Consider the following 72,089-nt stretch of genomic DNA (forward strand, 5'->3'; position numbering starts at 1 on the left):
ATTCTCTTTCAGGAGGTCAGCTACAAACTTGCCAATCAGAGAGTGTTCACCACTTAATTTTCTCCTAAACATTTACATTCATTTTAAAATAGGAAGATTGATAGGGCCCTTGGTTACTGCCCTCCCTCTGCTGCAGGGGAGCTAATTATTGCCAAAGATGTAGGTAGGTTGCCAAATGTAGATGCATTTTCCCAAATGCATGGGAAGATTTCACTGATTTCAAGGAAGGCCTGTTGCCAGAGCCTTCTTGGGCCCCCAGAGTGAGATCACTGTCTACTCCATGAAAAGATAGGATTGACTTAGAGGGTGTGCAGGGGTGGAGTTCTGCTGCCTCCTGCCCTGCCCCTTTGTTGTCTAGATTGAGCTTCTCCTCTCCTAGCACAAATTAGTTCTATACACTGATAGGACAGTCCAGGGTATACCACTTGCTTCTGTGGCCTGAGCCAAAGATCTACCACTAATAATGAGAATTTTAGGCTACATAGGTACAAAGGGTAACCAGTAAGTTAGTGGATAAGAAATTTTGGTCAAGTGAGACCTCATGGTGGTTTTCAATTATTATTCTTTTTGCTATACTTCTCTTTACCTAGCTCACTCCTGGTTGTATTCATCAGGTCTCCAGAGAAACAAAATCTATAGATAATATATATATGGAGAGAGAGACACTCACACATACACAGAGATTTATTGTGGTAATGGACTCATACAGTTATGGAGAACCAGGAGAATGTGGTATAATTTTGTCCAAGTCCAAAGGCCTGAGAACCAGAAGCTCATGTCTGAGGACAAGAAAGATCTACCCTCCAGCTCCAAGAGAGAGAGAGGGAGAGAGAAGGAGAGACATACACACACACACACACACACACACACACACACAGAGAGAGAGAGAGAGAGACTCAGTTCTTTTGTTTTTTGTTCTACTTGGGCCGCCAATAGATTGAATGATACCTGGACCACATTGGTGAGGGTGGATCTCTTTACTCAGTCTACTGGAATAGACTGAGTCCCTTCAGTAGTCTGGTCCCTTTCAGAAATACCCTCACAGACATACTCAGAAATAATTACTATCTGGATATCCCTTAGCCCAATCAAACTGACATGTAAAATTAACTATCATACCAGTGTTACCTCCTTTAAGAAGGCTTCTTGTTTGTTTGTTTTTTTAAAAAAATATTTTATTTATTTATTCATGAGAGACACAGAGAGAAAGAGACAGAGACACAGGCAGAGGGAGAGGCAGGCTTCATGCACGGAGCCCAATGTGGGACTCAATCCCGGGTCTCCAGAATCACACCCTGGGCCCAAGGCAGGTGCCAAACCACTGAGCCACCCAGGGATCCCCAAGAAGTCTTCTTGATCTCCATGCTGAGCAGGTGTCTCTCTTCTGTGCTCTGAAGTTATCTTGTGCTGTTCTCCATCAGGGAGTGATCACATGTGGGGAAACATCAGCTTATAGACCTGTCTCATGCTTCAGACTGTCACCTTCCCAGATCAAGGCCTTGTCCCGGTAACTCTGTGCTGCCAGTGCTTATCCTGGGGACTGGCACAGCGTAGGGGGGAAGGGGATATCTGCCCAGCGGCTGACCCTCCTTGGTGGTGGGGCAAGTCTGATGCCATGTTCTTCCTTTTCATGGGTTAACCATGTACCCATTTAGTTGTTCAACTATTTATTGAGCACCAAGTGTGAGTCAGGTACTACTAAGCTGAGCAGTGAGCATGTATAGTCAATAGTTTTCATTAAACTTCCAGTCTGATCAGGGTATACAGACTTTACATGAGTTAAAGAACAAAGGAATATAATTGCAAGTTGAGGTAATCGTTATCAAGGAAAAGTAAATAGTCCCCCTGAGTCAGAATAATTAAGGGAGAAAATAATTCTAATTTTTAAAATTATAGCAAGTTTCGCCAAAGATGTAGAGAAATTGGAACCTAGATACTGCTGTTGGGAATATAAAATGGTGTAGCTACCTTGGCAATTTGTCTATTCCTCACAAAGCTGAACATAGAGTTGCCATGTGACCCCACAATACCACTCATAGTTATACACTCAAGGCAAATGAGAATATGTCTACACAAAAACTTTTACATAAAAAAGTTTTTATATTCACAGATTCTGGGGAACAAAAGGGACAGTGTAGACTGCAGGGCCACATGGTGGAGCACCGGGCCAGTCAGAAGACACAGATAGCAAGGAAAAAATGTGGGGAAGAGACTTTACTATGGTTTTTGTGGAAAAGAACAGGTGAGGAGGGTAAGGAGATTTGGGGGTAGTCTGAATATTTCAGTTGGCTCTGGCATCTGACCCTAAGGTGATTAGGGCAGGTGGATAGTGGTCTAGGGTGTGAGAATCCCACAAAGGAGATGATTCAGTGTGGGCTCTGAAAGGCTTGACTGATATTTGAAAGGTGCACTCCGGGATCCCTGGGTGGCGCAGCGGTTTGGCGCCTGCCTTTGGCCCAGGGCGCGATCCTGGAGACCCGGGATCGAATCCCACGTCGGGCTTCCGATGCATGGAGCCTGCTTCTCTCTCTGCCTGTGTCTCTGCCCCTCTCTCTCTCTCTGTGACTATCATGAATAAATAAATAAAATCTTTAAAAAAAAAAAAAAGAAATGAAAGGTGCACTCCAGGTGGGTTGTTTGCTATCCCTAGGAATTAACTGGCCCAGAGAGAAGCAGTCCCTTCAAAGTCAACAAGGCCTCACAGGTCAAAACATTAGAAATACAGAAAATGAAAGAGATGGCTAATACTAGGGTCAGAGTCCCATTGCCAGCTGTGGATACAGAGGGGTAGGGGCCTCTACATTAAGTGTTCCACATGCATGAAACCACCTAACCACCTGTTTGGTCCCATTGCCTGTGCCTAGCACCCCATCTCCAGGCTTCTAGGAAGTGGAGGAAGGGCAGTTCTCAGGAGCATGGAGTGGTGAAGGGCTTCTTAACACTCTCTCTGAACTGTACCCTCACCAATATGCAAAGGATTCCAGCATTGCCAGTGCCTGAGAAGTTTGAGGACTGGCAAATGAGGTTGGGAGTGTGGTCAACCATGCAGAGGAGCACTTACCAGTGATACTGTTTACCATCACCCATGCATGGCGGTAATAGTCAGCTTTAGTGTTCCACATTCAGTGCACTCTCACTGGCTGCAACAGAGGCCCATGGCTCCCCCTACAAACCCTCCTTTGGTGTGCTCCTGGCTCTCAGGATTCTGCAGGTGGGACCCCTTTTTCTCCATTGCTGGCTTCAGCCCTAGTATCTCCATTGTGCTAGTTTTGTCACCTCCACACCTCTGCTCTCCCGCTACCAAAGCTAGAATGCTATGGGTTTTCTCTTTTCCTCTCCCCATCACTACAAGTTTATCATTAAAAAACAAAAATCTTCCATATAGTTTTAATAGAGTTCCAGGAGGGAGCAAAGTTAGATAAATAAATTCAATCCTCTAGCAGAAACCAGAAGACCTGCAGGAATGATTTCTTATAAATACCCCCCATATTGAAAATTTTTCTCCAGTGTATTCTGGAGACACAGGACTTAAGCCACAAGGAATCCAGTACATGAGAGTTTCAACGTACAGCAATTGATCCATCAGGTAGAACCCTGAATGATGTGCTCACCAGACTGTTGTGCCCAAGATTACGTATCCGAGAAACCACCGAGGAGCTGACACCGATGCAAACACACGAGGGTTGATTTGCAAGCTCGAGCTTGGGTCCAAGTGCACCCGACACAATGGAGCAGGAACTTGGACCCCGAGGTGGGTTCCAGCTTAGTTTTATGGGCTGGTCTAGGGGACCTCCAGAAGGGCTGGAGCAATTCCTCAAGTTCTCTTTACATTTTGATAAGGGGCCTTCAAGGGCATTGAGCTCTGTTCTCATTCTAATATGGGGCGTTCTAGGATGTCAAGCTGTAAGCTGTTTTCTTCCTGAAACTGAAGTAAGGTAAAGTTCAGCTCTTATTCACAGGGGCCTGGGATGGCTGTACTTGTGCTAACGCTGAACTTAAGGTGGAATGGCCTTAATTTTCTTGGCCTCCACACAGACAACCAGGGGATGGTAAGGTGGTTTACAAGGGGAGGGATCTCCTGTGATTCCAGGTCATGTGCTCAGAGCAGTGCATATCTTGGAGAAGGGATGGTGGTCCCACCTTACTGGTCCTTAGGGAGCCCTGACAGACTCCTTACCTCTACCCTCCTGTTTCCATTCTATACTATTAGCCGTGAATCAGATGATGTTGCTCCCCTACTTAAAACCCTTTAGTGCCTTCTCAAGTCACTCAAAAATCCAAATATTCCACCACAAACCACACAGCTTTGTGTAATCTGGACTTTGGGTACGGCCCCCAATCCTCCCTCTTGGCTTCTTTTCCTTGCTATGCACAGTCATATTTGTTCTTCCCATAGGCCAAGGTTTCTCCTGCTTCAGGGCTCTTGCACATGCTGTGCCCTTGGCCTGGAGGCTCTGCTCTATTTCTTCCTTTGGCTGGCACCCCCACCTCTGGTCACAGGTTGAACGCCTTTCCTGGTCACCACCTCCATTCTGGTCCCAGCCCCCTCCACAGGGGCCAAGCCTGGTCTGTGTGGGAGTATCCCAGGCAACATCTGCTCACACCGAAAGGAAGAGAGGCTACTTCCAGTGTGCATCCATCCTCATCTAGTGTGAGGGGTGGTTAATAAGAGTCTACATGTAATGTGTTGGCTCAGACTTCTATAAACAGATCCAGGAGTTGGCCTAGGTATATGCGGCTGTAAGTACGTATTTCCGGGTATAGCTTCTGGGAAAGGTGATGTGGTGAAATGGGTCAGGTAGGCAGTAAGTTCTGGGCCAGAACCCAAGCTCTGCTACTTCCTTGTCATGTGACAGTAATCAAGTCATTTAACTTCTCTAAACCTCAGTTTCCTCACTTATAAAATGGGTATAAAAGGAGCAACTATCTCACAGGGCATTGTGGCAGGGATTAGGGGCTGTTTGTGAAGGCTCTGTGACTATTCCTAGCACATGGAACCTGAATACACAAGCAGCCACTGCCCTCCCACCCCACAGATTCTAGGGAGGTGCAGTTGATGACCACAGAGCTGTGGCCTCACTGTGTCTATAGAAAATGTGTGCAAAGCACTGATACTGTGGGATGGGGTTTGGGTGCTCTGAAAGCTCTGCAGTAGGTGTGCTCAAGATCAAGAGCTAAGTTTTAGTCTCCAGGACTGGTTAGGGTTTCCAGAGAAGATGGGTTCAGACACAGGTTCAGGACACTGTCTACCAAGTCATTCAATCAGCCCCCGTTGGTGTGACGTCAGTGTGCTGAGTGCTTGTGGCCAGACTTTGCTTCCCTACCTAGAGTGGCCTTCACAGAGAGGCTTCACTGCCAGAGCTGTTTGCCAGATAAGGTTCTTACTGTTCAGAAGCAGTGGTGCTGGGTTTATGCAATCTCCCTTGTGGGTTGGTTAGTGTGTGTTAGCTGGGGCTCAGTCAGAGCAGAACTGACTGCTGTCTGTTGTGCCCTAGGTGGCTGTGGGAGCTGGCTGAGCAGCCTTCGGAAGGCCCTTCTTTGTCAGAGTATCTGATGCTGGAGGCAGTGGGGGAGGGAAAGAGGGAGTGAAGGAGGGGGAACCCATGAGGACAGGCTGAAACCTGTGTTGGTTCTCACTGCCTCCAACCTTGATGATATAGATGTCCTGCCAGAGAAGCTCATGGCCTTAGTCACAGAGCTAAGTTCACATCTGGACTGGAGGAGTAAATGGGAAGAGGTGCAGCCCAGGCCCAGCCATTGATGCTGATGAGGTGAGAGCCAGCAAGTTGGTGACAATATGTGTAAGCTGCAAAAGCACTTGTGCCTCATCTCTGCACTCCCACCCCCCAAGCCCTATTTCTGACCATAAGCAACAATACGGTTACTGCTGTGTGTCTGCCTCCAAATCTAGTGCAGACTACCTTCTGTGGCACATCCTAACCAGAAGCACCAGGGAAGGAAATTCTGTGAAACAAAGGTCAGCCAGCTGAGCTGACTGAGCCACCATGGTTAATGTGAAGTGGCTCTCCAGGTGCATGTTGCCTGCTGAGAGATGGTGTCTGCTCTGTCAAGGTGAGGGGCAGTTGTGAAGTCTACATGAAACATCTGGGGCTGCTCCTCTGTGAGTGCTCTGGAGTCTATCCAGTACCTAGTGCCTGCCTCGTGGGAACCTAGAGCCATCACCAGTAACCAGGAGGGCAGGAGAAGCGTCTGTGGAGGCCGAGAAAATTAAGGCCATTCCACTTCAAGTCCAGCGTTAGCACAAGTACAGCCATCCCAGGCCCCTGTGAATAAGAGCTGAACTTTACCTTACTTCAGTTACAGGAAGAAAACAGCTTATAGCTTGACGTCCTAGAAAGCCCCATATTAGAATGAGAACAGAGCCCAAGCCAAGGGCAGGAAGCCCTATATTAGAATGAGAACAGAGCTCAATTCCCTTGAAAGCCCCATATCAGAATGTAAACAGAACTTGAGAAATTCCTCCACCCCTTCTAGGTGACCTCTAGACCAGCCCATAAAGCTAAGCTGGAACCTACCTCGGGGTCCAAGTCCCTGCTCCGCTGTGTCGGGTATACTTGGACCCAAGTTCGAGCTTGTAAATCAACCCTCGTGTGTTTGCATCGGTGTCGGCTCCTTGGTGGTTTCTCAGATTTGCAATCTTGGGCACAACAGTCTTGGAACTGGGATGGACCAATGCCACCCTGACTTTCAGAAGGGGGAATATTACGGGCTGATTTGTGTCTTTCCATATTTATATGTTGAAATCTTAACCCCTAATGTGAGATGAAGACTTCAGCAGGTGCTTCAGTCATGAATGGGATTAGTGACCTCGCAAGACATGTGGGAGAACTTTCTCTCCCTATGCCATGTGAGGATGTAATGAAAAGACAGCCAACTGCGCATCAGGAAGGGGCTCTCACCAGGCACAGGGTCTGCAGCACTTCCGTCTGGGACTTCCAGCCCCCAGAACTGTGAAAGAAATGTTTACTGTTTAAGCCCCCTAGACCATGGTACTTTGTGAGAGCAGCCTGAGCCTACTAAGACAGAAGAAAGCAGATTTCATACGTACAGACCAGTAAGCTAAGATCCATCCTGCATGAGGCTGCACAGCAGACAATTCAAATATTTTGGTTCATTTTGAGGGCTCTTGGTAGAAAGAAGGAAGTATGAGGTGAAGATGGGGAGGACGGTGGGGCTGGTTGCCAGCAGAGCAATCAAAGAACCCAATGGCATTAGCAGACCCAGGTTAGCATGTAGTCTAAGAGCTTGAGGTAGGAGTAGGTATCTGCATGCAGCAGCCACTCCAAGCCTTGGGAGTCCTCACCTGGTTGGGTGTAGGGTGTATTCCCTGGGAGATCTGGTGACAGGGTGGTTGAGACAGCAGGAGTTGGGGGGAGAAAAGAGGGTGGCAGGCAGGAAGGTTCCTATTGTGGAGGCCGAGAAAATTAAGGCACAACACCTATGGCCTAAAGTCTGCGTTCCATGTTCTGCAGGGCAGAGAGACAGTAGCCAGGAGACCCACCCTTGAAGTATTTCAGCGACGGTAGCGCTGGAGCAGAAGGGAGCTGCCAAAGACTGTGTTGCAGGAGTCTGCCCTGCTCTGGGTGCTCAGAGGAAGGCTTCCTATAGAAAAGAAGGGTTGAGTGGAGTTCTCAGTGTTGAGTAGGAATTGCCCAGCTGAAGGGGGCAGAGAAGAAATGTGTGATGAGGCAAATGGCACATCTGAAGAGTTAAAAATAGCCCTGCATAGCCAGAATGTCGTCTAGCTCTTTGGAAACATGATAGCAGAGGCATCAGTGAATTTTTACTGTTATGGGTGAATCATGAACCCTCCCTGCAAAATTCATATGTTGAAGCCCTAACTCCCAGTATCTCAGGATGCAACTGTATATGGAAATAGGGTCTTTATAAGTAAAATGAGATCACTAGGGTGGGACTTAATGTTGTGTCCAAGATTGCGAATCCGAGAAACCACCGAGGAGCCGACACCGATGCAAACACACGAGGGTTTATTTACAAGCTCGAGCTTGGGTCCAAGTACACCCCACACAACGGAGCAGGGACTTGGACCCCAAAGTGGGTTACAGCTGGTTTTTTTATAGGCTGGTCTAGGGGATTTTCAGAAGGGGTGGAGGAATTTCTCAAGTTCTGTTTACATGTTGATATGGGATTTTCAAGGGCATTGAGCTCTGTTCTCATTCTAATAGGGGCTTCCTGCCCTTGGCTTGGGCTCTGTTCTTTCTAATATGGGGCTTTCTAGGACGTTAAGCTGTAAGTTGTTTTCTTCCAGTAACTGAAGTAGGGTAAAGTTCAGCTCTTATTCACAGGGGCCTGGGATGGCTGTACTTGTGCTAACGCTGAACTTAAAGTGGAATGGCCTTAATTTTCTCGGCCTCCACACTTAATCCAATATGACTGGTGTCCTTATAGAAAGAAGGATTAGGATACAGACACAAACAGAGGTAAGACTGTGTAGTTAGAGAAGTGGACACCTATGTGCCAAGCAGAGAGGCCTCAGAAGGAACCAGCCTTGGCAGCACCTTGAGCTTGAACTTCTAAGCCCCAGAACTGTAAGGAAATAAATGTCTATTGTTTGAGTTACCCAGGGATGCTGTTATGGCAGGCCTGGCCGACTAATATGCTTATTAAGTGCCAGGTATTGGACTAAGTCCTTTACACACAGGAACTCATATCTCATGCCAACCCTAGCAAGCAGGTGCCGTCTCTTCCCACTGTGCTGATAAGGACATTGAGGTACAGGGGTAAGAACTGAAACCATACACACCACAGAGCTTACTATCTGCATTAATGTGACTTCATTGCTGGACATTCAGCACTGACATGATGTTACAACTGCAGGACTTTCTTGCCTAGGAAGAGGAAGTTGCAAATAACTTTATGGCTTGTTTAAAAAACTTTCTAAAAATCCATTTATCTAGATAATAGACCACTCAAATTTCTCCCCAAAAGGGTAAGTAACTTCTAAGAAAATTGCTTACTTGGGCTTATCAACTGACTGTGGGCACAACAAGCAGGATACCACAGTCCCTCCTTGCTGTGTTCACCAATCCTACTGTATTGTGAATTTTGCCCAGTGCCAATTAGGGCCCCTGCATGGAAAGATCTACCTTGAACCAGACCTTTCTGATCTCGTAAATACCCTACCTCGCCTTTCCTCCTCTGACACCAGTCTATGAGGCTGTGGCTCTCATTGTGGAACAGCAAATCTGGATTTGCTTGATTGACAGATTATTTTGGTCATCTCTCTAGGGAGTTGACAGTCAGCAGAGGTTAAGTAACTTGTCTTGGATCACATAGCTGGTAAGTGATGGACCAGACTGGGACCCTTGTAATTTGGCTGCAGCGTCCATGCTTCTAACTGAAGTGTCTAAGGATCAGGGTCAGAGGGAGCTATAGTCAGTCTTTTCCATCCCACCTCTGACTGATTTTCCCCGGGAGGGCAAGCAGCCTCTGGAAGCCACCTGTCCCATTGTTGGGGCAATGTAGTGCAGTAAAAGGAACAAGGGCTCTGGGTTGGCACAGTCCCAGCATATTCATTGGCCAGCTGTGTGATTTTGAGCAGGTGACCTGACCTCTCTGAACTTTGAGTTTCCCATCATCAAAATGGGGATAATGGACCACGGTTCACATGGTTATGGTGAAGATGAAAAAGGACTAATGTTTTTTTTTTTTTTTTTTTTTGAAAAAGGACTAATGTTGATCGAGTGCCTGGCACATGGTAGTTGCCCAACAAATGACATTTTCAGTATTGCTTGTGTATATGGAGTTGATGTTTGCTTCCCAGATTGCCTCCTCCCTCCCCCCACCACTCAGCTTGCTGTTTTGACAAAGCATAGACAGGTCCCCTGATGTTAGAAAGTTCTAGACTTCAAGCAAATCCCTCTTCCCAGAGCCTTTTTATTCCTTTCACTTTCATCCTAGAGTTGGTGGAACTGGGGTGGTAACTCCAAAGAGAAGCACCTCTTGAACCCTTCTAGACCTAGGGCTCTTTGTTTCTGTAGCTTAGAGGTGGAAATGAACACTCCAGAAGAAGGGTGTGTGGCTCAGTGCAAAGAGCACAGGACAAAGTATTTGTCCACCAGCTGTGTTCTGATCCCTCCTCTACATCTATCTTTTCTTTCTTTCTTTCTTTCTTTCTTTCTTTCTTTCTTTCTTTCTTTCTTTCTTTCTTTCTTTCTTTCTTTCTTTCTTTCTTTCTTTCTTTCTTTCTTTCTTTCTTTCTTTCTTTCTTTTTCTTTTTTCTTTCTTCTTTCTCTTTCTTCTTTCCTTTTGACAAGTAAAGTCATGAGGATGACAGTGATGTGAAGCCAGTAGGCGATGTGGAGGACACTGTTCCCATGGCCAGCAACAGGGAGGGGAGGCAGTGCAGTGATCCATCTCTCCTACCTCCATGGCCTCTCCCTCTGTGGAGTGGCCCAGGCAGTTCACTCTTCTGGCAGAACCTTTGTATTTACAGGATATGGGCTCAGTCTCCAGAAGTGTCTGTTGGTCTTCATCATCACAGCAATCATTTTGAAAGCCTTCTGGACTTCCTGAGGCAAAGAATGTTAATCCTTAACCTCAAACAAATGCGAAGTTTCTGTTTAGGCATCTCTTTTATAAAGGAAATGGGATCCTTGTAAAAAACCTGTTATCAGTTAACACCATAGGTGCTAATGGCTTTCCTCTGACAGGATTGGCCCTGTGGGAAGCCTGGCTGTCTCAGTGGTTAAGCATCTGCCTTCCCGTCAGGGAGCGATCCTGGAGTCCCAGATTGAGTCCTGCATGGAGCCTGCTTCTCCCTCTGACTGTGTTTCTGCCTCAATCTCTCTTTGTCTCTCATGAATAAATAAATAAAATCTTAAAAAAAAAAAAAAAAAGGATTGGCCCTATATATTCATTTCCCAGTAAGTCACCTCTTTTATGTTAAGATTCTCTTCTTTCAAATTGCCTCTGCGTCTGTTTGGTTCTCTTCCTAGCCTCCTTGCATGCAGCTGCTTTACCCTGAAGTGAGGACAGGAGGAGGAAATTTTGGTATGGGACCTTTGAAGGTGGATGGGCCTGGGTTCAAATCTTGGCTCATGAGCCAACTGGGACACCTTTGGCTTTTTAATCTTTCTGGGTCTGGGCCTGAGATATGACATCTCTGAATCTTGTGCATTCTGAGGGTGTATATGCCAATACATGCCACCCACACATGTCCACACTATAGTGTGCTAGCTGACAGGAACAAAGCTGGGGTCTGGCATCTAAAGGGAAAATAACCTTTTCTATGGGTTATGTTGAAGGCCAGGAATGATTTATACAATGCAGCATAGTGCCTGGAAATTGAAGGTGCTCAATAAATGATTAAAAAAGACATGGGAAAATTGATTTAGAAGAGAATATGACATGCTTAAGTGGCATATTCCATTGCAGACCAAGCAATGACAGAAGAAAGGGAACATAGGGGATGGCCAGATTTCATTCTTATGAAAGTGTTCATAAAAATGACCACCTACAGAGGCAGTGCACTATGACTACAGTGGTGGAAATGTGGGGGAGGAGGGTAACACTTCTCCTTAGTCCTCAGGTCCTCAGATTTACTTTTCAGTTTCAGGAATGTGTGGAAAAGTCTGAAATGCTCTTTGGAAAAAAGATGTGCCTGGGTAAGTAACAACCTCACCGAGGCTCAGTTTCTTTATCTGCAAAGAGAGGATTATAATGCTTACTCCATGTTGGTACAGGCAAATGAGATAAAGTGATAAGCTTTGCATAGACTAGAAATGAGAAAAATGTCAGACAGCTTCCTCCTGCCCAGCAGAGTCTCTGGCAGGTGTGTGATAGAGCCAGGGCATATGGGAGATGTGTTTTCTTGAGGGAGAGGCTCAGTGTGACCACAGATAGGAGGTATGGGAGCATGTGGCAGATTTGGAAAACCAGGAGCTTTTATGGGAACTTCAGCCAGGGCAGTGACAGCAGGTGTTGCTGGTGACTGAGAGAAGAGTGGAAGGCAACCATGCTAGGAGCTCAGGCTCTTGTCTGGTTTGCTCTGGACTGACCAGTCAGGCTCCAAAATACGTAAGAACACAGGCAGATTCTGAAAAAGCCCTTCGACCATGACTCCGCTACTTGTTGGCAGGAATGCCTGTAAGATTCTGTCCACTGGCCAGAAGGAATGCCACTCTGGAGTCCTGACAGGGGAACAGCTCAGAAACCTGTGGATTCTGGGGTGGTGGTGTGTACACCCCTGTCCTCCCTGCCCCATGTGGAGTGGCAGCACAGTCACATCTTCTCTACCAGATCCTATGAGATCCACTTGCCCCCTGCCTCCCCCCCACCGCCCCCCGGCACCTGGTACTGTTGGTATCAGTGTGTCCCCTGATACCCCACTGCCACTATTGCTGGTGTTTTCTTTGTGCTTAATGATGCTGAGTATCTTTTCACATGCTTATTTGGCCCTTATTTATCCTCCATGAAAAATCTTTCCATGTCTTTGGACAGTTTCTAATAGGATTGATGTTTACTGCTGAGTTTTAAGAATTCTTTATATATTCTAGACATTAGCCCTGTGTCAGATGTGTAGTTTGCACATATTTCCTTCCAGTTTGTAGCTTGTTTCACCCTTTTCACAAGGTCTTTTACGGGTGACAGTTTTCATTTTGATAAAGTTCAATTTATGTTTTTTTTCCTCTCATACATTGTGCTTTTGATGTTATCCAAGGATTCTTTGTCCAATTCCAGATTCTGGAGACTTCCCCCTATTTTATGTTTTATGTTTTACATTTAATCCTTCGATACACTTTGAGTTCATATTCTTTATAATGTGTGAGACTTAAGTCCAGGCTCATTTTTGCCTATGGGTGACCAATTGCTCAGCAGCATTTGTTGAAAAACACATATTAAATCTCTCTCTCTCTATTACTTCTGACATCTATTTATTTATTTATTTAAAGATTTTATTTATTCATCCATGAGAGATACACAGGGAGAGAGAGAGGCAGAGACGCAGGCAGAGGGGGAAGCAAGCTCCATGCAGGGAGCCTGACATGGGACTTGATCCTGGGTCTCCAGGATCATGCCCTGGGCCAAAGGCAGCGCTAAGCCATGGAGCCACCCGGGCTGTCCCTATTTACTTATTTTTAAATGATTAAGTGAAATCTTCTTTTATCATAATTCCAGAGTGGTTAACATACAGTGTGATACTAGTTTCAGATGTAGCATATAGTGATTCAACAATTTCATTCAACATCTGGTGCTCATCACAAGTGCCCTCCTTGACTCCCATCATCTATTTCATTCATCCTCCCACCGACCTCCCCCCTGGTAACCATCAGTTTATTCTCTAGAGTTAAGAGTCTATTTCTTGGATTGTCTTTTTTCCTTGTTTGTTTTGTTTCTTAAATTCCTCGTATGAATGAGATCATATGTACTTGTTTTTCTCTGACTTATTTCACTTAGATTATGTTCTCTAGATAAATCCATGTTGTTGCAAATGGCAAAATTTCATTCTTTTTTATGGCTGGGTTTTTTTTTTAAGATTTTATTTTATTTACTTATTAGACACACACACACAGAGAAAGAGAGAGAGAGAGAGAGAGAGAGAGAGGCAGAGAGAAAAGCAGACTCCATGCAGGAGCCCGACATGGGACTCGATCCCAGGGTCTCCAGGATCACATCCTGGGCCAAAGGCGGTGCTAAACCTCTGAGCCACTGGGGCTGCCCTATGGCTGGGTATTAAATAGTTCTCAGGGGCAGTCCAGGTGGCTCAGCGCTGCCTTCAGCCCAGGGCCTGATCCTGGAGTCCCAGGATCGAGCCCCACATCAGGCTCCCTGCGTGGAGCCTGCTTCTCTCTCTGCCTCTCTCTCTGTCTCTGTCATGAATAAAAATAAATAAATAAATAAATAAATAAATAAATAATTCTGAATGAGTAACATCATCTGGACCTGGAAGCGCTGGATGTGGAGGTACACTGAAGGTGCCAAAGCACATGCAGCCTCTGTGGACTTCTGGTGTGGTCACCAAAGATTACATACATGTTGGTGCTGTGACGAAGTCATCCCCCACCCTTAGGAAAACAATATGAGAACAGAACAAGAAATTCAACAAAGAGATAGGAAAACATGTAAAAGAACCAGACAGAGATTTTGGAGTTGAATATATATCTAAAGGGAATGAAAACAAGCTTTTGAGAAGATATCTACCCTTTCTGTTCATTGCAGCATTATTCACAACAACCAAAACATGGAATCAACCTAAATGTCAACGGATGAATGGATAAATGATGATAATATAATGTAACATAATAATAAAATATGTTAAAATATAATAATATATGTATATATAACATGAATATTCATGTTATGCAACCATGAGAAAGAAGGAAACCTGCCATTTCCAACAACACGGATGAGTCTTGAAGGCATTATGCTAAGGGAAATAAGTCAGAGAAAGACAAATACCATATGAATACCTTATGTATGAAATCTAAAAAACCCAAACTCATAGAAACAGAATAGAATGCAAGTTGCCAGGGGTTGTGGGTGGGTGGGGGAAATGGGAGATATTGATCAATGGGTATAAATTTCTAGTTATAAGACAAATAAATTCTGGAGACATAATGTATAGCATGGTGGTATTAATAATACTATATTATATACTTGACAGTTCCTGACAGAGCAAATCTTTAATATTCTCACCAGAAAACAAAAAGATGGTAATTATGTGATGTGATGGAGATGGTAGTTAATGCTATAGGTAGGCATTCTGCAATTTTGTAAGTATATCAAATCAACACATTTTACCTCCTTAAACTAACACAATGTTAATTGTGTCATTTTTATCAATAAAGCTGCAAAGAATATTTTTTGATGCATTAATCACACATATTTTAAAATTTTTATCAGATAACTGATATCTGGATCGGTTGTAGGTTTTTTTTTTATTGTCTGATTTTTCTCTTGATTCTGTTTTGGCATGCTTAATAATATATATTTGAATACTGAATATTGTAAATGAAACATGGTAGTGACTTTAGATATAATTTTCCTTTAGAAAATGTTTACTCTATCCTCCAGCAGTGATAGATATAGAATAAGAATAGGTCTCTTTAATTTTGTCAGAGGCTGTGTTACCTTGAGGCTGGGCTCCATGCTCTATAAGGATTTGTCTGCCTCTGGTGTACTAGGTTATCACCAACCACTACCTTGGGGTATTTATTAAAACTTGTGTTCGTATGTAGGTCACCAACTCTAATTTTTATTTCCCTAGCATGCAAATCTCTGATAAATTGATTTCAGAAATTTCCTGTTTGATTTCTTTGTCTTTGGGTCTGTGCTGGTTAAGAACAGGAACACTCCTGAGAGGATGGAGACAAACAGATGCAATCCATTTGTGTCCTTTTCTGCACTTCTGTACTTTCAGGTTTCTCTCACGTTTTATCTTGGCAAGGTAGAACTTCACATTTTGTCTCTTCGGCCCATGATATTGCTAAAAGCTGTGTTGGCAGAAGCCAACAGAGGCATCTGACAGCTCCCCTAAGCTTCTTAACCTCTGCTGCTGAAGCCCAGAAGTGCAGAGGGGAAGCTCACTGCAGGGCAGCAGCTCACCACAGAGAGCTCTACTTCCCTTTGGGACCTCGGACAAATTAGGGATCTGATGCCTTAAACAGACTTTATGTTTTGTTTTGCTCTTTTGATGTATTTTATTTTTGGTTGCCCTTGGTGGCAGCGCTGGTGTGTTAAAAGCTGCTCTGTCATAGCTGGAAGCATAAAGTCCTCCAGAGTCTATATTTTGACCTGACTTAAAATTCCTTAATTTTTCTACTCTAGCGGAACTCAGTATCTACTTTTCATGCAAATATACCCTCAAATTATTAAAAAAAAAATCTGTTGATAAGAGATATACACATACAGACACACAAACTCATAAATTATACTCAGGATTTTCTATTTTCACTGCATGCATCAGAAAATAGTTGCTCTGGATACTTTTGAAGTAATGGTTTAAGTCCCAGTTTAAATATAAATAGGAAAACAATATCACCACCATGAAAGCCCGGCTTTTCCTCTGTCGTGGGTGGCAGCCAGCTTTCACAGACACAGAATCACAGTTTCCTGGAGGTCTATTTCTACTGCTTGGTCCATTTCTACTGCTTCTATAGCTATGTCTTTATGCTTTCTCCAGAAACTTTACATCTATGGACACTTCCTCAGTTTTTTTTTTCTTTTTTAAGATTTTATTTATTTATTCATGAGAGACACAGAGAGAGAGGCAGAGACACAGGCAGAGGGAGAAGCAGGCTCCATGCAGGGAGCCCGTTGTGGGACTTGATCCTGAATCCCAGGATCACGCCCTGAGTCAAAGGCAGACACTCAACTTCTGAGCCACCCAGGCGTCCCTTCCTCAGTTTTGTGAAGCAAGGAGTGTCTGTGGGGCTGGATGCGGGGATATCTCAATTTCCAACATGTGGAGCCACATCTGCCTGGGCACAGATACCCTACCCCTCTCTGGATCCCTGTCCTCTCCCTGGGACTCAGGTCTGCCACTGGCAAAACCATCCACTACTTCCCCCTAGCCCGCCTTGTTCCCTTTGAGCCTGGGTACCTCTGTGGGCCCCATCCAGCCGTATCACATTTCTTGAAGTTGCCTGAACCTATCAAAGCCTCTCATATCTCTGCTCTTCTGCAACACTGAACTCTTAATGAAAACAGTTCTCCCTCCCTTCCTACCTTCCATGACTTCTCACAGTTGAAGACCCCACCTTATGGGGTGGGGGGCTTCCTGGATCCCTCTGGCTGGGGATGGAGATACTTATGGCTGGGGTCCCACAGCTGCCCTTAGCCATTGTGCTCCCTGTCCTGGTTGGTTTATGGCCTATATGCATCTTGCCTCAGTCTCTTGCAGTCCCCACCCTCACCCACCACCACCACCACCAAAGGAGTGGCCCTTATGGCAGGGTGGTTCTATAGAGTCAGCTCACTTCCAGCCTAGGTGCTAGCTCTGGAAGAAGGGGTACTGGCAAGACCTACAGAGACAAGATGTCTTATTTCAGGAGGTGGGCTGTGGGTCCTGGCAGGATTTCAAGGGACTGGAGGTGAGGGAAAGAGATGAGAACATTACATTTTGACCTATAGCATGAGCAAATGTAAGATGGCAAATGTGAACCTAGTGGGCTCCAGGGTCAGGGCACAACAACCTGGTTGAAGTTTGACATCCTCCCTGCATGCTTAGATGGGGGAACAGATTCACAAGGGGGAGCCTACAACCTTAGCATCAGAACCAGGACTCGAGTCCAGGTTCTGGGATACTGGTCCTTAGCTCTGGTCCCAGACTTGCTTCTTTTCAGCACCCAGGGTTTGACCTGCTGACCAGGGCTCTGGTGCTGGCAGTGGCTGAAAAGCTGTTGGATAGGTCCCATCAGAGCAGAGCCTGATCCAAGGACAAGAGTCTGGGAGTACCAGTGAGGAAGGGCACAAGGTTGAGGGGAAAGGGAAGAGCTGTGCCTGGAGGACTCAGAAGTTCCATTTAATCTGGCAGCCTTGGGTTCAGACAAGGAAAAGGACATAGGGATGGAGGAGGAGGAGGCAAACCCCTGCCCTCCCTCCCCTCCTCCACTCCACTACCAGAGGCAGAGTCAAGGAAGTGTCATTGCTAGCAGTACCAGATTCACCGGGGACCTGGGTGTTCCTAGGGTGGGCATCTTGGCCAGGATGGAGAAAGGTCTGCTGTTAATGTGATTTGAAGTCTGTTTTCTGATGTCTGTTCCTCTGCCAGTCCCTGAGCTATGAGCTGGCCTCTCATCGTCTCTGTTCAATACCTGGACATAGGGACCCAAGCCATCTCTGTCTTCATCTCTGGTGCTGGAAGTAGATGAGGCCAGACTGAGCCTGTGGAGATACCACTGCTGGAGCCAGAGCAGTAGGAGAGGGGCACTTCAGGACAGGAAGGGTGGTGGGCCAGCAGAGGGAGGGTGAAAAGAGGGAATGAGCCCCTTTATGACAGTATCGGGAGGATCTCGGTGCCAGCTGTGTCTTTCCAGGCAGGAAGCAGATGCTACAGCCCATCAGAATGGGAGGAAGGTGTTTTACTGAAAAGTATTTGCAAGGCATGGGTATAGGGAAACCACAAGACAGAGTGTGGTCTCTTTGCCACATAACTGCTACCACCCCAGATTGGAGGGGGTCAGGGAAAGGACAGTTACTGGAACTCAGAGATGAGATAGCTTCCTGACAGCAACTGGGTGATCTCCGTTCAGAACACTGAACTGCTGAGTTCCTGCTGAGAGAGAAGAAGCAGGGCATTTCAACCCGGACCTTCTGTATGCCCTTGTGTCTGTCCCTCTGAACTCCTGCTGGCTGAACCTAACCAGGAGCAGAGAGCAGGAGGGCCATGTTGGCTGTCTATACAGATCAGGGAGCATAGTGGCCCATGGTGGGGAGAAGGTCTACAGAGAGACAAGTAGAGCTATGGGTGGAGGCCACCTTGTGGAGCTTTGCTGCCACTATGTCCTGGGCCCCTGTTCCTGGGTGTGTGCTCACATTAAGGGGGGTTGGGGTCTCCTGAGCCCCAGCCTTGAATCCACTCTGCTCTGGATGTCAGACCCTGAGAATCAGAGTTGGGGCCTCTAACCTTGCTACTTGCAGCTTTTCCTCCTCGGGAGACCTACATTCTGGCAGGGGTCTCCTTTCCCAGCACCTTTTCTGCTTCCTTTCTCTTCTCACGCCAGAAAATGTACCATCTGGGCCAGGAAACAGGGTGGAGATGGATCAGTTAAGGAGTAGGTGTGTCTTCCTTGGGGATACTGGGGCTTGGAGAGTCACTCACCCACTTCCAGCTATGGCTGCCAGAAGCAGAATAATGCCAAGGCTTACAACCCACGTGACGGTACTCCTGGTCCTGTCTGGGGTGTAAAAGGGGTAGCCAGGTTTTTGGGGAGCAATGAGAGCCATCTGAGCCCAGAGAGGCTACATTCTTTCCTCCTTTTATTTGTCCATTCAGTCATTTGTTTGCAAACACTGATTACCTACTGTGTGCCTGGCATATATTTAGAGACAAGTGAAACATGGTCCCTGCTCCCTAGGAGGTCAACAAACAATTATGGTGTGGTGTCCAAGGGAAGAAGAGCAGGAGAGAACAGAGGAAAAGTTGCCAGGAGGAAGGCTGATGAGCCTCATGGGGTGAGAGCTGGTCAGGGAAACCTTCTTAGGAAATGAGACTTCTGGCTGGACTTTGAAAGACAAGTATAAATTCAATTCCAGTCCCACAGTCAAGCACAAAACTGTGCTCCAGGCAGAGGACACCGAATGTTTAAGGATAGAAGCATGAAGCTGTATGTATGTATGTGCAGCATGTCAGAAGCTCAGTGTGGCTGGGGAAGTCAGGGGGCAAGTGATCAGGAGCTATTCACACAAGGCCTTCAGAAGAGGTGGGCTTTATCTGGTGGGCAATTGGGCTACAAATAGTAAGTGTCATAAGTAGATTTTCTCCTTGAGGAAGTTCTTTGGTTGTTGAGTAAGATGTGGCCAAGAAGGGGCACAGAAGCCAGTTGAGAGATGCTGGCATAATCTAGATGAGAAGTGAGGATGTCTGAAGAATAATGGTGGATATTGCAATGAAAATATGGCAACACATTTAAGAATTGTTTAAGAAGATTTGGTGATTGCATGTATTGCATATGAGGGAGGAAATTTCCTAGTTTAGGAGGCTTAGGGCTTAAGGTTGCCATTTGCTGAGAGAGGCCCTGATGGAAGAGCAGATTGGGGATGGGAGAGTTGAGTTTGAAATATGCTTACAAGCATGTTGGCTTTGAGGACCAGGGGGACTTCCAAGGGAGATGTCCTAGGGGCAGGTGGCTTTATATCACTGAAGATGGACATACAGCATTAAGAAATCCCAGGAGGTGCTATGTTCTCTGGTGAGGATGGAGAGCAAGGAGAGCTTGGGGTTTGGCAGAGGAGGAAGATAATCCAGAGAGAGACAGCAATGACCCAGCAAGGAATGGGTGCAGGCTGGAGGCAGGATGGCTGGCTGCCACTGACCTGGGCAGAGAGTGGGGTCTTTGCAGATAAGGGAATGTATCTTGCAGTTGGCACAGTTGATAACTTCTAGTGTGGAGTGTAGGTCTGTGAGAAGAGATCGGCAGCAGCCTTAGCCAAGGCCATGTGCCCCTAACCTCTCATCCCCTCCCCCTGCTCCCATGTCCCCATACATACTCACCACAGGTCTTGTTGCAGGCTGCCCAGGAGGGTGAGATGGTAGAGAAACTGAGGTGCTGGGGGAGGCAGACAGAGCTAGGAAGGGTTGGGGTATCATCAAGAAAGGGAGCTGGGAAAAGGTACGAACAGACACCCAGTATGTGGGCAAGGGTAAGGATTCCTGGGGAGGGACATGACAGGGACTGCAGACTGCACTCTGCTCCCCTCAGTCCTGGGTGAGGTGAAGGGATGGGTGGTGGGCAGGGGCCAGCTCCATCTCTCACCCCTCTCCTTCAGCTCTTCAGATATCTTATTCAGCCTGTCAGTAAACACCTGTTTCTGGATACGAATCTCTTCCAGAAGTGATGGTTTATCTGAGTAGAAGAGAAGGGTACTCTCATCACCCACATTTTAGAGGTGGAAACAATTATGTAACTCAAGGTAGGGAATCCAAGCCAGTTCTTCAAACAGAAGCTGCATAGAGAATACAGATGCTGGGTCTCTTGCCACTCTTCCCCACACATCCCCACCCCAAGACAGCAAGCCCTCTGGGAGTGCCTTGGGGAACTGGACTTTGTCAACACAGGCCTGGGGCTTCCTCACCATCTCGAAACTTCTTGATGGTTTCATCTATATGATTGAATAATTTGGCTGTTGCTTCCTCCATATGGTCCTGATCTGAGAATGGGATGTGGGGTGAAGGGCAGTTGGAGGTATAAGATCCCAGCCTTGGTAAAGGGGCCAGCCTTGATCCCTGGTGTCTAGGCTGTGCCTCACCAAGATATTGGGGTTCTAGGAAGACACGATCTCTCTTCAGGAATAGGGAGTGGACACTTTGGGAGAGCTCTGCAGGTGGCCCTGGGGTGCCCCAAAGGATCTGCAGATCATAGTCTATCAATGGGGACAGTTCTGGCCAGCAGTGGAGGCAGCTTTTCCCATTGGTGGGGGGCAGGAGACACCCAAGCAGGAGAAGCAGCATCTTCTGGGGTCTTCCCTCTGTGTCCTTAACACCCTGCCTAGCAGTTCCACACGGAATGATGATACTCCTTCCCCCTGGAAACCACATTCTCTTTACAGAACAAAGTAAATTCTGCAGGGTAAAGTGAAGGCCAGTTATGGTACAAAACTAGTCTTTGGTGTCAGACCCAATTCAAGGCTTCAATATCTTCCTCTGAAGATGAGGTCACTGATGTACTCAGGGAGAATGTGAGGATCAGAGAAATGGCTGTGCAGTGTTGTGGCTGATGGTCAGCTCTCCTGATAGCATTTACCATGTAAGAAATAGTTCAACAGGCTGAAATTTGAGAGGTTAGGAGGGAGTAGCACAGAGAGAGGATTAGTTGTGTAAAGAACCTGAATCACTTTTCCACATAGAGATGGTCAGCCAAGGGGGAGCTTATGGAACATACATCTTTTTTGTGGCACATATAAACTAGCCACTGTCTTGTGCCTGTCCAGGCCAGAGGGACTTAGCTATTCTTATCACAGTATAGACAGGCTGTAGACAGAATTCCAGCCTGTGCTTGGATGTACAGAGAGAGAAGTCATCTTTGGGTCAGTAGTTCTTATGTGCAATGTGCATTGAAGAAAAGCAAACTCCTTACGCTTGAGTAAAGAAAAAGCCAGTGGGATATTTGTCACTGCTTAGCTGGTAAGCTTTGTCCTTCCATGCCATGCTTCCAACCAGCTTCTGAATACCTTGGGCTGGATTATGAGCAGCTGAAAGCCACCAGGCATTTGAAGAATACTTCTTACATGAATAATAAACTAAACACCCCCCCCCACCACAAACACAAAACAATAGCAGGAATTCAAAACAAAAGTGATTAAAAATAGCAGGAAAAAGAAAGGGTACAAAGATATGGGGGGGAAGCAGAAGAAAACTTAGAACTTAAATAAATCATTGCTTTCTCCAGACAAGAAGAGGCTGCTATGTAAAGGAAAAATAGAATAAGAAAGAGTTATTGGAGATTAAAAATATGATAGCAGGAATTTAAAAAATTCCATAGAAGACAAAGTTTCAGATATCTCCCAGACAGAGGTACAGAAAGAAAGAAAGAGACGAGAAATAAGAATGAAAAGTTAACATTAAAGAACCAATCCATGAAGTCCAATATTTAGCTAATACAAATTTCAGAAAGAAAGGACAGAGAAAATCAAGGGGAAATTATTTATGATAGAAATTGAGTAGGAAGTGTATACAGAGAAGAATTTTATCTTATCGGGAGAGGTGTTTGGAGGATGGGCATCAAGATTTGCCCAAAGAAATAGCAGTTGAATTGGTAAATTCTGTCAGATGGGCTCTGAGATGAGAGTGTGATTCTGAGTACTGTACAGCTGTTCCTTTCCCAATGATTTGGGATAGTTTCAGGGTTAAGGAATTAGCATACTTTTTTCTACTCAGGGCATGCTCTGGCTCTGGAAAGGAAGGCCCTGATTCTCTGGAGTCAGGGCTGGGAAAAGCAGTGGTCCCTCCCCTGATACCCTGGATAGCATGCAAGCCAGAAGCTTCCAATGCTTGTCATCACTTGTGAGGGAGCTCTGCCCAGCCGGTATGAGAACAGAGGATTGACAGGAATGATACAAGGAAGACATTTTATAAAGACCTGAGTTTCCATATTGAAGGGGCCCACTGAGTTGGTATCCAGGGCTAGGAATAAGAAAAAACACACCAAAGCACAGAGCAAAAATACACCATGTACAATAATCAGAATGACTTCAGGCTTCTCATGAGAGCAATATAGGAAAGTAGTAGACAATGGAGAAATACTTTCATATTCTGAGAAAAATATATCCATTTTAGAACTCCATACTGAGGGAAAACATCAGTCAAGGAGGAAGAAGACTATTTCATCTAGATAATGAATGTTTAAAATTAGCTTCTATTACCTCTTCTCAGAAAACTATTGGAGGATGTGCTCCAACTAAATGAGCAAAGCAAGCAAGCAAGATAATAACACGGAATTCAGGAAACGGAGAATCTAGCCTTGCAGAGAGGTGAGGAGAACTTCTGTAGTGACTGTTGAGGGACACCCCAGAATGATAAGCAGTCTAAACTATTTGGCTCTCCTTGGGTGAAGAAGGGCCTGGAGCAGGTTGCTTTGGTCAGCCTCCTCTAGGCACTGGGTTTCTTTTCTGATTTGCTTAGGTCTCATTTGCCCTCTTCTGCTTTTCCCTTGCAGAAATAGTCTTTTCTCAAAATAGAGGTGGTGATGTTTAATACTCAGGCTTTTATTTTGAAGATAAAATAATCAGAGTAGGTCTTTAGAGTGCTTTGGCATCAGGCTATCAGGAAACCCCTGCTTACATAAAGGGAACATTCTGTAAGATGCAGCCATACTTGGTGGAGTTCTACCCTGAGGTTTGGGACTAAAGCCCTAGAGTGTGCTGCATCTTTCTTTCTTTTTTTTTTTTTTTAATTTTTTTTATTTATTTATGATAGTCACACAACAGAGAGAGAGAGAGAGGCAGAGACATAGGCAGAGGGAGAAGCAGGCTCCATGCACCGGGAGCCCGACGTGGGATTCGATCCCGGGTCTCCAGGATCGCATCCTGGGCCAAAGGCAGGCGCCAAACCTCTGCGCCACCCAGGGATCCCCTGCATCTTTCTTTCCCTTAGTTTATGCTTGTCCTCTGGGAAACTTGAGGGTAAGATTCAGGTGTCACTTTGTTCTTGGCCCAATACCATCTCAACTGTCGGTCGGTCAACTAAAGTGGTACCAACATTTTGGAGTGGTGTTAAACATAGAATCTCAGAGACCACAGATTTGGGAGCTTTTAATCCAACCCACTGCCTATGGCTGGCAACTCTTTGCCTATTCATTTTGCCTTGATTTCTCCTCTTCTTTTTTAAAACTTTTTTTTTTAAGATTTTATTTATTTATTCATGAGAGACACACACACAGAGGCAGAGACACAGGCAGACGGAGAAGCAGGCTCCATGCAGGGAGCCCGATGCGGTACTCAATTCCGGGACTCCAGGATCACGCCTTGGGTCAAAGGCAGGCACTAAACCACTGAGCCACCCAGGGGTCCCCTCTCCTCTTACTTCTAATTTAATTCAATAGTATGTTGTATACCTGGAATGAATTAGGAACTTGAGCTGAATTAGAAGTCCAAATAAAGGCAGTCTTTTCCATTGCTAGGCATCTTGGGGGTATCAGAACCTTCTGTATTCTGAGATCACCTTTATCTTGTGCTTCCTACAATGTGGGCATGTTTCATAACCCTGAGACAGGATACAGAACAGCTCATCCAGTTTTTGAAGACAGAAATCAAGCTGCTTCGTTTGAGGCCAAACATCTTTTCTTTGGCCCAACAATTTTTTTTTAGGTTCCCATCTTAGAATATGATTATATGTCTCCTCCTCATTCTGATTACTTTCCTTTTAAACTATTATTCTCTGACTTTGGCAGGATAGAATTTGCAACTGGATCATCTTTGACATTCGTAAAATTTGTTTGATACCCTCCTATTTCCATTACACTATAGATTTCCCCACATATTGCTTCATAACAAATTGCCATAATATTAGTGGCCTAAAACAATACCCATTTATCATTTCATGGTGTCTTATAGGTCAGAAATTTGGGCACAGCTCACCTGGATTTTTTACTCTGGGTCTCTCAAGGCTGAAATGCTGATGTTGCAGAGTTGACCCTTGGACAACACGGGTTTGAACTGTGTTTGAATATATAAACATAATTTTTTTCAATTATATTATTGAACTACATTATATATTATATACTATATATATAATTTATATACATTATATATAGTATTATATATTATACTATATATAATGTATATAATGTACTTTCTCTTCTTTATGATTTCTTAACATTTTCTTTTCTATAACTTATTGTAAGAATAAGGTATGTAATACATATAGTATACAAAGTATGTGTTAACCAACTATTTATATTATTGGTCAGGCTTCAGGTCAACAGTAGGTTACTAGTAGTTATATTTTTGGGGAGATAAAAGTTACGTGTGGATTTTCCATTGTTTGGAAGGGGGCAGTGACTCTAATCTCTGTATTGTTCAAGGGTCAAATGTATATCATAACCTAATCACAGGAGTGAAATCCTTTATTTTCACAGCACTGCCTTATGTTATGGACACCAGGGGATAAGAATACTGGGTATCATCACAGAATTCTGCCTACTACACCTCTAAATCCCAAATATTTACTCTTTGGAACTATGATGATGTCACCTGCCCCTCCCTTCACATAATTAGTCACCAACTTGGGTTATGAAACTATGCCTCTCCAGAGCCCCTTACTTTTAAAATAAATTAGTTGGAAGCATAGCTGCAATGCAGTTAGTTAAGGGCACCATAGGTTAAGGGCACCATCCTTCATTAGACTGACCTCACTTCAGACACCAGTCACGGGTTCTGGGTCCCAGGCTGTCTTAGCTTCTAACGACTTGGTTACAAATAAGGGGGTTCCCACTATCAACCCTGGTTTCATAATTTGCTAGAAAGACTCACAAAACTCAGGAAAGTGCTATACTTATGATTATAGCTTTATTATAAAAGATGCAAATAGGGAACAGCCAAATGAAGAGACAAATAGGAAGGTCACAAACACAAAGCTTCTGTGTCTTCAGGACACATCACCCACCCTGGTACATTCCTCCTCCAGGAACCTCACTTGAGTTTCAGTGTCCACAATTTTTATTGGAGTTTCATTATATAGACATTGAATCATTGGCTTGTAGTTGAATTCAACATCTATCTCCCTCATCCTCCCAGAGTTTGGGTTGATATTACCTGGGTCAAAATCCTAGCACTCTAAACACATGGTCTTTCTGGCCGGGCCAGACCATATCCTAAATCATCACTTTAGCATAAAGTCAGCTGTAAGCCCACCATAAGTAGCAAAGACACTCCTATCACTCAGAAATTACAAGGATTTAGAGGTTACCTCCTGGGAACCAAGGAGAAAGGCCAGCTCCATTCTTTACTATACAAAAATAGCACATTACTAATTAATATTTTAGCTTGAATAGACCTGAATCTAGGCTTTGTAATGTTCTGAGGTCTGTTGGAACCGACTAAGAGGTCGGTTCCAACAAGCTTTTTATTCACAGGTACTGAGTTGTGGGGATAGTAGCAGTGAGAGATCTAGGCACAAGTGGGACATTATAAGGGCATCTATTTTCATAAAGTGCACAACTAGATTAGCTCAGTTGGTCAACAAAACTATCTTAGAGGTTATTGGCTTATAAATCCAGTGCAGTTGTTACAGGGAAGCTTGATTGAAGGGTGTTTGATAAATCCATGAGGTTGGTGTCTGCATGGTCAATGCCTTTACAAAAGGTTGGATTTCGTTGTTTGATTTTTTTAATGAAAAAAATTAGAAAAAAATTCTCACTAGATGACCCATCATAAATGAAATATTCATTTCATTTTCTTTCTGGTTAAAACTCATGTCTTGAAATGCTTTGTTGTATCTACTTAGAATGATCAACGGTGATGCCTAGGGGGATTTCTCCTGCAGAACTTGTTGGTAGAGAACATTAAAATTACATGAAGCCTCTCATGTAATTTTAATGACCATCAAAAGAATTTTGATTAGAATTGAGAGGAATTTAAAGTAAGATGCTTCTTCTGGGAAAGGCTGAGGCCATGGTCCTTCCATTCAAGGAGGCAGGGTCAAGCATCTACAGGACATTTCCCCATCCACCACTGTTTCTGATTAGAGACAGTAGCTGCACAATCAAGCATCAAGAAAAGAGGGTCTGCAAGACAAGCACTCCTGATCATCTTCTTACTGCTTCTAGAAAATCATTCAGAGCTAGAGATGGGCATGGGCTTAATGGGGCTTAGTGACCCATGTGTTCTTCCCAGGAGGAGTGAGTGGAGGCCCAGGATGGGAACTGACAAAGCTTCAAGTGTAGCCCTGTGCTTTCCAGATCAATATTACCACCCTACACTCACACCATCTATCTCTCAAGTTTTCATTTTATGCTCACTGAACTCCTGTATCCATAAAGCCTATTCAGGGTTCTCCATCTCACAGTGATTTCCACATCATCTGATCTCTCTGAGGGCCATGTCTAAGTTTTTCATTAGGTAATTAGTTGTGTGCTGATTTGGGACACATTTTTTGCTATTTATTTAAAATGGTATTAAAATTCAGCATAAGCCATGCTCCACCAGACCTTACCAGCCTGCATTTATTTATTTATTTATTTATTTATTTATTTATTTATTTACTTATTTATTTATTTACTTACTTACCAGTCTGCTTTAAATATAGGGTCACAATCACAATAATATTTCTCCAGGTCATCTCCTTTTCACAAGGTCTTAACTCTGATGGCTCTCCTGCTGTCAGTAGTTTGGACAGTCCTCAGGATGTGCCCCCATGGCTTCAAGCACAGTTCATGCAGCTGGCATGAAGTGTCTGCTCCTTTCTCTGGAAGTGAGCTCCCCATTGCCACTCTCTACACACAGTGTTCTCAGCTTCTTCTTCCCTACTTTGGATGCACTGGGTTCTGACTCCTTGCTGAGATCCTAGAACTCTCCTGATTGCCCTTATAAGACCCCAACTACTGCTCCATAGAAGAAGGGGAAATGGCTCTTATTCAGCCGTGAGTTCAAAGCAGAATGTCTGTGTTTAAAGCTCTGGGAATAATTCTGATATTACTTGCTTTCTTCCAATGCTTATATGTAGTAGCCCTTGATACAAGCTTGCTCATCTCCTCTCTTTGTTCCTTTCAGTAAGTTCTTTCTTATAAGGCTCTTTGAAAAAAAGAATGGGGTCTTTCCAGAAGTCTCAAAGATAGATCTGAATTCTAAGGTAAATGTGACAGGTAGAAACAATGGCTGCATTTATGCTAGTCATAAAGGGTCTTGATGGGACAAGTCTCCAGTTCCTAAATGGGGTATTTGTTTTCTCTGGGGAAGCAGGAGAAGAGATAGAGGATCTCCAGGTATGGGATGACTACAGCCTCCATGGCTTTGTGGTTTTTGGTGCTTGCATAGAGCAGAATAAAGCCTTTGGCTGTTGGAAGGCCATGGCTATCCTGAGGACTAGAATGTCTTCTATCTGATAAGGTGGCCATTGAGGCTGTTATGGTGTACACCTGAAATCAGGAACATGGGCTAATGCCAGGAATGTTGGACATCTTTGAAAGACATGGAGAATCCATGTCAACAAGAGATTCTGGTATCACAGGTCTATGCAAAGAGCACTAAGCACAGACTTATTCATCAATAGGGGAACAATATAGCCATAAGACCAAAGGTGGGTACACATAACTAAGGGATCTGTAAGAAGGAATTAGAGGGGTCAGTCGGAGCAGGAAACCAGAGTGGTGGTGGCCTGCTCCTGCCTGAAAGTCCTTAGTCCTGGGAACTTCAATACAGAGGAGTTTTGGGTCTCCAAATGGACTCATTATGCAAACCCTGTCAGCCCACTGAGGGTCACAAGCTTAGGTTCCTGAATAGATGGACATCATGGCCACTGCCATTCACTACCATCTAAGAAGCAGTAGACATGGGGTGAAGGGGGATCAACTGGGTTTACTGTGGTATTTCCTCTTTGTGGAAATGAGAAAACAGGGGGAATAAATGTGCATGCAGTCTTTTCCTGAGCTGGATCTGGGTTTGATATCTTGCTTTGACATTTCCCTGTTGTAGTATTTTGGGATGGTTTCTTCACATCCCTGATCCTTGGTATCCTAAAATGGGGATAATTAAAGCACCATCTCCTGGGGCTTTTGTGAATATGTATGTCAAGTGCTTAACATAATGTAGCTGTTCAATATCTTTTAAGTCCTTACCCTTCTCTTTGGATGAACCTGAATGCAAATGGATCTTGTTGCCAAATAATAATAACTAAACACTGTGAAGTGTGTGCTGCATACTAGGAATGGCACTTAATCATAACAGACACCTTAAGACATGCACAATCAATGGGTATCCCTCTGCTAGAGAACAGTGTGCTAAGGTACCAGAGGATAGGCTTTGTCCAGTTGGGAACTGCATAGCCATGTGGCAACCCAGGCGCACTTATGCACACACACACGCACACAGCGTTTGTACATACTTGGGTATGTTTCTTACCTAAGGGTTAGCCAGTACAGATCAATAGCTGACTGCCATTGACATTTGCATCTGAGAAGTAGTCATTTAAGCACTCATGCCTGCAGGACACTGAAAAAATGATTCCTCTGGTACCAGAGCAAAGGATCTAGCCAGCACTGAAGGCTGTGCATGGTGGGGCCATTGTGGGTGGGTGCTGGACAAGACTTCTTAAGACCAGGGAGAGCCTTGCAACAGAGGAATCCAAGTTTTCAGCTGCTGGGTGACCTTTCACAGCCTCCTCTTGTTGTCAGGTGCTGTGGGCCTTGCCCATTGGTCTAGGAAACATCATTTACTGTGCCTGCAGCTTCTGAGGGCTGTGCCAGGAGCTCCACAGAAATGATAGAATGAAGAGTCTTCCACCATTCATGGGTGGAGGTGGGTGATTATTTCCTCTGGGATTTTTATGTTCCTGGGAGACTAAAGATTAGGCAGTAGTAGATATGTTCCATAGGACATGAAGTCTAGCCTGGAGTGGATTCTCAGTAGGGCTGGTTGTTAGGGGCAGATCTGGACCTGGCTCAACAGCCAGTTGGAGGGGATAGGAGGGGCCTGGGCCTGGAGAGTTCTGCCTTTTCTTATTGGGAGCTGGGCAGTGTTGTTAGCCACCTACCAGGTCCTGCTCTGTGCTCCTGTGCTTCTAGTAAACTCTTCCTTCCACTTTTCATCCTCTCTAGCCATAACTGCAGCCAGGGATTCCCCAGAGCCTTGGGATTTATCTTCTGGTATGAAGTTGCTATAAGTTGGTAGACAAGTGTCTCCATGGAGGAGAGGGTGAGATAGGATGCTCTCATGCCTTCCTGCTCCTTTCCACACCTGGAGCCTGCATGTTCTCACTCTCTTCCCAACCACTGCTGCTTTTTGGGGAAAAAAAATCTGCTCCTTCTCACCTACATTTCAGTATGTATCAGAATGTCCTTTCTGTTGGGAGTATTTGACTTCTTTGCTATGGAAGGAGGGGTTTTGTCCTCTGTATTTTAAGGTTAAAGTGGACACAACTATCATTCTGCTATGAGCCAGGTGCTTTTTCCACATAATCACATTTAATCTTTACAGTAATGATATCACTTCAGGTCAGGAAGGTTGGACTCTAACCACACACCCTCACCTTTCAGTGGCCTAAAGAAACAACAAAGACTTATTTGTCCTTTATGTTACTTATACATATGGGTTGACTGGGTCCCTCCTCATCATAGCCTCTCAGATTTTGGAAGGATAAAGCAGCCTCTCTTTTGGGCCTGTGGGGTACCCTACCAAAGGGAGAAAAGTCTTATGTGGGCACTTAAAGGCTCTAGCAGTGCAAACTGTAGAGTTTGCTTCCATTCACAAGTCATAAGTAAGTCTAGTCATATGGCTTCTTCCAACCTCAGTGATGTAGTCACTTAAAAAGTTGTAGTTACTTTACAAACATGGCATTTTATAAGTGGCTGGAAACAGCTTTCCCACTAAGAATACCTCCTCTCCAACACCTGTCTCCCCATCCCAGAGGGGAAGCAACAATGCTTGGTGACCAGTGATCACCACACTAGCTGGAAGGCAAAGGAGAACATCTCCATTGGACACGCACTTGCTATGAGTCACTTCCATGGGCAATGTGATGAGGCAGCAGATAAAAACCCAGATCGCTCTGCCTCAAAGATCCATGCTTAGGGTGAATAGTTTTACTTTTTCAGCTTGTTAATCTTTATTTCCAAAAGTCATTTATAGAATTTTAAAAGTGTTTTAAACTCACACAGGGCCCTAGCCTAGAAAATTGTCATGCCAGCTACATGCAAAAGAATGCAACTGGATCACTATCTCATACCATACACAAAAATCAACTCAAAGTGAGCTAAAGACTTAAATGGAAGACCTGAAACTGTAAAACTCTTGGAAGAACACATAGTCAGTAAGCTCTTTGACATTGGTCTTAGAGATATATTTTTTTGTATCTGCTTTCTCAAGCAAGGGCAACAAAAACAAAAATAAACAAATGGTACTACATCAAACTAAAGAGGTTTTGCAGAGTAAAGGAAACAATCAAAATGAAACAATCAAAAGGCAATCTAATGAATGGGAGAAGATATTTGCAAATGATATATCTGATAAGAGGTTAAGATGCATGATATATAAAGAACTTAACTCAGTATTTAAAGAAATATGATTAAAAAAAGAAATATAATTTAAAAATGGGCAGAGAAACTGAATAGATATTTTTTCAAAGAAGACATCTAGGTGGTCAACAGACACATGGAAAGTTGATCATCATCACTGATTAGGGAAATATAAATCAGAACCACAATGAGATATCACCTCATACCTGTCAGAATGGTTAGTATCCAAAAGACAAGAAATAACAAGTTTTGGTGAAAATGTGGAGAAAAGAAAACTTGTTCACTATTGGTGGGAATGTAAACTGATACAGAGCTACAGACTTCCAGTTATAAAATAAATAAGTCACAGGGAGGTAATGTACTGCATGGGGAATCCATCAATATTGGAATGACTTTGTAGGGTGACAGATGGTAACTTGACTTTCTGTGGTGACCATTCTGTAATATATAAAAGTTGGATTGCTATGTTGTGCACTTGAAACTAATGCAAAAATTGTTGTCAATTCAATTACTCTCCAATTAAAAAGAAAATTGTCATGTCCTCAGGAACCCCAAAGAGGAAACGTTTGGGGGCAATTAATATTGGTAACTGTCCTGTCCCTTGCTGTCCCTCCAGCAGGGCCCTGTAGCTCAATCAGAAGACACCAAGGCAGGGAAAGGAAGGATGTCTGGGTAGAGCTTCATGCATGAGTGAGCTCATGTGATGGGGCGTGGCTATCCTGATTTTATACATGCAGAAAGGAGGGCTCAGAGAGGGTGAGGGACCTGCTGGTGCCACACAGAGAGGAGCTGCAAGGTGAGGCCATCTGAACCTTGTCTTGAGCTCTCTCTGAGTATGGTCCCACACAACCTGTTAAGACACTCCACTTGCTCAGGAACGCTAGGCTGATCAAGTGATCCTGGCTGGGGACATTTGAAGGTATTTAAGTCCATAGGAGGCATTAGGTGACAGTGAGGGCTGCTGGCTGTGTCTGACAGTTCCTGGTTCAACAACTGTGGGGCTTGGTGTGACTCTGGGTCTCAGGGAGGTAGAAGCCAGGACAAAGAGGAAGATTATAAGTTCCCCAAGCACTGTGGGTCATAGCCCAGTGTGGGGGTGCAGGGTATCACGGGAGCCTGGCCCCTCCATGTCCCTCTCTGTGGGCTGTCCAGTTCCCAGGAGCTGGAGTTTGGAACCTCTAGGCCCTGCTTAAGTCTGGGGTAGCCATCCTGGAAGGCCCCCGTGCAGCAAGGGGGCCCCGTCAGTCAGTTTCCAAGGGACCAAGCGTCTGCTGCTGAACTTTTCTTTCCTACATTTTCTCTCTTCTCTGGCATTTTGATCTGGAGGAGAGGTTAGCAATAGAAAACGATCAAGCTTTGTAGACACCATGGCTCTCAGTCCTCCTGGTAGCTGTGGATGGTAGGCACTGCTATGTCCATTTTAAGGATGGAGGGACCAAGGGTTAGGGAGATCAGAGTGGTTTGTCTGAGGCTGAGGAGCTGAGGCCTTCACAAGTAGGGATAGAAGATCTACAAGCCTGCCTTTTGGTAAGAGTGGGGCTAGGCTCTGGGAGGGGGTGGGGGGCTCCCAAAATGGACAGCATGAGGAAACATGCTGCAGGGGAGGAGAGGGGCTCCTCTAGCTTAAGGGAACACGGCTGTCTGCCGGTAGTTTTGGATCATTCATATCTTCATAAATAAGGACACCTTTATAACACACAGAGTCCCCTGCTCTGAGTGGGTTCCATGGTCAGAGACATTCAGGCAGAATCTCAGAATAGTCCCCAACCAGCCATGTGGGCTTGGGCAAGTCATCTACCCCCTAGGGGTAAAAATAATGATGCCTATTTCATAGAGACTTCATGGGAATTATTTAAAATAAAGTGTCCAGCGCATAGTAAGCACCGTAAATAATAATGATGATAATAATAAGAATAATAACGATTTCAGCTGCTAGCATGACTGATATGATTGCACGAAGTGGTGCCTCGAGAGCTGCTCACACCACCACACATCAAGCCATGACTCGGTGGGACGTGAGCTGGCTGCTACAGAAGAGGCCCTGTGGTGGAGGGAGACTGAACCTGGTTGCCTGTAGGTACTTCCACCTGACTTTGATTCTGGCTTTGATGAGCTGAGTGATCTTGGACAGAGATACCTGCCCCTTTGATATCTCAGTTTTTTCTTTAGTAAGCTCTTATCTCTGACCTGAGTGATGAGATGACAATTTGCCCCAAACAGACTCCTGTGGGTGATGAAGTACCATGTCTGAGTGGGAGAAAGAGGAATGGCTCTGTCTACAGAGCTAAGGGCTAAGGATGACTTTCCTGGGACATGGTGCTTCTGCACATTTCCTCTGGGTCTTTGAGGTAAGGCCCCTCCACTGGCTTAGGCCCAGGGCAGTTGGCTTGAGAACTTGGTCTTCCACACATTCCTTTAATGGGCCCTGTGCTCATTGAAGCAAAGTGCACAAAACTCCCTGTAAATGCCTGGTAATATGCCTTGGAATTGGGCCCTGCAGGATTATTAGAGCCATCCATCTTAATTATACTGAAAATCACTTATACACTTTACATAATAAAGCCGCACTTACAATTTCCCAGATCTGAGCCAAGCCTGGCAGGGCTCTTGCTCTCTGGGTGGGGCATTTTCCTCAAGCCCCATTTTCTGTTTCTCCTCCCTGGGTGTTTCTTTAATTTCCCTTCTCTTCATGGACCATGGGTTCAGGGCTGGGCTGTGTGGGGACTGAGCCCTCCTGGGGCAGGGCACTGTCCAGATTCTTCACACTCAGCATCTTCCTTAACCCTTAGGATGATCCTGTGAGGTCCGTGTGCTTATTGCCATTTTACAGATGAGAAAACAGCCTCAGAGAGGCTAAGTTGCCTAAAGCAACACAGTTAAGAAATCGTGGCTCTAAGAAGAAAAGCTCTTCTATCTTCCATGGAGGGGTCTTCAGATGTCTCACTTCTGCCCTGCAACCTCACCTTCCCAGTTTCACTTCTGTGGTTTCAGGAAGCAGTGATGAGAATAAATTATTTTCTCATCTAAGGCAGCCTCTCCCTCACTCCTCTCCCCATATAGCCCCAGAAAACATGCACATAGACCTTTGTCACTCCATTAGACCATCATTATGCAGGGTAATGCTGGGTTTCCTATGCCTTGTGCACATGGGGTGGACCCTGAAGGTAAACACTTAGTTGGGCTGTGAGCCTACTTAGGAGGAAAGTGTGCCTTGGAGTAATTCTCAGGAGTTGGCCTCACCTATGAAGGAGGAGCTGAAGGAGCCCAGGGAGGAGGCACATGTGTGGGTGCTCAGGTCCAAAGCAGAGTGTACCACTATTGGTGCTTGGGTTGAGGGGCCCCTCCTGTGGTTCTTGAGATGACTGGGAACCTAAAGTAGAGCCAAAGGCCAAATATCAGGAGCCTGTAAATAAATATTTTTTTTTTTCCAGCTAACTGCGACCATACCCCTGTACCATTTCGGCCAAGGGGAGATGAGCTGTGGCTCTGGGCCATGGAGGAATTAGGCAAGGAAGGGGGAAGTCAGGGGAAAGCAGAATGGGGAAGATCAGAGACCTACAGGGGTCAGATCCTGATGTACAGATCCTGATGAGGAGCTCAAGGTTCTTGAGGAAAAGGAGGAGAGTGGGAGGTGAGAAAGGGTAGGCTGGCAGTCAAATGTCGGACCTCAGGCAGAGTCTACTGCCAGCAGGAGAGTCACTGAAAGGGAAGCTCAGGGGAGAGGCCTAGTGTCTGCTGTGATAGGGGCCAGCAGGAGCCTCCTGCAGCCCATGGCCCAGGCAAGGGTGGAGGACCTGAGTTGAGACCCAGCCTGATAGGGGCATATGTGGACGGAGTGGCATGTTCTGCCAAGCTACAACCACCAGGGTCAAGTTGGGAGGAGCAAGAGAGGCTCTGGTGATGAATCTGGCAGGCCTAGCATGTGGGTGGTGGCTGAAGAGGGGCACTGGCATGTGGCAGGACTGGTCCTGAGGACCCTGTGTGCAGGCCCTCTCCTGGTGCACACCTACTTGCCTCTGGACTGGGGCAGGGTAGCTGAAGCCAGGACAAGCTACTCTGGGACATCAGGAGGTCAGTTAGCTTCTCTGGACCTGGCATTGCTCCTTAGTACATACAAAAGGTCCATGAATTGCAAGACCACATAAGTACCTTCCAGCACAGACACTCTGTCCAGGAGAGGCAGTGTTTGGAGTCCTGTAGTATACACCATACCCCATGAAAAACAGAAGCAACAGGGGGCTGATGAATGAGCTTCTATTCCAAGGGCTAGACAGCTGCCTTCCCTGCTGACTTAGCACAGGGAAAGCTGCCCAGGTAGAAATGTTTCTAAGAGAAGAAAATGTGAGTCCCATGGGCCAATCTGATAGTGCAGGATATAAGGAAGGAGTCAGGTTTAAGAGGGGCACATGGGGTAGAGAAGCTCCAGGCTTGAGGATCCAGGTAGGGCATGAGCTCACAACCCCAACCAAGTCCTAGCCAGAGATCCCCTGCAAGGCACTGTATGCTTTTCTGGGGAGCATCGAACTGTCACTGCCTGGAAAATGAGCAGCAGAACAAACATGCTTTAGGCCAAGGAGCAAGTGTTTGTTGATGGCCTACTAGGCATCTGATGGTTGGCCCATGTTAATTCTGGGATTTATGTTTTCCAATTCTCATATGAGGAATCTGAGAACTAACAGAAACCCATGACAACTATTGAGGACTGGAGGTAGGATGGACCTGCCAGGCCTGCTGTCTTGCCTGTACCCACTGCCTCCTTGGCCCTTTCCCACCTCCTCTTTATAGCCTCTCCCCACTTGGAGGCTGGAGGTGTGAGGTTGGGGGCTTCCTAGAGATGGTGTATTAAAGTTCTCTGAAGAAACAGAACCAGTAGGATATCTATATGTACTACAAGAAATTAACTCACATGGCTATGGAGGTTTGCAAGTCCCAGATCCATAGAGCTAATATTCCTATTTGAGCCTGAAGGCCAGAAGCTACTGTAGAGCTAGGGAGAGTCAATGTTGCAGTTTGAATGTCTATAGGCAGGAAGAATTCTCTTCTACTCAGGGTCAGTCAGCCTTTTGTTCTATTCAGGCCATCAACTAATTGGACTAGATTCACCCACATTAAGGAGAACAATCTGTTTTCCTCAGTGTACAGATATAAATGTTAATCTCATCTGGAAACACTCTCAAAGAAACACCCAGAAAATGTTGGCTCAAATATTTAGACACCCTATGGGCAAGTTGACATATGAAATGAACCATCATGGGTGGAGTATGTTTTGGCAGGGGCAGGGAGCAGTGGTATAGCCACTGCAGGTATCTGGTCATGAGGCTCAAAGACACATCATCTCTGTAGGGCATGCTGTGAACATAACAGAAGTTACTGGATTGGTGCCACTCATAACCCCATGATATGCTTAGCTCATGGGATCTTTCTGTCAGACCCATGCTGGTCAGTCTCAATTGTCCCTCCCAGAAGGGCCCACACAGGTGATGGTAGTAGTGTCCCCAAGCACTCACCCTCTTCTCCTTGGCCATGATTACTGCAAACCTACCTGTAGCTGGTGTCTGCAAGCTAGGATGATACACTCTGGTTCTTCTTGGGGCCACAGAGCCACAAGTCTGTGGTTCTCTGAGATCTCTGTGACCTCCCTCATTACTCAGTTCCCCAGAGGCTGACTATCTAAGGGCAGAAAAGCTAGTGAGAGTTATAAGTGGGGCTCAAAACACTGGCATTTACTGTGTGGAGAGAGAGCTGGGGGTGCTAACCTCCCCTTTATTTTGATATGTGCCAGTCAGGACTCAGTATCCTACCCCCAGGCCTCTGAGCTGGTTAGGGAGGTGATTCCAGTCTCATGTCCTGATGTGTTCCTAAAACCAAATTAAGTGGAAGAACGCCAGGCTTCTTAATTATGTGGCAAGATATAAAGTAATTTGAAAACCAACTACATGAAGCTGTCAGAAGGGAATAAATGTCAAATTGGCAAAGGAAACAAGTAATTGGGATCAGATTTCATAGTATCCTTTGTTCACATTCATCTGTGCCAACAAGATAGATGACACATTGGGGAATCAGATGAGTTTCAGGGCCCTGTGAATGTGCTGGATGTTGTCATCCTGGACAGGAAGCTTTTTGTCCATATGACCATCTCCAGACTACAGTTTTCCCACTGGGTGGGGCACAAATGTATATAAGCCATATTCCTCTCCTGGGGTCTTCTTGGGAGTTGGGACATGTACATAGGGGGCAATTCTAAGAGACAAAGCCATGCACACAGAGCAGAATTTTAACTATAGGCAGCTGGAGGCCAGCTTCCTGGGTGGTTCTGAGGTCCAGACAGCCAGGGTCATCCTGTGCTATATTTATTTACCTACTTCCAACATAGTCCCTATCCCACTGGTTGACCATTCTGGGACCCAAGCACCAGAGCCTGGTGCAGTGTAGGTAGGTGGGAAAGACCATTTGTTGAATGGATGGGTGGGTGGATAGATGGATGGATAGGTAGTTGGGTGAGTGGGTGGGTGGTGGGTGGGTGCCATGTCAGTGAGTGGAACGTGACTTTCCTTCTGTGGGGTAGAGGCTCTCTCTCCTCTAGGGCTTGTCTGGTACTGGGAATCCTTTGTTTTCCATCTCTGAAAGGCTGAAATCAGGCAGATTCTTGGTTATACGGGGCTGGGGTGGTGGTGGCATACTGAGTAATTTAGATGAGATTCCTTTCATACTGTGGTGTTCAATTTATCAACAAGTAGACTGGAATCCCCATATTCCACCCGTTTGTGCCATGGCAGGCCCAGGGCAGTTGAGCATGGGGCCCCCAGTTCCCAGTGAGTGCAATGTAGTGTGGGGAGAAGGTCTTCAAAGTCAGTATAGGAAGCTGGAGACAGAATATGGGAATAAACTCACAGAGGCCATGCATTTTGGCTTTTGATTTGCAGGCTAGGGAAGGCCTTCCTGGCCTGTCTCATTCCCCATGAGATCCAGAAGACAACAGGCTGCTAAAGTGTGAGGGTCTCCTGGCCTGCCCTTCTTCCTCCCAAAGCCTGTCAGTCTCCTAGTTTCCTGTGGGAACTAAGAGGCTTTGTGGGCCTATTACACATGGTGGACTGGGTGCTCCTTCTTCCCTCTCCCTAGTGTCAGGGATTTAAGTGCTGAGTCCTGCCTAGGTCACTTGTTTTGGTGATGGGTAGGGGACAAGGCTTTGGGTGGCTTTTGTGAACAGCTGTGTAAGGAGAACCTCTTCTGTTCCAGCAGGTGTGTAGTCTTTGGTCAAGAGGGAAAGAATAAAGACTTTGTAGCCAGACACTGGCTGATAACCCACTTTTGTCAACACTGTGCAGTGTGACCTTGGGCATATCACTTAATGTCTCTGGACCACAGTTTCCTCATCTGTAAAACAGAAAATGGCAATATATATCTAGGAGGTTTCTATGAAGGACTGATGACATGTTTCATAGAAAATAATTCTAGCACCTGGAGGGCTCCTAGTAACAACTAGTTTACTACTGTGCTCTCAATGTGAGTAGTTTCTGGGTGAGCCAGACCTCTATTACCCAAGCTCTCCCCTGTTACAGAGCACACAGCGCATGGTAATGTTTGCATGGCATATCGTGTAAATGGAGATAGAAGGTGTCGGAATGGGGTGTGTTCTGTAGAGTCCTTCTTTGTGTCCAGTGGAAGCCATTGCTGGCAGACCTGCATTCCCCTGGGGCAACTCTGAACCAAAAAGCCTTGCCTAGGACCCTACATCAAACCTGACAGTGCCTTTCCTGGCTTCTGGACCCAGTCTTCAACCATTCTGGGTTCTACACAGTGCCCTTGAGGACAAGGTAGGGGTCTCTCTTGCCTGCTGTGACCTCCTCAGCACCCAGCACACATCAGGGGCACAGAAGAGGTAGTTCACTACACTGGCCATTTGTAAATGCCTCCTGTGTGCCAGGCGGTATGTAGGGCCTTTTACATATATTATCATGAATTCTCAAAATTATAATAGAGGGAATTATAATGAGTAACTAGAGGCTCAGAGAGATTAAATTAATTTTCCCAAATTCACATATCTAAGAAGTTGCAGATCTGGATTTTTTCTTTCTTAAATTTTAGATTTAAAAATTGTAGTAAAATATACTTAACATAAAATTTACCATCTTAACTACTTTTAAGTGTACAGTTCAGTGGCAGTAAATACATTTACATTGTTATGCATTTCCAGAGATTTTTCATTTCTCCAAATTGAAATTCTCTACCCATCACACAATGCTGCATTAGCCTCCCCTCAGCTCCTGGAAATCACCTGATTCTACTTTCTGTCTTTTATAAGTTTGACTATTCTAGGTACCTCATGTAAGTAGAATCGTTCAGTATTTGTCTTCTCATGACTAGTTTCTTTCAATAAGCATATCCCCATGGTTCATCCATGTTTTGCATGTGGCAGAATATCCTTCCTTTTTAATGGCTGAATAATATTCATTGCAATAATTGGTTACAATAATATTGTATGCAATCACCACATTTTGTTTATACATTCATATGTCAGTGGACACTTGGGTTAATTCCCTTTGGCTATTGTGAGTAATGCTTCTGTGAACATGGATGTGCTCATATCTCTTTGAGACTATGCCTTCTGTTCTTTTGGACATATGCTCAAAAGTAGAATTGCTGGATTATATGATAATTCTATTTTTAATTGTTTGAGAAACCTCCATACTCTTTTTCACAGCAGCTGCACCATGTTATATTCCCAACAGGCCTCCAATTTCTCCATACCCTCGCCAATAATTGTTATTTTCTGTATTTGTTTTTGTTTTGATGGTAGGAATCTACTATCCTAATGGATGTGAAGTAGTTTTGAACTGAATTTCCCTGATGATGCACACTGGAAGTATGGGAAGCCAAGCCAGACAAATGTCTTTCTCTTGGAGCTCCCACATTGTGGGTGAGCTGTATATGCACTGAAGAGTGGGCTGGGTGCGAAGGCTCTGAGCCAGAGCGGCACTTGGTGCTGGTGTTCTTAGACATGCTGGTGATGGAAGGGACCCTCTTGTTTACTTTCTCCATTGCCTTGTGGGTGCTCAAGCACCTTGTCCATAATGCACACTGCACAGAGGAGTGATGATATCACTGTGCTTCCAAGGCATCTGTCTAGGCAGGGAGATGGTGGATACAAAGGGGCTGGAGACAATTCTGATGTGCCCTCAGACCATTTTAGGTTTAGTTCCTTAGACACAAAATAGTATTAGAAAAAATATCTCTCATGCTGAGGACTGAGGGTGGTCAGAGTGGAAGTGCTCTGAAAACAGAGTAGTGAGGAGGCAGCTCTCCTATGCCTCAACTCTGAAATATCTGTTGTGTCTTGCCTGCCCCCCCCACACCCCTTGCTCCCCTGCCAGAGCTCTGATGGTAGCACTCTACCACATTCCTCAGCTGTCTTGACTTTCAGTCACTGTCTTGACAATGGCCCATCATCTTTCTTGGTGCAGCCGGATTATGTAACTATCCAGCTCAAAGCCCTTAAATAGCTCCCTGCTGCCTCAAGGCAAAGTGCTTTAAAAGACCCAAGGTGCATTACTGCTGCGAGTCACAGGAGAATAGTAGTCCCTGCCAAGCCTTGTTTACCTGCGGGCCTTCCCTCAGCCACATGCCCTGCTGTATGCCTCCGATGCAGAGGAGACACTTGTAACCTCCCTCTGCTTTTATTGTTCCTATATCTGGACTGTCTGAACCCCATGTTTCATCTGGGGGCACCTACTACACTGTACTGCATTGCCTCAGGATGGAGAACTCCTTGAGGGATGGGACCTGTGTATGCCCAGTGCCTTGTACACAGAATGCCCTTGATGGGAGAGGAGAGGAAACGAATGGAGAGAGAGATGGCAGATTGGATGAGTGGAGGAATTGTGGAGTTATATCTGTCACTATTAATATATGGATGAGGTAGTGCTATACAAATTTAATAAAAAAGATTCTGAAAACACAAAAGCAGACAGTCCCCCAGTGGTTTCTGCCTTATGGAAGGAGCTAAAGTACATTGATATGATTACATCTCTCTCTCTGTATATTGCCTGTTTTGTTAATGTGAGGGCAATGCCTTATTCATCTTTGTCCCCTGTAGCCTAGTGCAAAATCAGGAATTTGCTGATGCTTAAAGACATTCCTTCTCAATGGAGAGAAAAGGAAGAAGTAATGTGTGTGTAGGAGTGTCGGTGTGGTATTGTGATATAATAAGACATGTATATTTGGTCTTTATCCACCATTCCTGGCACAAGAACCCCTAAAATGCTTGTAATTTCCTGAGTGATAGGGCTGAGAGGACCATCTTTGGTTTTTCATGACAAGCCCCTTTTAACCACACTCGAGTTAACACTAACAAAGGGATTTTGGAGAATGGAGGCTGACAGAGGACCAACCATGTAATTGGAGGCTTGGAGCTTTCGGCCCCATAGTCTGACTTACAGTAAGGGGAGATTGGCTGGAGATTGAGTTAATCACTGATAGCCAATGATTTGATCAATCATGCGTATGTAGTGAAACCTCCTAAACCCCCTAAGCAATAGGGCTTTGGAGAGCTTCTAGGTTGGTGAGTGCATCCATGTGCTGGGAGGATGCCACATCCCAACTCCAAGGAGACAGAAATTCCTGTGCTCAGGATCCATTTAGACCTTGCTCTAAATACCTCTTCACCTCGTTCTTCATTTCTATTCTTTATAATACATTAGTAATAGTAAAGTGTTATTCCTGAGGTTTATGAACTCTTACAGTAAATTATTAAATCTGAAAGGGGGATCATACAAATTCTTGATTCATAGCCAAGTGAGACAGAATTGTGAGTATCCTGGGGACCCACTACTTGCTATTGGTGCCTGAAATGGGACAATCTTATAAAACCGAGCCCTTAAACTGCAGGGTCTGTGATGACTTCAGGTAGTTAGCATTAGAATTGGATTAAATTGTGAGACACCCACTTGGCATCTGCAGAGAATTTGAGAATTGATTGGAGTGGAAAACCTACATATTTTGTGTTACGAGTTGTGAGTACAGAAATAGATACTATCCTAGAATGGGTTTTTAAGAGTATGTGTGTGGGGTTGTTGGAGTACATGTATATGTGTGGCTGGGTTATGCTGCATCAACAAGCAACCTCTCATGACTCAGTGGCTTTACTTATACAACAAGAATTTAAGGCTCCTTATAATGAAGGTTGGCAGGGTTCTCTGCTCCTTCATAGTCACTCAGGACCCAAGCTAATAGAAGCCCCATCTCAACATGAGTTCTTTCACCACAGAGACAGATGGAAAGAAATGTGATAAATTGTGTGCATCCTCTTAGCATTTCTGCCCAGGAGAAATTATTTTATCTCATTTTGTATTGTTCAGAACAAGTCCTGTAGCCTCACTTAATTCAAAGTGGGAAGGGTAGTGCATTCCTTCCGGAAAGAGTGAGGAGTGGAATACTATGAGCAGTCCAGGGGGTTAGCACTGGGGACATGAGTCTTTGGGGTCAACTGAAGTACCTTCTCTTCTCTCTCAACATCAAGGAACAGTGGTAGGATCCAAGATTCAGGCATTCAGTATGGGAAGCACAGTTTGGAAAGGCTGAACATTCCACGGGTCTTGGACATGCATGCCATCAATCTCTCCTCCTTAGCTAGAAGTTTGGATACTCTCCAAGGGGCCTGGGTTAAATAAAGTGCCAATTTCAAAATAACATTAATTTTATATATCCCAAGAGAAGAGAGTCAATTTCACAAGTTAGTCTTTGGGAATGTCTCCAGTGGGGCAGGTGTAGGAGGGGCAATGGGAGGCCGTAGGGGCTGCCAAGGCAGAGAACCCACCACAGTCTTCAGGGTTGGACAATCAGCAATTTTTTTTCTGTGGTCTTGAGAAGCTACTCCATGTTATATGCTCATCTATAAACTGGGGCTGATGGTCATGTCCACCAACTGAGTAGCTGTGGAAACTGAATGAGATCATGCCTGGATAACAGTTAGCAACAAACCCGGGCCAGAGCAGGTGCTTGCCATGATGCTTGCTGCTGGCCATCATCACAGCTGACCCTGTTAGGTCATAACAAGGCCTGCTCTATCCTTTGCTAGCTATGGGAGTATGGACAGGTACCAAATGCTTTTTCAGTGCACAACTCTCACTGAAAAGTGGAGATGATCATACCTTCACCCTAGAGTAGAAAGTTTCTGAGGCCTGTACAGATGCTCAGTGGGTCTAGGGAAGGTGCACAATGTGTGGGTGAAACACAGGCAGGGGTGGGTGGCTCTAGGGAGGTGTGTGGTGTGAGCAGAGCATAAGCAGGGGTGGGTATGGGGCAGCCTCGGGGACATGGCATGTTACAGCATGTGTAATGTGCAGGTGGGTGCCAACTCATAAATGGTTTTATGCTTTTCCTTAACTGGAACAGTGCTTTCCTTTACTTTTATTACAAAAATATCTCCCTGGGAGCCAGCTGTAATTGGCAGTGCCTTGTGGACAGGCACACTCCTTTCCTGAATGTTCCTCCTGGGTGATGCTCTGGCTGGAACTATGGACGTGGAGTGGGCCCTTCACGACAATGGCATCTTCTCCCATCTAGTCAGCATAGAACTAAAGAGTTCTCAAAAAAGAGGGTGGGGGACAGAGGCCATTAATTTTAGAGTGCTGGGAAGCCAGAATGGGTGCCTTCATTAGAAAGTTCAAAACTGCATTTTATTTCCATTTGGATGAGATTTTTATGTATTAGAATAGATGAAGTTGAATCCCATGAGTGTAATGGACCTAGAAAGATCACAGATACAGGATTGAATCCAACGAACCATGAGGAGTTTAGTAAATTAATTAAATTTAAGAAAATAATGTATTTTTTTTTGCCACTAGATTAAAATTTCTAAATGTCTTAAGAAGACAATGGCAATTCTCATTCATGAGAAATTACAGTTACACCAACAACTCCCCTCCCCTCCCTCAATTCTTTCTTGTGTTTGTTTTACAAAGCTACATTGGTGAGAGAATACCTGTGGTAGGGTGGGTTAGGGTTGGGGTGGAGAGAGCTTTTCCAGAATGCTCCTTACAAGGTCCTGACCTTTCAGTTCTGGAACGCATAGATGCTTTGCCTACTGCCATAGATTAGGAGCATTGGGTCAGAACAGTTTTGTTGGAGTTGGTGTAGGTGAAAAGTCGATCAGTTACCTAAGGGGCCACAGAAAATTCTTCCTGGGGGATGTAGGTGCAAAAAGTCCAGTTGATAAGGAGAGATTTGCTTGAGACCTGTGGTCCAGGAGGCAGCCCTTCTGCTGTAATCTGTGCTCAACATCATCCATACATATTCACTCCAGGAGGAGGTCACGATAGCAGATGGCTGGGGGTTTCCTGTTGAATAAGTACATGCTTTGTGTTAGACGCTCCACATGTATGATCTCATTTAATTCAACACCTAATTAGGGGTCTGATTACTGGTACATTACAGGGGAAGACATACAACTATGGTGATGTGTCTCATTTCAAGTTCAGATAACAATCCTCAACTGAATGCTTAATTCTGTCCAGCAATCATATTAGTAGGCAAACTTTCACTGTTAAAAACCAGATGGTGAATATTTTAGGCTTTGTGGGACGTGTGGTCTCTGCTGCAATTACTCAACTGTGCTGCTGTCTTCTGGAAGCAGCCATAGACAACACAGGAATGAATAAGCATGGCTGTGTTCCAATAAAACTTTATGTGTTACAACTGAAATTTAAATTTCAAATATTTTCACATACTACAAAATATTACTTTTCTTTTGTTTTTGCTTTTGCTTATCCCTCAAACATTTAGAAATGTAAAAACCATTTTTATCTCTTGGAGGCCGTATTTGGCCTGAATGCTCTTGTTTGTTGACTCCTGCTGTAGACCATTCCCTCTTCATACCTTGTGTGACTATTTCCTAAGCTAACCTTGCAGGTCTCCTCCACCTCCTCCCACTTTTTCCTACTGGACTTAGAGGAGAGAAACAAACAGAACTCCGCTTATCATCTATCCCCTCACTATTGCTCTCCTTCCATACCTGGGCACTTTCTTAAAGTCAATCCCGTTTCTTGTGATGGAGATTTTACCTTCTCTGTCTACTCAAGGAAGTCAGTCCAGCAACGCTTACTTTTCTCCTGGATCATTCCTATAAGTATTCGACAGTGCTGTTATTTTTGTTTCTTTACAAATAAACAAAATTGTATTTCTCACACTGGCTTTATCAGTTGCCTTCCTATTTCTATGGTCCTGCTTACAGCAAAACACTGACTTCTTTGTGTACCCTGTCTCTAATGCTTCTTCTGTCATTCTGTCTCTTTAAAACGTTTTAAAATATTTATCATAAAATTGAGGCAGATTTCACATAGAGTTAAATAAACAGAGTTTCAATGTGCAGGTCAGTAGTTTTGCTAAATGAGTACTCTTGCTAACAACCACCCAAACCAGGATATAGACTATTGCCACCATCCCTGAAAGTTGTCTCTAATCCTTTCCAGTTAAGGGAGCTAGTTTTGATCTCTATCACTATAGATTAGTTTTGCTGGCTCTGGTTTCTTTTGTTTAAACTTTGTTTTTGAGACTTGATTCATCCATGAATCAGTAGTTCTTCCTTTCAGTTTTTCTAGGAACTCATTTGTTAAAATTTTATCAAGTGTATTTATCTATTCTCCTGTGGGTGGATATTTTTCTTTTCAGCTCTGGGCTATTATAAGTAAAACTGTTATGAATATTCTTCTGCAAGTTTTCTTGTGGGCCTACATTTTAATTTCTCCTAGTAATATTCTTAGATGTGGGTAGGCATGTGTTTAACTTCAAGAGATACTGCCAATCAGTTTACCAAAGCATTTTGTGGTCTTTGCCCTCTGACCACTAATATATGAGTTTCAGTTGCTCAACATCCTCATCAGCATTTGGATTTGTTCATCCTTTTAGTGATAGCCTCTGCAGTAGATGTGAGGTGGCATCACTGTATTTCTTTGGTGTTGGTGCTTATTGGCTATTTGTATGGACTCTTTTTTTTTCTCATTTAAAATAATTGGTTGTCTGTTTTTCTTATTGATTTGCAAGTATTCTTTATATATTTTGTAGATAAGTTTTTTTTTTGTCTGATATATATATCTCAATTATTATCTCTTAGTCTGTGGCTTGTCTCTTTTTTTTTTTTGTAATAGTGTCTATTCATGGGTAGAGGATTTTAATTTTGATAAGGTCTAAATTATCATTTTTTTCTTTTATGTTTGATGCTTTCATGACTTATCTAATCAATCTGCAATTTGTGAAAATATTATCATATTTTCCTTATAGAATATTTTTAGTTTTAGCTTTTAGTCTATGATCCATCTTGAATAAATTTTTTGAATAATTTAAAGTAAAATCCAGTGTTAATTTTTTCTAGTTATTTTGTGTGGGTCTGTTTCTGAACTTTTTTTTTCTGGTTCTGTTGATCTATTTTCTGTTCTTAGGTTGATACCACATAGTCTTCAAAACTGTAGCTTTGTAAAGTCAAGTCTTAAAATCAGGTATCATAAGTCTTTTTGTTTTCTTTCTAGATTGTTTTGTTTTCTTTCTAGATTGCCTGGGCTAATCTAGTTCCTTCCGTATAAATTTAGAATCAAGTTGTCAGTTTCTATAACAAATCATGTTGGGATTTTGACTGAATCTTCAGTGAATCCATATGTCAACTGGGGTGAGAATTGGTATCTGTACAGCAGTCTTCCAATTCGTGAACAGAAGATGTCTTTTTATTTATTTAGCTCTTGTTTTCTTTTAGAAATGTTACATATTTTTTTGTATAGAAGTCTTGTACGTTTTTTGTTAAATATATTCCCACATATTTGTTTTTTTCATCGCTATTGGAAATGGTATATTTTTTTACTGTATTTCATTTTCCATTTGTTGCTAGTGCTTAGAAACAATACTGATTATTTTACATTGAATTTTTATCCAACAACCTTGTTAAATCCAATAATTATTCAAATAGTGTGTATATTTCTATGGATTTTTCTATAGTCATGTCATCTGCAAGTAAAATTAGCCTTACTTCTTCCTTTAAAATCCATCTTTTTTTTCTTTAATAGACTACTAAGCTTCCAGTACAATAGTATATAGAAACAATGAGACTGAATATCTGCCTTGTTCCCACTATTAGGGCACAAAGGATTAATATTTCATCATGTATATGATGTTAGCTGTGTGTTTTTCTCATGAATACTCCTTTTTAGGTTGAGGAAATGCCTTCTATCCTCTTTGCAGAGCGTTTTAATTAGGAACAGATGGTAAATTTCATCAAATGCTTTTTCTGAATCTATTGAGAATATTACATGGTTTTTATTCCTTTATTCTGTTAATACATTGAATAATACTGATTTTTCAGTGCTGAGCCAACCTTGCATCCCTATGTTAGATTCCATTTGGTCACAATATATATTCTTTTTTCATGTATTTCTGTATTTGATTTGCTAATATGTTGTGAAGGATTTTTGTGTCTTTTCGTGAGGAATATTGGTCTGTAATATTTTTTCTTGTAATATTATTGTAGGATTTTTTATTAGGGTTATGTTATTCTCATAAAATGAGTTGGAAATGTTAAAAAAAAAAAGAGAGAGAGAGAGAGTGAGAGATGCCTGGGTGGCTCAGTGGTTGAGCATCTGCTTTTGGCTTGGGGCCGGGTCCTGGGGTCCCAGGATGGAGTCCCCCATCAGCCTCCTGGTAGGGAGGCTGCTTCTCCCTCTGCCTATGTCTCTGCCTCTCTCTGTCTCTCATGAATAAATAAATAAAATATTAAACTTCTTTTAACATCTGTAGGACATTTCAGACTTTCATTTCCTTCCTGATACTGGTAATTTGTGTTTTATTTTCTTTTGTTTCTGACATTCTTGCTCTTTTATTAATTTTCTTTAAAAAGAAAAAATTGATTTTGCTGATTTTTTAAATAGCTACTGTGTTTTCTATTCCATTTATTTTTCTTACCCTCTCATCTTTATGACTTTTTTACTTTTCTATTTGCTTTGGACTTAAACTGCTTTTCTTTGGCTAACTTCTGAGGTAGAAGCTGATTTAAAACTCTTGTTTTCTAATATGTGGAATTAAAATAATAAATTTATATCTAAGTACTGCGATAACTCCTTTTCACACATTTTGAAATATTGGGTGTTCATTACCATTTCGATAAATGTATTTTCTAATTTCCTTTCAGTTTTTCCTAGTTTCATGGGTTATATAAAAGTCTATTGCTTGGTTTCAAGAGATTCTGATGGAGAGGTATTTTCTAGTTAATTTGTAAAATGACTGCTTACTAATTTATTTTTAATTTAATTCCAGAGTAGGTAAGAATGGACTCTGTCATCTCTTGGGACATATTATATGTACCACCACATACATGGTCTATTTTGGTGAATATTCCATGAGCACATTCTTAAAAAGAAAGTGTGTTCTGAACTTCCTGGGTTTAGTGTTCCAATAATTGCCAATTTGATAAAATTGGTTAATTGTGATGTTCTATTCATTTATGTTATACTGATTTTTAAAATCTCATTTTTTTTATCATTCACTGAGAGAGGATTGTTAAGATCTCCAACTCTAGTTGTGACTCTGTATTTCTGTTTGATCCATTCACTGTCATTTTGTGTATTTTGAATCTATGTGATTAGGTGGACACATATTAGGATTGTTATGTCCTCCTGGAGAATTAATATTCTGAACATTGTGACGTGTTCCTCTGTATCTCTGTCAATGTCTTGAAAGCTATTCTATTACTGTAGTTATGTCATCAGTGTCTGTAAGGCACATATTTCTCCAACTTTTTACTTCAACCTGTATTGACCATTACATTTAAACTTTGTCTTATATTAATAGCAAAGAACTTAAAAAAAGAATTCATTTGACTTTGCTCAGGTGAAACATTCTGAAATCATCCTTGATCATATTCTTTCTTTCTTTTTTTTTTTAAGTTATTCTTTCTTTTATATTCCTCATCCAACCTGTCAAGAGGTTCTGACAGTTGATCCCAACTTTTAAAATTTTTTTATTTTTATTTATTTTTTATTGAAGTTTGATTTGCCAACATATAGCATAACACCCAGTGCTCGTCCTGTCAAGTGCTCTCCTCAGTGCCCATCACCCAGTCACTCCATCCCCCTGCCCACCTCCCCTTCCACTATCCCTTGTTCATTTCCCAGAGTTAGGAGTCCTTCATGGTTTGTCACCCTCTCTAATTTTCCCACTCATTTTCCCTCCTTTCCCCTATAATCCCTTTCACTATTTCTTATATTCCCCGTATGAGTGAAACCATATAACGATTGTCCTTCTCTAATTGACTTACTTCATTCAGCATAATCCCCTTCAGTTCCATCCACATGGAAGAAAATGGTGGGTATTAATCCTTTCTAATGGATTCCAACTTCCAAATAAATCCAGCATCCACTTTTCCCACCAGGTCCATCCTACCACCAGCTCCCACCTCATTTACTGAACACCCTCCAGCTTGTCTCTGCCTCTACCCTTGTCCTTCTGCAGTGCATTCTTCACACAGTAGCAGAAGGATCTTTGAAAATGGAAACCAGACACTCTGATTCTTCTGTTCAAACCATGTAATGGCTCTCCATTTTATTCAGAGTAAAAAGGTCAGGTCTTGCCCTCTTTACCTCTCTCTTCATTTCACTCATTCACTCGAGACACAGTGCCCCTTTCTATTTCTCAATTGTGCTGGGGGAATGGCAACTCTTATATAGCACTTTCCTGGATGTCCACATTGCAGGAACTGAAATGAGAGAGATTGAGGAAGACCTTATTCACCATAGTAAGGAATCTCACCCAAAGACACTAAGCAGCCAAAGATGCAATTTTGCTTTCCATCCATTTGGTGAGACCAGTGCAGTGGTTGGCTGTGTTTGGCATTATGAAATAGAGATCAGAACTGTAGAACAGATCAACAAAACCAGGAGTGGGTTCTTTGAAAGAATTAATAAGATAGATAAACCACTAGCCAGTCTTATTTAAAAGAAAAAAGACTAAATTAATAAAATCACAAATGAAAGAGGAGAGATCACAGCCAATACCAAGGAAGTACAAACGATTTTAAAAACGTATTATGAGCAGCTATATGTCAACAAATCAGGCAACCTAGAAGAAATGGATGCATTTCTGGAAAATCACAGATTACCAAAACTGGAAGAGGAAGAAACAGAAAATCTTAACAGGTCTATAACCAGCAAGGAAACTGAAGCAGTCATCACAAACCTCCCAAGACACAAAATTCCAGGGCTAGATGGCTTCCTAGGGGAATTCTGTCAAAGGTTTAAAGAAGAAATAATACCTATTCTTCTAAAGCTGTTTGAAGGACAGAAAGGGACAGAATACTGCCAAACTGGTTTTATGAGGCAGCATTACCTTGATTCTAAAACCAGACAAAGACCCCACCTAAGAGACAATTACAGACCAATATCCCTGATGAACATGGATACAAAAATTCTTTCAAGATACTAGCAAATAGGATCCATAGTGTATTAAAAAGATTATTTACCATGACCAAGTGGGATTTATCCCCAAGATGCAAGGGTAGTTTAACACTTAAACAATCAACGTAATAGATTACCTCAACAAGAGAAAAAAAACAAGAACTCTATGATCTTCTCAATAGATACAGAGAGAACATTTCACAAAATACAGCATCCGTTCCTGATTAACCCTCTTCAATATGTAGGAATAGAGAAAACATGCCTCAGTATCGTAAAAGCCATTTATGAAAAGCTCACAGCGAATATCATTCTCAATGGGAAAAACTGAGAGCCTTTTCCTGAAGATCTGGAGCATGACAGGGATGTCCACTCTCACCACTGCTATTCAACATAGTACTAGAAGACCTAGCCTCAGCAATCAGACAACAAAAAGAAATAAAAGACATTCAAATTGGCAAAGAAGTAGTCAAACTCTCCGTTTTTGCAGATGACATCATACTGTATATAGAAAACCCAAAAGCCTCCACCCCAAGATTGCTAGAACTCATACAGTAATTCAGCAATGTGACAGGATACAAAAATCAATGCCCAGAAATCAGTGGCATTTCTATGCATTAACAATGAGCCTGAAGAAAGAGGCTAAGGCATCAATCCCATTTACAATTGCACCCAAAAGCATAAGATACCTAGGAATGAACCCAATCGAAGAGGTAATGGATCTATACCCTAAAAACTACAGAACACTTCTGAAAGAAATTGAGGAAGAGAGAAAGATATGGAAAAACATTCCATGCTCATGGATCAGAAGAATAAATATTGTGAAAATGTCTGGGGTACCTGGATGGCTCAGCAGTTGAACATCTGCCTTCTGCTCAGGCATGATCCTGGAGTCCCGGGATCGAGTCCCACATCGGGCTCCCTGAATGGAGCCTGCTTCTCCCTCTGCCTGTGTTTCTGCCTCTCTCTGTGTCTCTCATGAATAAATAAATAAAATCTTAAAAAAAAGTCTGTGCTACCCTGGGTAATTTACATGTTTAGGGGAATCCCTATCAAAATACCGTGGACTTTCTTCACAGAATTGGAACAAATAATCTCAAGATTTGTATGGAATCAGAAAAGACCCCGGATTGCCAGGGGACTATTGAAAAAGAAAACCAATGCTGGGGCATCACAATGCTGGATTTCAAGCTGTATTACAAAGCTGTGATCATCAAGACAGTATGGTATTGGCACAAAGACAGACACAGATCAATGGAACAGAATAGAGAACCCAGAAATGGCCCCAACTCTATGGTCAACTAATATTCTACAAAGCAAGAAAGACTATCCACTGGAAAAAGGACAGTCTCTTCAATAAATGGTGCTGGGAAAATTGGACAACTACATGCAGAAGAATGAAACTAGACCATTCTCTTACACCATACACAAAAATAAACTCAAATGGTTGAAAGATCTAAATGTGAGACAAGAATCCATAAAAATCCTAGAGGAGAACACAGGCAACACTTTTTTTGAACTTGGCCACAGTAACTTCTTGCAAGATCCATCTACAATGGCAAGAGAAACAAAAGCAAAAATGAGGGCAGCCCTGGTGGCCCAGTGGTTTAGCACCGCCTTCAGCCCCAGGAGTGATCCTGGAGACCCAGGATCGAGTCCCACATCCAGCTCCCTGCATGGAGCCTGCTTCTCCCTCTGCCTGTGTCTCTGCCTCTCTCTCTCTGTGTCTGCTATGATTAAATAAATAAAATCTAAAAAAAAAAAAGCAAAAATGGACTATTGGGAGTTGATCAGTATAAAAAGCTTCTGCACAGCAAAGGAAACAGTCAACAAAACTAAAAGACAACCTACAGAATGGGAGAAGATATTTGCAAATGACATATCAGATAATGGGCTAGTATCCAAGATCCATAAAGAACTGATTAAACTCAACACCCAAGAAACAAAAAATCCAATCATGAAAAGAGCAGAAGACATGAACAAAAGTTTCACCAAAGAAAACATAGACATGGCCAACAAGCACCTGAGAAAATGCTCCACATCACTTGCCATCAGGGAAATACAAATCAAAACCACAATGAGATACCACCTCACACCAGTGAGAATGGTGAAAACAATAAATGGTGAAAATTAATAAAACAGGAAACAACAACAAAAAATAAAACAATAAATAAAGAGGGTATGGAGAAGGGGGAACCCTCTTGCATTGTTGGTGGGAATGTGAACTGATACAGCCATTCTGGAAAACTGTGTGGAGGTTCCTCAAAGAGTTAAAAACAGAGGTACCCTCTGACCCAGCAATTGCACTACAGGGGATTTACCCCAAAGATACAGATAAAGTGAAACACTAGAGCACCTGCACCCCAATGTTCATAGCAGTAATGTCCATGATAGCCAAACTGTGTAAGGGGCCTCAGTGTCCTTCAACAGATGAATGGATAAAGAAGATGTGGTCTATATATACAATGGAATATTACTCAGCCATCAGAAATGATGAATACCCACGATTTGCTTCATCATGGATGGAACTGGAGGGTATTATGCTGAGTGAAATAAATCAATCAGAGAAGGACAATCACCATATGGTTTTACTCATACTTGGAATATAAGAAATAGTGAATGGGATTATAGGGGAAAGGAGATAAAATGAGTGGGAAAAATCAGAGATGGTGACAAAACATGAGAGACTCCTAACTCTGGGAAATGAACAAAGGGTTGTGGAATGGGTGTTGGGCCAGTGGTTGGAGTAATTGGGTGATGGGCACTGAGAAGGGCACTTGATGGGATGAGCCCTGGGTGTCATACTGTATGTTGTCACATCGAACTTCAATAAAAACAAATAAAAAAAGAAACAGATAAGGCCACAGCCTGTGCAATGAGCCTCTACATGATTTTCTTTTTATATGGACAAATCCCAACTCTGTAAGCATGTAGTCATGGAAGGCAGGGTTCCATGGAGGTCTTTAGTGAAACGCTTTCTCTCTGAAATATCAATTGTAAACTCTGAATAAAACATAAATCCTACTTTTGAAAAAAAAAAAAAAGTATCAGGGCACCACGCTCAAAGTACAGGCTCTTGCAGAGTTCTGCACACCAGATTATAATGCTAGTGTGTCTGTGCATTGAGCCCAGATGTGTCTACTCTTCATCTGAGACCCATAATCCAAAAAATAAAAGTTGCCCTCCTCCCCTACTGCATACATAGTTGAGGACCATGGGTGGGACAACATACTGTCCCACTAGGAAACATCCACTGAGATTCTGAAGTCCTGCTGGGTAGACTTAAGTGGAACCCCTACCTGCTAAGGGCAATGTTCCTTAATTAAATCCTAGTTCTGTGGGGCTTCACAGGCAGGGCTTCTGGGGTCCCTCACCTTTGCCCTCGGGAGAGGACCTTCCTTTTATGTTGTTCTCATTGGCAACACCTAAAAAGGGTGTTAGAGGTTGTGTCCTTTCAAGGCTGAGCCCCTCATTCCACTTCCTTTTTTACAGAAAGTTGGAGGTCCAAAGATCATTTTAAGTCTCATTATAAACCATTTTGTCCAGATTTTTGGCAATAGATCTCTCTCAAAAAGCCAAAAACATAATCCATTTCTTACCAATTTAATTTTCATCAACTCCATATGCCATTGTCACACCTGAATTCTTGAGAAATGCCTCTCTCTCCCTCCCTCCCTCCTTGTCTGTCTGTCTCTCTTTCTGATGTGATAAGCAACCCTCAGTTCAGTATTTGCTACAAGTCTGACTTTTAATTGCCTTTTTCCTCAAATATTTCCCAACATTATTGTTTGAAATCAAGAAGCAGTCCCCAGATTTCTTGAGTCTATTCTTTTTTTACTTTCAGCTAATATCAACCAACACATAATATCAACATTCTTCTTAACAAACTCTTATTTTTGAAGTAGGAGTTTTAATTTTCTGGGCTATTATTATTATTATTATTATTATTATTACAGCATAAGTGGTGCTCTTACCAAATATTTCACCAGCACCTGGCACATGGACCACCCCTGGGTGGACCACCCTTCCAGCCTCCAGCACAAAATGTGGTATCCTTTCTTGCAGTAGTGAGAACTTATAGAAGAATAGATTTAATGAGTGGAGAGAATAAATGAAGAGTCCTGTTTCAGCCAAAGCAATTTTTGAGATGCCAGTTAGACATACACTATGAATTTGCAATTCAGGGAAGGGATTAATGGTGAAGATATCAAAGAGGGAGTCATTAGCCTCTTATTTCTTTATGTAGTAAGAAAGATTAAATAAACAAAATAAATGATGAACTTATTCCAGATGAAATTCACTAATTTGGAATCCCCTAAATGAGGCATTTTTGAAACTCAAGGCAACATTGGAAGACTTTGTTACTCTGAAGCATGCAAACCCCACCCCCTTTTGCACTCTCACCCTTCAACCACAAGAATTATTGCCTTCAAGAACACTGATGTCAAGAGAAACAGAGGTGTACCTTGAGCATCCTGGAGAATGCAAAAACCTGTGAACCTCCCATACCCCAAAATAATCTAAGTTCTTTTCAGGTCTAATAGTTTCTGACTGCATAACTATAAATTAAATGTACCATTCTTCTTTTATTATAGACACTCTGAAATATTAAAGAAGGTTAATAATTAAAGCTAATCTTGAACCAGTTCAAAGCTCCAGCACTAATAATCTGAGCCACTTGGCTATTTCTGTGACTTCCTCATCATGCAGAAATCTGTTCATCAGTACTCCTAACACCTCAGGCAGGTAGACTTGGTGAAGAGACAGTATGGCCTGCCTCACCTCATTGCATCTATATGGACAATTCCAGAAACTCACAGAGATTTTGCTCAACTGTCTTCACTCATCTAGGCTCAAGTAAACAATCAATTTAAAGTAGTTCATTTGGGGGAACCCTGGGTGGCTCAGCGGTTTAGCGGCTGCCTTTGGCCCAGAAAGTGATCTTGGAGTCCGGGATCGAGTCCCGCGTCAGGAGCCTGCTTCTCCCTCTGCCTGTGTCTCTGCCTCTCTCTCTCTCTCTATCATGAATATATAAATAAAAAAATCTTAAAAAAAATAAAGTGGTTCATTTGTGTCTTTTTTGTCTTTATAGATGTGAATAAGTATGTCATCCATGTGTACATGTGTACATCAATGTGCAGCTTAACAACATGGCATTAAATATTTCACTGCTTGGGTGAATACAGGTACTCAGTTGATGCCTGAGTCCCAGCTTGAATTAAGTATTTATCGTGCATCTTTGTCCAAAGCCCGTTTTAAATATGGGCATTTATCAACATGTTCAAAGAATGGCACCAGATCCCTGATCAAAGGTGACCTACAAGCATCATAAAACTGAAAAGAAAAATGAGGCTTCTGCTTTGATTATGTGTATGCTAACAGAGAGCTACTTCATGGGACACTGAGAACTGGAAGGCATACTAGGTCTATTGCCCAGAACAAGCTTCCAAACTGAAAATGCAGTCCATAGCTAAAGGATAGCAATTTGGAAAAGTCACAAAAACATCGTGGGAAAAATATACATTCATTTGGACAGGTGTCTGTTGTGAAATCACAGGTTCTGACAGGACTCTCTGCTGATGCATGCCCTGGGACCAAAGTGGGGACTTCTGTCCCTAGAGAAACTGAATCATTCTATCCCTGGGAAAATGGCATTGGCACCCAGGAGGAGCCAGGAGGCTCAGAGGATGTCCAGAAGAGAAAAATGCTCTTTGCATTAGGATTAGCACAGGTACACTCCAAGCACCTTTCACTCCTTCATTTAATTAAAATTTTCTTGAAATTCTCTTATTCCCTCACTTATTTTTCACTCTTTCCATGATGGATCCGGGTGAGGCGTGGTATTCCACTTGCCTCAACAACCTGTTCTTCTCAGTTGGCTTCCTCAACTTCTCCACCTCAACATGACCCTTTTCATCCTCTCTGGGCCATCCTATTCCAGCCCATAACCTTCCAGCCCTGTAAATCAGCAGTCTACAGCTTTACGAGGTCCTTTGAAATTTTTGTTTAATTTTTATTATTGAAGTATAGTCAACATACAGTGTTGTATCAACTTCAGGTGTACAACATAGTGATTTGACAATTCTATACATTATGCAGTGCCCACCACCATAAGCATAGTCACCATCTGTCATCACATGTTACTACAAGGTAGACTATATTCCCTATGCTTTTAATCCCTGTGATTTATTGATTTACAAATGGAAGTTTGTACCTCTTAATCCCCTTCGCCTAAATTGCCCATTCTCCACCCTCCTCCTGTCTAGCAACCACTAGGTTGTTCTCTGTATTTATGAGTCTTTTTCTGTTTTTGTTTGTTTATTTGGTTTGGCTTATTTTAGATTCCACCTATAAGTGAAACCATATGCTTTTCCCTTTTTTGGTCTGACTTATTTCAGTTAGCATAATACCCTCTAGGTCTATCTATGTTGTTGTGAAAATTTAATGAGAGCTGTGAGCCTTTCTTCAGAAAAAAATACACATGCTCATACACACACAAAATTTTGCATTCCCTTCATAGAAGGCACTGACTTGGGATAACCCTCCCCCCCCGATTGGCAGTGCCCCCAGCCCCTGCCCCCTGGATTCAGGACTGTAAGTCATTGTAAGAACAGTGGGGGCTACTGTTCTCCACTGAACCCCCAGAGTCTACACTATAAGAACCCAACAAACATTTGTCAGATAGTGAAAGAAGCTAAGTTATAAAAATGTACATATTTTTAAAATACAGAGAAGAATGAAAAAAAAATGCTTATAAAGTATGATCTTAATGATGAAAAAATATGCTTAGAACAAAAATTGAAAGGAAACACACCAAAATATTACCAAGTATGTTATTTCCAGGTAGTGAAAATTATGAGAGATTTTTCTTTTATTCTTTAAACTTTTCTTTTATTTTACAAATGTTTTTGAGCACATATAGCCCTATACTTTAGTCCAATTTTCTCTCATGAGATATTTTGTGGAATGAAAGTGTAAGTCCTGGGCTTCACCATTCACCACTTTTCCCCAACTCTCCTCTCTTACACAGAACAAATCCTGACGTTCCATGTTCTGGGGTCTTGAAAGCCTTTTGCAGTTGGTGTCTCAAACTGAAGTTTCCAGGTACCCTGAAATCAATCGGTACCATGTCTTATTTGAGAAATCCAGGTCCAGTAGACCAGGCAGGGATGGAGGGGGGCAGGAGAGAAGGAGGTGGGTAATTGAGGGGGGATGGGTTAGCTTTCCCCCAGGAGTTTGGAGGCTTCTGAAAGAGCAGAGATTCACATTGCATTTAGCTGCAATATTCCCAGAGAGTCAAATCTCTGAGAAATGCAGCTTCTCAGGCAGTGGTGCACTAGGCATTGACTGTGATGCTCCTGCTGGACACTTCTAAGCCCTGGATGGTGGAGGCAAAGAGCAGTGTGAACAGTGGAGGCAGCTGAGAAGAGGCAAGTTCTCTTGCCTCAGCAAGAGAACAACCCCAGCAAGGTTGGGGTGCTTGTAGGAATTCCTAGACAGAAACAAGGAACTCCAGCAGTGACTAAGGATACATATCTCCATGAGTCTGATTTAGTTCAATGTACAAAGAGAAAACACAATGATGGTTTCTGTACCTGAAGGTCTAGAGCAGAGTCTTCCTTGCCACAAACATGGAACTAGGTACTATTTGGTGTGTCGGTTGGTTCCTGGTTGTTTCTGCTGCTGCCTCTGATCGAATTGACCTTTGGAATCTTAGCTGCAAAAGACATATAGACAATATCTTAGGATTGGAAGTCACCTTGGAAAGTGGACAGTCCCATGGCTTTTAAACTGAGCTCTGCAGAGCTTTCTCAAGCTCACTACAAAAGCTGAGAGGAGCAGGAAGCCAGAGCTCCCCTCCACACACCGGGCTCCCCTCAACTTGACCAGAGCAATTCTACTTTTATGTTTCATTTAATATGTTTCCCTGAGTCCATTCACCTCAAGACTGTGTGACTTTAACATGCAGGGGAAATACTTGTTCTGGTCTCCCACCTCACTGAGGCCCAGAAGGGAAAAGTTATCCCTGGCCCTGGGGAAGTACAACAGAGACTAAACTAGAACTCAGAACTTCTGACACAGTACAGGGCTCTTTTGACCTGTGTTATTTTTTTTCCCATAAAGAGCAGAAGATGTAGGTATGTGCTTCTGTTCGATGGGATCACCTTGGAGGTTTCTGCAATGCTACTATTCTGATCCCTTATATCTCTCCAGGTTCATAAGCAAGCACAGAAAGTCACTAGCAAAGAGAAATGTATTTGGACAGATTTCTGCAGACACTTTTATATTCACTCTGTATCTGTGACAGAGTAATCAGAAGAGAAACATTTGGCCCTTCACAGTACCCAAGCCCAGAACCCACCAGTTTCCTGCAGACTAGCAAGGGCAGCCCCCCTCAGTGATGCCTGCAAGAGCCAATGGAAAATGACACCCTTCACATACCATGGCTCCAGACATGGCCACGTGCCACCAGTCAGATGTACCACAGACTGGTTTGGAGCCTATAATTAGAGCAGCAGAGCATGAGACATTCTTTTAGCTGGGGTATTAGAGCCAACAGCTGTAGTGGTAGCTTTGTTTTTTTCCACCAAAGTAGTTGACATACATATTACACGCATATTATATTAGTTTCAAGTGTACAGCATAGTGATTTAATATTACATACATTATCAATATTATATACATTATGAAATCTAGCTGCTGTTAGTCACCATACAAAGTTATTGCATATTATTAGCTCTATTCCCTATATTGCATCTTTCTGAGAAGAAATGTGTGGGAAATATCAGAAAGGGAGACAGAACGTAAAGACTGCTAACTCTGGGAAACGAACTAGGGGTGGTAGAAGGGGAGGAGGGCGGGGGGTGGGAGTGAATGGGTGACGGGCACTGGGTGTTATTCTGTATGTTAGTAAATTGAACACCAATAAAAAATAAATTAAAAATAAAAAAAAAAAAATAAAAAAAAAAAAAAAAAAAAAAAGAAGTTTGTGCCTTTTAATCCCCTTGTCCTTTTTCACCAATCCCCATACCTCCCACAACCACTAGTTTGTTCTCTGTATCTGTGAATCTATTTCTGTTTTGTTTTGTTCACTTTGATTTTTATATTCTGTATTTGATTTGTATATATTTGATTTTATATTCCACTGTATTTTAGATTCCCCATATAAGTGAAATCATGTGGTATTTGTCTTTGTCTTTTTTCACTTAGCATCATACTTTCTAAGTCCATCTGTGTTGCTGCAAATGGCAAGATTTCATTCTTTTTTATGACAATAATATTCCATAGTGAGTATATATATATATATATCACCTTTTCTCTGTCCATCAATAGACACTTGGGGGTCCTATAGTTTGTCTATTGTAAATAATGCTGCAATAAACATACGGGTGCATATATCTCTTCAAATTAGTATTTTTGTGTTCTTTGGGTAAATACCCAGTTGTGGGATTAAAGGATCGTAGGATAGTTCTATTTTTAACTTTTTGAGGAAACTCCATACTGTTTTTCAGAGGGCTGCACCAGTTTGCGTTATGCAAATTTACTAAGTGGTCTCCTGATTTGACAACTTTTGTAGCAATGGTGACAGGTCTTCACGGCATTCTGTAGCAGCGGCCACAGAATGCCGTGGCTTCTGTGGCTTAATCAAACTTCTTCATCTTGACAGAGTAACCCTGGGTGTGGGAATTTTTCTGGGACATTACTTAGATTCTTAACTATTTTGTAAGCACCTAATTCCTTGCACAAAACCATTTCTGTTTATACCAGCTAGGTGAATTATATTGTCTGCAATTTAACTCTTAATTTTTTTTATAAGTAGGGTCCATACCCAGCATGGACCCCAACATGGGGCTTGAACTCATGAACCTGAAATCAAGACCCCAGTCAAGATCAACAGTTGGATACTCAACTCCACTCAGGAGGCCCAGCCTTATTGAACTTCAGCATTTCACCAATCCAATCAGTGGGGGGAAAATGTGTTCATTATAATTTTAACTTAATTTTCTCAACTTGAGTGAAGTTAAGTCTTTTTCTGGGGGTGCCTGGCTGGGTCAGTCCATAGAGATGCAACTCTTGATGTCAGGGTCATGAGCCCAAGCCCCACCACATTGGGCATGGAGCCTACTTAAAAGTTTTAAAAAATAATAATAAAATTAAAAATAAATAAATACTCTATTTTTTAAAAACTCTTTCTTCTGTGTTTAAGAGGCATTTGAATTTCCCTTTCGGAGAATAATCTGTTCTTTTTTAAAAGGTATGACCTCATTTGTCATACTTATTCTCCCATACTTATATCTTCTTCTTTTTTTTTTAAAGATTTTTATTTATTTATTCATGAGAGACACAGAAGAGAGGCAGAGACACAGGCAGAGGAAGAAGTAGGCTCCATGCAGGGAGGCTGTTGTGGGATTTGATCCCGGGACTCCAGGATCACACCCTGGGCCGAAGGCAGGCGCTAAACCCCTGAGCCACCCAGGGATCCCCTACTTCTATCTTCTATTAAGTTTATAGTTTTACTTTTAACATTTAGACCTTTAATCCATCTGGATTCCCCTCCTGTTAATGGGTTAAAGTAGATAGTCAGTTTTCCCAGTACTATCTACTTGCCGATTTATGTTCATCTTTCATAGAATACCATATACATGTGGGTTTGTCCCTGAACCATCTCTATTCTGTCCCATTGGTCCATTTGCCTGTTTTTACATCAATCTCACATTGGTGTGATTATGGTAATATTGTTACTTCTTCATAAATAGTAGGATAAATCCCTCTCCTTGCTCTTTTTTCCCTAAATCTTTAAAATTTATGAATATTCATTTTTCTCTATAAATTTAGGGATAATTCTGTTGAAGTTCTCAGAATATCAAGCTAGAATTTGGGTTGAGATTGTATTAAATTGACAGAATAATAGAATAGTAAGACCCTTATGAATGAAGTTAATGTATCCAGTCATGAGTATTTATTCAGATGTTTTATGTTCTTTAATTAACTTTTACATTTTTCTCCATTGATATTTTGTGTAATTTCTGTCAATTTCTAAATAATTTATAGTCTTTAAAACTATTGTGAATATTATTATTTTATATTGTATATTTTATGGTTATTGATGTTGAAGGTAAATGCTATTGATATTTGTAAGTTGACCTTGCATCCAGCAACCCCAATGACCGTTCATAGTAGATTTAATTATTTTCTGTTGATTCAACAGAAATCATCTTTCCTATATAGAAAATCATCTACACAGGAAATATGTACATCTACCTGTAAGGGGAGTTTTATCCTCTCCTTCTAGTTCTTATAACTTCTATTCCTTTTCCAATTGGATAGTATTTTTGAGATTTTTTTTTTGAGATTTTAATATTATATAAAATCTGGCATTAAGAGAGGCCATCCATAATTTCTTCTTGATTCTAAAAGGAGTGCATCTAAAAATTCTGCATTAAGTATGATGTTTGCTGTTGGCTTTGGTTTGCAAACTCTATCAAAGAAATCTTTTCGTAGTTTTACTTTTCTAAAGTATTTTCCATTGTTAAATGATTGTTGACTTCCTAGTATGGCTAAATTGAACAGAATACAAGATGCAGCAAGTGTTAACAACAATGTGGCTGGCTGAGAATGTAGACTGGCACAACCACTATAGCAGACACTGTCAGTGCTCCTCCCAGAACCCCTCCATCCCTTGTCTTTGCTTCCCAGTCTTCACTGTATTTTCCCCCAATTGCCCACATCTGCAATGATGGGTCTTATACTGCTGAGACCATGTAGCTCCCATGGACAAGGAGCCAGAAATGCTCCCCATGGCAGCCATTTAGCCAAAAATGGTTCAGGAATATGAAATCCCAGCAAATCCATCTGAGGTTGGAACAACTGAGAGGCATATTTTATGCCCCCAAAGTCTTTTGTGGGGTCACTGAAGCTCTGCTCCACAGGACTTTGGCTTACATCATGCCCTTACTTGGGTTCTTCTTCTCTATCTTGTTCACCTCACTATCTTCCTCATTTCTCCCAAGAGCACATCCTTAAAAAAAATCACAATCCCATCCCACTCCAAGGTACATACAGAAGAAATACATACACAAGTTTAGCAATTAGCAATAATCATGTATGAAAATATTTATTGCAGCATTATTATTAATAGCCCCAAATGAACACAACCTACATTTTCATCAAATTATCCTAATTGGTAAGTAAATGCCTTATATTTACATGATGGATGAATAAACTACAACTGAACTCAGCAATATTGATGGATCCGATGACTCGCAACCTGAGAGGAAGAAGCCAGACACAAAGGGGGACAGGCGGGATGATTTCACTTACTATGCAAAGACAAAGATAAACTATGAATCCAACTTTGATTTTTTCACATGGCTACTGAGTTGTCTCAATATTGACATTTATTGAATAATATATATTTGTTCTGCTGATTTGAAGCCAGGATAGTGATTGTCCTTGTCCAGGGTGACACTGAGGATTATGGGTGGTGGTTGCATGGACACTTGCAGGTTATGAAAATTAATTGAGCTATATTCTTTGGTTTGTACACTTGTATAGACTTGTATAAGTATATTGTCAGTACATTTTTTAAGTTAGAAAAAAGTGAAGCGTTAAGCTTTATCAATTTGTCTCTGCATATATATTGACATAATTACATAAAGAGTTTTTTTTTTAATGTTGGACTATATTTACACTCTTGAGATAAACCTTTTTTGAGCATATTGAATGAATTTGTTAAAGTAAGTTGGATTTGGGGCACCTAGGTGGCTCAGTGGTTGAGCATCTGCCTTTGGCTCAGGTTGTGGTCCTGGGGTCCTGGGATTGAGTTCCACATTGGGCTCCTGGTGAGGAGCCTGCTTCTCTCTCTGCCTGTGTCTCTGCCTCTCTCTCTGTGTCTCTAATGAATAAATAAAATCTTTTAAAAAAGCAAGTTGAATTTGTTTAAGATTTCTGTCTATTCTAAAAAGTAAAATAAGTCTACAATTCTTTTTGTCCTGTTCTTATACAGTTTTGGAATTGCAGCTAAACTATGAGCTTGGCAACTTGATTTTCTTTTCTACTTTCTGAAAAAAAAAAAAACTGGAATTAGATAGGAAACATCTCTTCATTGATAGTTTACTGGAACTCACAAATTACCTGCATCGGGGTCTTTTGGGGAGGAAGGAGTATTTATCCTTTCTATTTATTTAGTGTCTGTTGAAATGTTACCATTTTCTATTTCTTCCTCCTTCAATTATAATTTATAAAATTTCAAAAAATGAGTCCATTTTCTTAAGATGTGCAAGCTTATCAGCATAGTTTCTTCTCATAGTTTTATTTTGTTTTATTTTTAAAAACTCTTACCCATCTGGAATTTATTTTGAGGTAAAGTGAAATTGTGGTTAAAAAAAATTAAGTGAAATTGTGGTTTTAGTTTTTTTGGGTTTTTTTCCACATGGCTACTAAGTTGTCCCGACATCATTTATCAATAACACCTCTTTTCCTCAGGGAATCTGATTGATGTCAGTAGGATGGTTGTGAGTGGCAGTTCCATTGTTCACCGCTAACATCAATGAAGTAAGAGACACTGGGATGAACGGTGAAGATGTGAGCCCCCTTGCCATTTCATCCACTGAGAAGGTAGAACAAAAGAAGAAACAAATATCCAGATGAGCATGCCCAGACAGACCCCTGCCAGTCCAATGGCGGAGACACACTGGGGAACTAGGCAGAATCAATCACAGCAGGGAGCTCAACAGACACCTATATTGCGTACTCAGAATATGAGGTTGTTAGAACAACAGAGCTAGTATCTCTCTGCTTTCTTCTCTGTATTATACTCTGCAATGTCATAACAAATGATCAGTTTCAAGTCAGGAAGTGCCTGTGACTTATTTCACAGGGACTCTGTTAGCTGTGCTGGAAAGAATCTCCAAGGCTCCAGATAGAGGAGGAGGGGGCTCACCTTCCACAGCAGCAAAGAAAAAATAGGTCCTATCCCCAAGGATGTCCTTGATTCCCTGACAGGAGCCTCAGTTATGCCCCGACCCAACTTGGACAGAGTAGGACATACAGTGCAACCTATATGATATAAATCCAAAACATAAGTGCCTCAATTGTTTTTAGAATATTCATAGTGAGATATGGATGAATAGAAGGGAAAAGATCGTTCACCCTTCAAAGGACTACTTTTACTCCACCCCATGGGGGGTGTACTTAGCCAAGAAATATTCCCGTGTTCATAGAGAGGAAAGAAGAGAGAAAGTAAACCTCTCATAATGTAATAAATCTATTTTCCCTTCAGTCTGACTGAACCATTTTAGGCTGTGTGAGCATCCACATTGGACAAATAACAGTCCTCAAAGAATCCTGTGCACTGATTGGCTTAACCCTGGCTTTCTAAGCCAGTCACAGGCAATCCAGATGGGACAGCATGATTGAGCCACTCTTACTTGGGTCCAGTTCTTGGTGCTGGTTACTGAGAGAAACCCAGGAGAGTTCTGTTCCTGAACCAAACTGGGCGTGTACTAGGAAGAAAGAATGAGGGAATATATGCTGTGAAAGCAACTGTGTTCATGGCAGAATGTCTCTATGAATTTGCCTATTCAAGATACTTCATTTAAGTGGAATCATATAATATCTGTCCTTTTTTGGTCTGGCTTATTGCACTTAGCATAATGTTTTCAATATTCACCTGTGATATCCCGTGCATTAAAATTTCCTTTTTATGGTTGAAAGATATTCCATTGTATGTATATACCACATTTAAGTTATCTATTCATCAGAAAGCAGAGAGATACTGGCTCTGTTATTCTACATTTGCACTGTTTCTACATTTTGGCTATTGTAAATAATGCTGTAATGAATTTTGGCATGCAAATATCTGTATGAATTCCTGTTTTCAATTCTTTGGGGGTATATAGCTGGAAGTAGAAATTTTAGGTCATATGTTTAGGTTTTTGGGGAACTGCCAAACTATTTTCCACAAAGAATGCACCAGCAATGTATAAGGTTTCTAATTTTTTCAACATCCTCACCAACCCTTGTTATTTTCCCTTTTTGAAAAATATTTTATTTACTTATTTGAGAGAGAGAGAGAAAGAGAGAGAGAAAGAGAGCATGAGCAGAGAAAGGGGCAGAAAGAGAGGGAGAAGCAGACTCCCCACTGAGCAGAGAGTTAATTAAATGCAGGAGCCCTGATCCCAGGACTCTGGGATCATGACCTGAGCCAAAGTAGACATTTAACTGAGCCACCCAGGCACCACCCCCTTTTTGCTTTTTTTTTTTTAAGAAATTATAGTCATTATAGTGGATATGAAGTGGTACCTCACTGTGATTTTGGTTTATATCTGCCTAATGACAAATGATGCTGAGAAGGTTTTCCTATGCCTGTTGACCATGTGTATATCTTCTCTGAAGAAATGTCTAAGTCCTTTACCCATTTTTCCCAACTATTCTACCAAATAACTAGGGTCATCTGTCTCATTGTTGAAACTTTTATCAGATATATGATTTACAAATATTTTCTCCCATTTTGTGTTTTTTCACTTCACTTTCTTGATAAATATCCCTTGAAGTACAAGTGTTTTTAATTATGACAAGGGCCAATTTATTTTCTTCATTATCTACAATTCTAGTGTCATATCTAAGAATTTCTTGCCAGTTGCAAGACATGAAGATTAATCCCTGTTTTATTTTAAGGGCTTCAGTCCTTACATTTAGGTCATAATCTATTTTTAGTTAATTTTTGTATAAGATGTGAGGTAGAAGTCTAACTTCATTATTTTACACTTGAAATCCAAATTCATTTATTGAAGAGACTATTCTTTTCCTATTGAAAAGACTTACAACTCTTGTCAAAATTCAATTGCCTATAGATGAATGGGCTCATTTCTGGATCCTCAATTCTATTCCACTAGTCTATATGTCTATCAGAATGCCACTGCTACATTGTTTCATTTACTGTAGCTCTGTAGTAAGTTTTGAAATTGGAAAGAAAATATGAGATATTTTAACTTTGTCAAAAAACTTTTTTGTCCAAAAAGTTTTCTTCTAACTTTGTTTCAAATCTTTTCAAAATGGTTATTGCTATTCAGGACCCCATGCAATTCCATTGAAACTTGACAATCAGCTTTATCACTTCTGAAAAAAACAAGGATATTGGAATTTTGATAGAGATTGCATTGAATCTATAGATAGCTATTTCAAATAGGTTATCTAATTTTTGCATATAATTATGCATAGTATTCATGTAGGGAATAAAAATTGATTTAAAAGCCAAAAATACAGAAATATTGGCTTTTATATTTGTCCTTTACCTTTACTGGATATCTTTACTGCTTCATACAACCTCCAGTGACTAGCTAGTGTCTTTTCATTTCAACCTAAAGGATTCCCTTTAGTATTTTTTTTTTGTAGGGCAGATGTAGTGGCAACAAAGTCTCAGCTTTCTTTTTTTATCTGGGAATGTTTTAATTTCTCCCTCATTGTTCAAGGACAGTTTTTTGAATATCAAATTCTAAAGTAACAGGTTGTTTTTTTTCAGCATCTTAAATATGTCATTCCACTCCTTTTGGCTTGCATGATTTTTATGAGAAATTAGATGTTAGTCTTATAGAAGATCTGTGTATAATGAGTGACTTCTCTCTTACTGCTTTCAAGATCATCTCTTTGACTTTCAATAGTTTGATTACAATGTGTCTCAGTGTGGGTCTCTTTTCTATTTTATACTATTTGGAATTTATTGAGCTTCTTAGATGTTTAGCCTCATGTCTTCCATAAAACTTGAGAAGGTTTGGGCCATTATTTTTTCAAATATTTTTTTCAGTTTCTTTCTCTATGTCTTCTCCTTCTGGGACTCTCATAATACATATATTGGTCTCCCTAATGGTGTCATATATATCACCTAAGCTCTGTCATGTTTCTTCATTCTTTCTCTTTCTGCCCTTCAGATTTGATCATTTCAGTTGTCCTATCTTTAAGTTCATTGATACTTCTTTTCTGCTTAAACCTGTTATTGAACACTTTATTTATATTTTAAGTTATTGTACTCTTAACCTCTAGAACTTATGGGTTTTTAAAAAATAATTCCTATCTCTTTACTGATAGTATCACTTTTTCATACTTTATTTATTGATCTCTTTTAATCCTCTATACCTTTCTTTTACTTTTTGAGCATATTTAAGATTGTTGTTTTAAAGTTTTTGTCTAGTATGTCCAATGCTAATCTCCCTCAAGGATGATTTATTTTTACTTATTTTATTTCTTTGTAGGAGCATTGTTCTTATTTCTTTGTATGCCTTGTGTTTTTGTTGTTCTTGTTGAAAACTGAACATTTGACTGTTATAATATGGGAACTCTGAAAATGAGATTCTCTCCCTACCTCAGAGTTTGTTGTGTTTTCTTGATTGTTGAAGGTTGTAGTCATCTGTTTATTTAATGTCATAACAATTTTTTCATAGACTGTATTCTTTGTTGTGTATGGTCATGAAAATCCCTGTTCCTTAGCTTGTAGTCACCTAGTGTTTTGACAGATACTTTCTTGAATTCCCGGTTTTAAATGGACTTTTTCTTGATTTTGCCTTCACTTGATTGATGTAAGCTTTTTGTTTTTTCAGAGTTTTTACAACACTGGTTTTGACCATTTTTGCTTGTTTTTTGGAACTTGTGTGGAGAGAGAAGAGCTTGGGGCTGGCTACTGCTCCATTTTTCTGATGTCCAACATAACAGAATTCTTTTGGAGATAAATTCTAGAGAAACTTTTGAATAGAGTCCAAGTAGAGCCAAGAATGAGTAAGTACTAAAGAACCAGTACTCTAATTGAACTCAAATTGAGGACAGTAAGAGGAGTGGGGGTCGTTTAATTTGTTTTCTGCAAGACAATCTCATAACCGAGTGACTCAGACTTTACTTCTGAAAGTGTAGAGGGAAATAAGGATGTATAGAAAGTCTTGAAAGTTTCTGGCATGCATGAGATTTCTGGTGATGTTGGTCTTTAATATATTTCATTACTATCATTTATTATCACTATTTACTCACTATTATCTCACTCTTGAAGCTGTCATCAACTCAACCACACTATTTTTCTGCTCCAAAAAAATAAGAGCAGGTAACACAAATATATGGTTGAGACCCAGATTTAGAAGGAGAGAGAGAACTGCAGATAAGTCCTAGAATTTCACTTACTAACTCTGCAATCCTGATTAGGACAAAAAGCTCTTTGTTCACAATTTCCTCATCAAAAAATGGGAATAATTATATACAGTACCTCAATGGGCTATAGTAAGGATTAAATGAGCAGCACTGAGCACCCTCATAAAAGTTATTATTGATATTGTTGCCCGTTTCCAAGGACTTGGGCTCAACCTTCAAAATGATAAGGCTGTCCTTTCTCTTTTTCAGATAAAGGTGGCAAGTTCTCTGTCTCTACCGATGCTGGCCTCTCTAAGTAGATGTCAGTCTTAACCAATTCTGACCTGGGATTTCATTCCTGGTGAATGTTTCTGGCTCCAGGCCTCATTGCCCCTCAGTAGACCTGAGCTCCAGCCTTCCATCCCCGCAAGGGGCCCTTCCCCAGCCTCTCTTCCACAATATATCCACCCTTAGTTTTTTCTCTTCTGTGCTATGGAGCATTCAACCATTTATTTTTCACCATTTCTTAACACTTCTACCTCATGTTACCCAAGAGGGTATAGTTGGGTGTAAAGTGGGAGCAATATAGAAAAATTTTAAAGTAATCTATTTTCCTCTTTTAATATTCCTTTTGGTTTTCTCAATCCCTCCAAATTCACCTCTGGACTATCCATTCCCTTTCTGGATTTTGGGTTTCTAAAATCTATAAGCCCTGAAGGGGCTATAAGCCCTAAAGGGAAGAGAAATTGCTGAGGGCATATGCAATAGATTTAGGAGCATCCAGGGGGACACAGAACAGGGTTTCCCACCCCTTATTACTCAAATTGGGGAAAGATTTCCTATTGTAGGGGGAAGGTTTGAGAACTGACATTTTGGAATTCTTTAAGAAAGCAAAACTGCTTCCTTCTGGGGGGAAGATAATAGGCTCTTCATCTAGCATTAAGATAATCAAGAGCTGAACATAGTATCTGTCTTCTTTCCTAGGCATACCTCAGGATTAGGTCAGAGCAAAAAAAGTCATGTGTTTGTTTAGGGTTGCAAAGCCACCTGAAATGATTCTGGGAACCACAAGGATGACTTAGCAGTGGCCTGTATGGACTGACCACCAGGGACCAGGTGGAATCAAAGGTATATCACTAGGAGCTGTCATAAGCATTTTAACACTGAGACTTTTAACTCCCAAGCTTATAACACAACAAAGTAAGTCTAAACCCAAGGAGGATGAAGGAAGACCAATTTGCCTGAAATTCAACACATGAATTCTCAGCAAAATAGGAAATGTAAAATAAAAATGATGTCACTAAAAGAATGTAGCATTTCTTTCTTGAGGTTGAGCAGCTACATAAACATCTACAGAAAGGTTCATGCCTATGACTTCACTTTCATGATGTAAGCAGTGACATGGCTAGCTGGCAAGGAGAGGGAGCAGTTTCCAGATTCAAAAATGCTAGCTGAGGGATCACTGTGACTGAAGGTCCCATACTCTCACTCATCTACAGAGCCCCCACTGACCAAATTGAACTGGAAGCTGAGGGCAAAAGAGGCTCTATGATGCAATCCATTCAGGTTGACTTCTTGGCACTGGAAGCATGGTGAAGAAGGGTAGAAAATGCATCTGGGGAGAAAAGGGAAGATAATCATAACACCATGTGACAATACTCTTATTGGAATGAACAACTAGAGAGATTGCTTTCTTTTTAAAAAAATTTTATTTATCTATTTGAAAGAGAGACAGAGTCAGACAGAGCATAAGCAGGGGGGATGAGGTGGAGGGAGAGGGAGAAGCAGGCACCCCACTGAGTGGGGAGCCTGACATAGGGCTCGATTCCAGGACCCTGAGATCATGACCCAAGCTAAGGGCAGCCACTCAACCAACTGAGCCACTCATGTGCCCCCTAAAAGATTGCTTTCTCAATCTTGCCTCCCTCCTGGGGTTGGAAGAGGAGCTAAGCATAAGGAGAGAAAGAAGATGGAGGCCACTTTGGTCAATAAAGTTAACACTCAAAAGACCATTTGTAGAACCCCTTGTCTAAGAAGGAGAGAAAAGGATGGACCTAAGAAATGACTCGAAACTTAGAAAATACATGGTGGATCACACCAAATGAATAACACTGATAACAGTGGAAGATAAGAAGATGAAGCAAAGGAGTCAGTTACAGGAAGAGCAAAAAAATAACCCTATGAAGTCTTGGCTTCCCATTGAGTTCAACTTCTCTGTGAGGGTAGCTTTGAATAGGTGCCACATATATCCAGATCTTTCTGTTTGTCATAGCAGCTCCACCAATATGAAAAAACTGGAGAACTTCTCTGGGGATATCTTTAGGGACTTTTCAGGATCCAGCCAGATATGCAGACTGGATCAGAGTTGGAGAGCCATTTCAAGGAATGTTGAGTTGAGCTGCAGTTGATGAGATGGCATGACATTATGCTATTTAGTTAAGTGTTCGTTTATTTCTAATTTGTGATTTTATTTTTGGAGCCAATATATAATTTTTTCATATCTCAAATGTTTTCTTAGTTTAAAAAGCTCAGACAAGCACAGTGAAGGGAAGTCCCTGAGCAATAGCCATGTGAGTAGCCTGAAACAACCTTTCCAGATGGAAGTTTGAGGGCAGAAGTCTCCAAGAGGGAAGCTCCCAAGAACTAATAGAGTACCTAATTGCCAGACCAGATTGAGAGAGACTTTTACATAACTGATAGGTATGGGAAGAATTAGTCACAGGTAGATAGAAAACTAATCAATTTCCTAAAGTAAAAAGTCAACTAATAGAAAAGTTAAACACTGCAAAAAAAATGGAATGTAATCATAGCACACAAGTAGCATCAGCTATGAATAGTATTTATATAATCATAGTAAACATTGAATAATGATTTAATCAAAAATTATTATTTAACTGATTGAATGGTGGGAGAAGGGAGGTAATGCAGACCCTAAAGTTCGAGTACTAAAAGTTTCTCCTCTATAGTAATGAATAAAGGATACTAGATAAACTAAATAGGGAACTGCTATGTTAAGTATATTATTTAAAAATATGGAAGCTAACATCAGAAGAAACCCAGGAGCTGAGTATGCCAAGCAAAGGCTAACATCTAACTTGTGAATAACAAGAGATTAAAAGAGGTGTCCATGTATAGGTCGCCAAACCTGGCTATTTGGGGGGAAGCCACAATGTGTCAAGCCCTGGATACTGTA

The 72,089-nt window shown here is 42.2% G+C and overlaps 1 protein-coding gene and 1 long non-coding RNA gene across 9 annotated transcripts; one reads left to right on the forward strand and one right to left on the reverse strand.

The window, feature by feature from the left end:
• Positions 1-16,241: 16,241 nt before the first annotated feature.
• On the reverse strand, positions 16,242-21,199 carry TEX51 (testis expressed 51). 8 transcript variants are annotated; one of them, XM_072788816.1, is made up of 8 exons: positions 20,953-21,199; positions 20,779-20,853; positions 20,460-20,549; positions 20,198-20,305; positions 20,020-20,103; positions 18,806-18,881; positions 18,611-18,719; positions 17,706-17,841 (listed from the first exon to the last, which is right to left on the reverse strand). In XM_072788816.1, the coding sequence occupies exons 1-7, from the start codon at positions 21,152-21,154 to the stop codon at positions 18,644-18,646; spliced, it is 711 nt and encodes a 236-aa protein (XP_072644917.1). In that variant the 5' UTR covers positions 21,155-21,199; the 3' UTR covers positions 17,706-17,841; positions 18,611-18,643. The 8 variants fall into 8 exon arrangements, with proteins under 8 accessions (XP_072644914.1, XP_072644918.1, XP_072644917.1 ...); XM_072788819.1 differs by lacking the exon at positions 17,706-17,841 and adding an exon at positions 18,048-18,259 and having other exon boundaries at positions 20,198-20,215; XM_072788815.1 differs by lacking the exon at positions 17,706-17,841 and adding an exon at positions 18,048-18,256.
• A 65-nt stretch (positions 21,200-21,264) lies between these two features.
• LOC140612084 (uncharacterized) lies at positions 21,265-55,790 on the forward strand. The gene is made up of 3 exons (XR_012013396.1): positions 21,265-21,449; positions 23,075-23,172; positions 55,384-55,790. It is a non-coding gene; the product is annotated as an uncharacterized lncRNA (long non-coding RNA).
• Positions 55,791-72,089: the final 16,299 nt, after the last annotated feature.

The sequence above is a fragment of the Canis lupus genome, chromosome 20, assembly GCF_048164855.1.
Source record: "Canis lupus baileyi chromosome 20, mCanLup2.hap1, whole genome shotgun sequence".
In the NCBI taxonomy this organism is placed as follows: Eukaryota; Metazoa; Chordata; class Mammalia; order Carnivora; family Canidae; genus Canis; species Canis lupus.

Bases quoted from the DNA above. Each gene is read 5' to 3' on its own strand.
- TEX51 (XM_072788813.1), bottom strand. From the start codon at position 21,154: ATGCTGCTTCTCCTGCTTGGGTGTCTCCTGCCCCCCACCAATGGGAAA. The intron at 20,550-20,778 runs GTGAGGAAGCCC...TCTTCTACTCAG, and splicing joins CATCAAGAAGTTTCGAGATG to ATAAACCATCACTTCTGGAA. The intron at 18,720-20,019 runs GTCAGTGGCAGC...TTCCTGGCCCAG, and splicing joins AGACCCCACTCTCTGCCCAG to ATGGTACATTTTCTGGCGTG.